The 72,089-nt window shown below is 42.0% G+C and overlaps 1 protein-coding gene across 1 annotated transcript; it reads right to left on the bottom strand.

The window, feature by feature from the left end:
- Positions 1-17,617: 17,617 nt before the first annotated feature.
- LOC111147465 (sterile alpha motif domain containing 5) lies at positions 17,618-67,883 on the bottom strand. Its single transcript, XM_022503496.1, has 2 exons — positions 67,428-67,883; positions 17,618-17,680 (listed from the first exon to the last, which is right to left on the bottom strand). The coding sequence occupies exons 1-2, from the start codon at positions 67,881-67,883 to the stop codon at positions 17,618-17,620; spliced, it is 519 nt and encodes a 172-aa protein (XP_022359204.1).
- Positions 67,884-72,089: the final 4,206 nt, after the last annotated feature.

Here is a 72,089-nt window from a genome sequence, read left to right as displayed (position 1 = left end):
ATTTTCTCAGAGGCCAATGCTACCCAGATCCCAACAAGCCTCAAAGGCCTGAAGAAAGTGTGTTTTTCAGGCCCTGCAAAGACTGGGTTTCATTTGTAAACCAAGGCAGGCAGGCGAGCTCTCTGGACCCTTTTCACTCCAAACAGGAGCTCCTAACACTTCACCTCTGGACGCAATGCTGACCCAGCCCACAGCCTCACTCCCAGGGTAGGGCTTCTGCACCTTAGAAACGCAAGGATGTGTTTTCATAGATTTTTAAAAATTAAAACCACACACTTGCAATGCAAACTGCAGAAAGGAAAAGCCAAAACAATGACTGCGCTTGCTTCCTGTTTTTAATTTCCCCAAGAGGGACACCTCAAGTTCCTCTCTGTTCAAGGGCTTCAAAGCTGCTTTACCGCTGGAAGTCCTGTGGGGAGCCAGGGACAGGGCAACTTTCCCAAAGCGTGGTGTCAATTTCGGAAGCACAGCTGATTTGCACTGTGACTCTTTTTAGGAGCATATTTATATCAGCTCTATCCTCACATAAAGGTCACTTGAGAAAAATATAGAACTTTTGAGATAAAAGTAGGTTTGACAAAGCCGGCAATGAGGACTTGTCCCAGCCACCATCTGCTGAGTCCATTAACTTAAATTTTGGGCACACTAGTCCATTCCATCTTAAACTGAAAGGCATCCCTCTCTCTGCCCAAGGTCAATGTCTCCCCACCACACCTTCTCAGGAGCGCCATCTCTGGATGATCTCCTCACTCTGTTTCTTGCATCTGGTCTTCCAGCACTCTCTGTGGACTCCTTAGCTTGATCCAAATCCAACCTAACTTTCAAAACAAAATCCACAAACCTCTCCATCCATCTCTCCCCTTCTTCAGCTATAGCTACTCCAGCTCCCTCCCCTCTACGGCTACCCTTTTCTAAGAGGTTAATGCTACTCACAGTCTCTTTTCCTCACCTTCCACCCAGCCATCAAAGTCATGTCACCTCTTCTCCCCAGAGTCTGTGCCTTCCATGTCATGGGGCTTAATCTACTGGATAGTCTTCATTTCTTACCTTCCCTTCACCTTTCTGCAGCACAGGACACTATCAAATAATTCTTTTTCTTTTTTTTTTTTTTAAGATTTTATTTATTTATTTGACAGACAGAGATCACAAGTAGGCAGAGAGGCAGGCAGAGAGAGAGAGAGGAGGAAGCAGGCTCCCTGCTGAGCAGAGCCCGATGCGGGGGCTCCATCCCAGGACCCTGGGATCACGACCTGAGCCAAAAGCAGAAGCTTTAACCCACTGAGCCACCCAGGCGCCCCTCAAATATTCTTTTTCATAGAATTGTTTCTTCTTCTGTTTTTGGTGAATGTCTTCTCTTGGATTTTTCTTCCTACCTTGCTCAAAGCTCCTATTCCTCACCCATCACATAAATGTTGATGCGATGGCTATGTTCTATCACTCATCCTTTCCTCTTTTCTCACTTTCTGCTATCCCTGAACCATCTTATCCATTCCTGTGACTTTAAGACGCACATGCCAATTACCCCCAAATATTTATCTCTGGAACAGATCATTCTCCAAGGGTGCAGACACATAGCCCACTTCTAACCACACATTCACCATGAAGACCTCACACTCAAAGTGGCCAAAATGGAGCTTATTTCCTTCCTTTCCCAGCAAACAGATCCCTTCTCTTGTGTACCACTCATGAATGAGTGCACCATTCCTGGGGCTGACTGTCAGGTCATATATGACCCCTCCCTTCCTTCACCCCACATCCATTAACAACCTGGAGTCAGTGATGGGGAGCCATATTACTTTTCAGGGTACACTTCTGTCTAAACAGAGCTACCTCTTCTCTCTTGCAGTTCTTATCCTCAGGCAGCCTGTTTGGAGAGAGAGGGAGAAGAAACTGTTCTTTTCCTTGACTAGGCAATGGCAAGAGGTAGATTAAATAAAAAGCCAGAGGGGAGCTTTACCCCTGAGATGACATCTCTTTCCTGCCCACTCTTGTAACTAGAAAGCCATATGGAGACCAAGCATGATCAGTTTGCCACTTTCTTGCTCCTAGATTTAGGTGAGAATCAGAAAAGAACAAAACAAAACAAAAAAACCCAAAAAATAAAAAACATAGATTTGCTGCCAAAAAAAGATACTTTAAAAAGTAGAAAAATTGAATGTAAGAATTTGCCAGATACATGTTATGAAGAAAAAAGAATACAAAATTGGATATTTTTGTGAACATCTAAATTTGTGCTAATGTATTAATACTAGCTTAAAAAAATCTATTTAAATTGTGGTGCCTGGGTGGTTCAGTTGGTTAAGCATCTCCCTTTGGCTCAGGTCATGATCCCAGGGTCCTGGGATCGAGCCCCGTGTTGGGCTCCCTACTCAGTAGCGAGCGTGCTTCTCCGTCTCCTCTCCACTCATGTTCTGTCACTATCTCTGTCTCTCTCTCCCTCTCTCTCTCAAATAAATAAATAAAATCTTTAAAAGCAAATATATTTAAATTAAAATTAATTTAATTAAATGCAATTTAAAATTGCAATCTTCAGTTGTGCTAGCCACATTCCAAATGCCTAGTAGTTCCATACATAGTGATTTTGAGGGTACAGATCATCTGCTGACAAGTGTACCTAAGGAGGCAGTGTGTGTGTGACTGGCAATTTTATGCATTCGGCTCTTCTATCGTAACCAGACTATCATGGATTCGCATCCTGATGGGTCTTCTTGAACGAAAGAGAAAGTAGCGGCCAGAACTAAGCAGCCCACATCTATATTTCATTAGAAATGCCATCCCCACAATGGCAGGATTGAGGTCTAGTTTTTCCCAACACTCAGAACCGTAACGGGCACAAGTAAGGATTCTATATGCATCTGTCACCTGAAAATACTTTGGGCATGAGAATGCCATTACTCATATACCGCGAGAAAAGGAAAAGTTTAATAATGCCCAGCCTATAAAAGTAAGTATGTCCTCTTAGTATAATTTAAGAATCAGAGGACTGTTTCCAGGCTATAAGAGATGTATCTTCCCTCTTACCCACCTACTCATCCTAGATTCCAGGGTCATTGGCCAATGTCCTTCTGCCACAAAATATCACACAATTCTATCCCTTGAGGCCTTTGTTCATGTGGATCCCCTATCTGGGAATCCCTCCCTCCTTCAGTCCACTCCTAGCACCCCATAATCACAACCCACCCATCTTGGAAGATCGTTCACCAACATTCTATGCGTCTTCTCCATACTTCTGCCATGAGTACTAGGGATTTGGTTGGCAGTAGTGTCACTGCGTTTTGATAGAGCTTGGGTTCTCTGCACATCCTTCTCCTCCTCCACATGGTAAATCTTTTGTTCTTTTGTTCATTCTTCCTTGGGTGCCTTTGGAGCCCAGTACAGTACCTGCAAGGCACACTGCCCAATAATTTCTTCTCAAACTGGATCATTTAGAAGTTCATTGGGCCTTGGCCCATCACACAGTCTTAATAGCATGAAACATGAAAATGAACTGATGACAAATGTAGCCATTTATTGGGCAGTTACAGTATGGAAAGCACTACACAAATAATTCATGTAAGCCTCAGATAGGGGAGGTAAATTGCCCAAGACCACCTGATTGAGGTGCTAGAAAGCAATTCAAACCCATATCCAACTCCTTCCTTTCCAGTGATGCACTGTGCTATCATCTGTTGTAAGTATGGACTGGTTTGTTTTCATTTTACAAACATTATTCTTGATGCTATATATAAGATATGAATGATTATTACCCACAAATAATTTTTAATCTCTGCTATATGTTTTCCTATGATTATTAACTCCCCAACTTTTGATAGCATTTTTACTATAAAATGTAGGCTACAAACCATTAATATTCTATCATCTGCCATGTGTACTATAACCAACTTCACCATCAAGGGAAAGATTAGACTAGATATTTTTTTATAACTAGATAATTCCTCAGAATTATTTTTGAATCATGCAAAGAATAAACTCATTCTCTATTATACATTTGTTCTCACATAATTTTTTATAACTGATATGCTTTAAAAGATCCCACAGCATCTCCAAGGTGAGCAAAGAGGAATATTGCCCAGAGCAAGTTACCCTCCTAATTTAAAAGCATTCTTTGGGAAACTGAGAATGGAAATGTGTACAGTATAGTTATCATTCAGTATTATTTACTATTTATGAAGCTACATGAATTATGTATAAAAACACCCAAAACATTATGCTAACAGCACAACTAAGCAGCATAGTATCAAAATAATTAAACTGTGGGGTACGTGGGTGGCTCTGCTGGTTAAGCGTCTGACTGTAGATTTCCACTCACGTAATGATCTCAAGGTGCTGGGATCAAGACCCGTGTCTGATTCCATATGAGTGTGAAGGCTGCTTGGGATTCTCTGTCTCTCTCTGTTCCTCCCCCACCCCACTCATACTCTCTCTCTCTTAAAAAAAAAATAAAATAAACCTTAAGCAACTATTAACTAGAGTCAAAAGATCCAAAGGTCTCGGGATCCTGGGATTGAACCCCACATCAAACTCCCTGCTCAGTGGGGGAGTCTGCCCTCCCCCTTCTCATTATCTCTCTCTCTCTCTCCCTGTCTGCCAAGTAAATAAATAAAATCTTGAAAGATCCAAAGAAAAGATTTTAAAAACTTGGGCTGTCTGAATGGCTGTCAGTAGAGCATGAAACTCTCAATCTCAGGGTTTGTAAGTTTGAACCTCACACTGGGTATAAAGACTACTTAAAAATAAAATCTTGTAAAGCAATGGGGTAATAAATGTCTGACATCACACAGCTCTTTCTTGTCTTATTCTCTTGTTTGTACATAAATTTACTCCATGGAACAGGCTTTGTACAAGTGTTTCCACTTCTCCCAATTATATGACACAGTTAAAGGCTTTGCCTTATTCCTAACATTGCATTTAACAGAGCTATTATTCTGGTCAATTGGATTCTGTAATAGTGTACTTAATGCTAGAATATAGCCTCCATTGGTTTATTTTTTTCTAATTATTAGTTGAGGTTACACTATGGTTTATGATATAAAAACACTAACTACTAGATTTTTATATATATATTCAGTTATTATATGCTTGTTTTTTTAACTCATTCATCAAAATTACATACAACCTGGCTATTTTCTTTACTGAAAATAGCTACTTTAGTTTATATCAATGATATCTCTGCGGATTTTAAGTGTAAGTATGGATTTTTCATTCAAAAGTCACTTTTGTGCCAACCCTTTCCTCACACTTCCCGAATCCAGGAAATTGCCAAGATTTTCAGAAAACATATTTGCTTATTCATGCAATGTACTTGGAAGGAGATTAAAGCATGGAAAAATAAAAGCAGATGAATAGGACTTGTGGGCTAAAAGAGATATAGTCAATTCATTTTGTTGTCATTTCCAAGAAAGAAAGAGGGAAAAAAGGAAGGAAGGAAGGAAGGAAAGGAGGGAGGGAGAGAAGAAGGACTCCACAATTTGAGACAGCAATTCTAATGTGTCTCAAAGCTATACCCTAATCAATTATACCCATCAAATTATTGAATGAACTTCTTTGCCTTAACATGTATATAAGTATTACCCTTTTTTTAATATTTGGTAAAGGCAATGAAATACTCTTCCAAAGGATATATTTCTAATTTGGACACTGGGATTTTATTCATATCAGACTATTAGAAGTTATGGTTTGGTATGCATCCAACTGGATGGTTATGATTCTTAAAAGTACAGAAGATATTAGGTTGTCTCACCCAGAGGCCCACTAAAAAAAAATATTTGGCCACTAAATTCCTTCAGTTAAGTCATCATGGAGAATATTCCTGGGGTAGGAGATATTAGGCATTGGTATAAAACTGCCTACTGGTTTTTCTAATTAAAAAAAAAAACTTTTAAACATTATCAATTGCCTAAGACAAAATAGGGAGAATCAATTTGTGTAACAGATAGTGATTGTGGGTGGGAGGGCTTCAAAAATTCCAAAATGTTATTTTCTTCTTGGAATTTATAAGGCAATTTCAACCAGCAATTTAATATTCTTTAGAGAATGGAAGGAGAAAGCAATTTAAGATCAGTGTGATAAAAATTAGTTTCCATTTCCAGCACCTGATCTATCCAATATGCTATATCTAGGATATCACTGATACCCAGAGCAAGTCTACCTCTTAGAATTATAAAGACCCCTTGGATAACAGAGGTGAAGTGAACTTATAAGGTCTTTATACTTTAAGCCCTAGTTCCTTACTTGTAAAATGTAGTAGTAACAATAATTACTTCACTGGGTTGTTATGAAGCTTACAAGAAATATGTATAAAACTTGCTCTAACTTGTGAATGTAGGGTTTTGTTTTGTTTTGTTTTTTGGTTTGTTTGTTTGTTTTTTACCAAGGCCATCTAGCAGTGAGGAGTTAAGAGTTTCCCTCTTCCTGGTCTGAAGGCCCCACACTTTTTCTGCTATCCCACACATACTCTAAGCACAAGGAATGGGAGCCTCAATTCCCGAAGACATTTAGAAACTTCAAATATCTTAACAAGGATTCCAATGCTTAGAGGCCAAATAATAAATTTTGAACTGCCACTTGGAATTCTAATTACAATATAGAGTTTCTATCACCCTAAAGCACTGGTGACAATTACCTCTTGCTTCCAACTGTGGGCGGGTATACCAGTGCTCTGCGATCAGGCATCATTATTAAAAACTAAAATACCTAACACGTGCACACCTGTGCAAGCACGTGTGCACACACACATACACACACAGGAATATTACACTGGAATAAAAATGAGATCTTGACATTCACAACAATATGGACAGACTTGGAGGGTATTATGCTAAATGAAATTAGTCATACTGAAAAAGATAAATACCATATGATCTCAGCCATATGTAGAATCTAAACAACAAAACAAATGAATAAACAAATAAAAAGCAGAATCAGGCCTATCACTACAGAGAACAAACTGATGACTGTCAGAAGGAAGGGGGTAGGGGAATGAGAAAAACGGTTGGAGGAGAGTGAGAGATATGAATAAGTCACAGGAATAAAGGCACAGAATAAGGAATATAGTTAATGATATTATAAATACCATTATATGGTGACAGATGGCAGCTACATTTGTGGTGAGCATTGCACACATATAGAGAAAGTGAATCACTATGTTGAATCACCTGAAACTAATATAACACCATGAGTCAACTATACTCAAATATAATTTTTTTTAACTAAAATACCAAAATAAATTATTATTGTTTTCTGGGGCAAGGTGTTAAATTATATAAAATAATATTTAAATCATTGTTTAAAGACTATCCACAAGCCAGGGACCTCCATGAAATACAGAACACAGTGAGCCAAGTACTACTAATATGTAATATGTGTCTAAAGAATAAATCATGTCAAAGACCCACTGGAGAAAAATGCTAGCACAGACTCACTCACAAAAAGAAACAAAAGAAATTCTTATTCTGAATCCAAGGTTGTTAGAGACAAAATCACTACCACAAAATTATCAACAACGTAGAAGAACAGAAGGTAAGATGAGATGGGGTTCCCAACTCCCTTGTAACTGGACAGGTAAGTGTATTTCATGGACTCGAATGCACACATTTTTACATTTAAACACACATGAAACCAGGGTGGAGAACTATAGTTGATTTTGACTGACAGCTAGCAATATGGTTGCCACGTGTGTGCAGGTGCCCATGCAGTTGCCATTCCTGGTGGCAGGATGGCCAAGCAGTGAGCCCACAGCTTCACAAGTAACAAACCACATCACGACCGTTTGGAAAAAGAATGAGTTCCTGCCGAAAACCTGCAGATGACTTCAGGTAAGACCCAGAAAATGCCAGCATCCAAACTCATAGAATGGTCTGGATGTGACCACTGCATTGGCAGGACTCCTCCTGGCCAGAGGGTGACATCTTAGGGACCCATGGAAGCAGGGATGGAAGGGACCTGAGTGGAAAGTGATCCAGAAGACTCTGCCTGAAACAAGTCATAGGATTACCTCATGTTTAGTGTTCTTTTACTTTTACGCTTGTCTGAGTGTTAAATCATAAACACCTGTGTATAAATATGTCTAAGATCATTCTTTCGAGATGTTGAAAACAAGAATCGTAATTGAAAAGCATATTGCATAAGAGCTGAACTGGAAGCATTCTTCTTGCTCACTGGTGGGCTTGCCCTCTAGGGTCTCTTAGACTTGATGGAATGTATTTCATGTATTTTAGACCTTCTTCGCCTGGTCTGCTGACCTCTCAAACACCCTGTTTTAGGACAAACACTACTTTTGTCAATCTGCCCTCTCCTACTTCTTAATTTGTGGTCCTTATGTTTAGTCTCATATTGAATTTGGCCTCACAAAACATAAATACAAGTTAAGAGAACAGGCTTGGGGAACTAGGGTGGCTCAGTAGGTTAAGCATCTGCCTTTAGCTCAGGTCGAGACCTTACAGTTTTGGGAGGGAACCTGAAACAGGCTCCTGCTCAGCGGACAGTCTGCTTCTCTCACTACCCACCCTCCTACCCACCCCCTTCCTGCTCTTTCTCTCTCAAATAAATAAAATCTTAAAAAAAAAAAAAAGAAAGAAAGAGGACAGGCTTAAAGTTACATTGCTGAAATTCAAATTCCAACTTAATGGCTGGAATTAATGACTGTGTGGCCTTGGGTCAATCAACAAAACCTATATTCACCTCAGCTTCTTCATCTGTAGAATTGGAAGAGTGATGGCCTCTTCCTCGCAGAGTTATTTTGAAGATTAAATGAGAAAAATACATGTAAAGTGCCTTGAACTGTCCTGGGCACACATTAAATGTCCTTTTAAGTGCTGGCAACTCTACATTTTAATGTTGTTGTTTTGTAATCCATTCAGGAGTGTTGGCATTTTTCCTAAAATATCTTGAAAACAATTCAAGCTCATGAGTCCTAACCTGTCCCCTCTGGCCCATCTCTCCCCTTCTACCCTGCCCACAGTGCCTAGCTGATAATGTGGGAAGAACTCCCATTGCTCCAACACAAGACCCTCTGTGGGTTATCGTGCTTGTTAGCACGTTCAAGTTCCATAAGACTTCTTCAAGGGGGCATTATCAATATCACTTTTCTGGTGGTGAAACAGACTGGAAAGGATTTCATAAACTGTCTAAGGTCACTCAGCCAGCTGCTGGGGCTTGGGATTTGCAACCTGGATTTTGGGAGTGAGTCCAGACCATTCATGTTCTTCCCTCCCTTCCACATAAAGCATGCATATCAGCAGAACTAAAGAAAGACAAGGCATGTAATCATCGCATGCTTGCCAGTCTCCTCTTAGGTCAAGCCATCACGACAACACTCGGCAGCCCCGTGGGATTCCAACCCAGGTCTGAACGCCTTGGACAGACACTTCTTCATTTCTCCACTCTCTTTTTTTTTTTTTTTTTTGGTGATTGCATTGATTAGAAAGTATAAGTATTTCCAGGGACAAAATCATGGGTAAACATATTTATATTAAAAATACCTAAAAGGGAGCGGGTCTAAAGTGCAATCTAAAAGATAAGTTAATGTTTGCGTAGGGAGGGTATCCAACTATGTTTGTATCTTGTCTGGCAGCATTACCATCCGCTAGCATGTATGCCATAAATACATTAATCATTGTTTGATTAGTTTTAATTGCAGGAATTGATTGCTATTTTATTAGCCTTAATTGCAGGAATAGATGATATCCCTCTCTCACAATTCAGATGAGGAAAATATGGCCAAAAGAAAACTATAATTCAAATAAGTGTGTCATTTTTGTATTTTCATGTGCCTTCACAAATGCCAACATTCAATATATTCCTGGAAAACCTACATGAGTATGTATACTTTTATTTTAAAAAATATTCACATTTATCGTTTTACACGAAAGAATACTGGAAAGTCATAGGATCTGACTCACAACACAACCACGTCCAAGGTGAACTTCTGATCAAAGGAAACCTGGTTGGCAGGGCTTTGAGGTGAAAGGCATGCTTGCCTCCCCACACAAAGCCCACAGTGTTCCTCGGGGTTCTCTAAAACCAGGAAATGCCCTGCTACGGCCAACTCACACAACTTCAGGGTTCGGTTTCCTCAGGCTTGCGAGAAAGTTCATTTAGTCCTTCACTCATTCAACTATATTACAGAGCGCCTGCAACCACGGAACACCAGAAAATGCACCAGCGACTAGGGAAGGACAGTCGCTGCCCCCTGAGTGGTGGCAGACCACATGGGCTCACAGCCTTGTGCGAGTCACAGTAAAAACCAGACCACAGCACTCTGGAACTCTCTCCCAGAGAAGGTGATATTACTCAGATACGGTTGCCCAAGCCCTTCGCAGGTGTGTCTAGGCAATGCTGCTCACTGGCCACTGTCACAGACAGGACAGCAGCAAAGCTGTGGATGACTGTGCATGACTGGACAGCTGCTCACCAGGAAAGCCACGCCTGCTGTGAGGGCTTCTGAGGTATAGTCAGAATTGAGAAAAAATTCAGTGTGTATTCTTCACTCAAAATGGCTATTTTTTGGGACACCTGGGTGGCTCAGTCGGTTAAGCGACTGTCCTCAGCTCAGGTCATAATCCCAGAGTGCCAGGATCAAGTCCCGCATCAGGCTCCCAGCTCCATGGGGAGTCTGCTTCTCCCTCTGACCTTCCCTCTCATGCTCTCTCTCACTCTGTCTCTCTCTTTCAAATTAATAAATAAAATCTTTTTTAAAATGGCTATTTTTGTCAATGTGGTTATGTGCATTGGTTAATTTACAAAATGAAGCTGAAGTTCAATTGATGGGGCTCAACAGACGTAAAAGAATGTGCCCAGTGTATACAGTTCGCAACTGGTGCTCGTTATTCAACCGAGAAACAGATGACATTGCACAGACATCCTGTTAATGGTACATGGACATATTTTTCAAAGTGGAGGAGCTTGGCCAAAAAAGTGTTCATAATTACACGAATGCACTCTGTCCTTGGGGTAACTCGAGGAGGGAAAAAAGGTTAGTTTTTCATTTAAAATTGTTCAAGAGTCCTCTTTTAAATTACAGAATCCTCAGTGGAGCAGCATATGGCCTGGAATGAGACTAGAAGGTATTCATTTTCCAGATTCAGATGAAAGACTTTCAAAGCTGCCTTATGTGAAGTGATTTTATTAATGATATAAACCATCCCATTCCTTATCAAACACTCCTTTCTTGAGATGTCTACTTCATGCATGCAACTTCCCATTTAAAAAAAAAAAAATTGGTGTTTCCTGCCAATATCTTTGATTTTTCTAAATATGCCTGATAGATCAAGGAAGACTTGAAGCATCAGATTTCCGAGCTGAAGGATGAGGTTTTCATACTGCGCTGGGGGCTTGCGCAGAGCCCCCTGGACTGTGCGGAGTTTGAGGGTGTGAATCAGCGTTCTGAGGCTGTGACTTGAAAACCATGGATCTAAGTAGAAATTAAGTTCAGACTAGAAAGACAGGTCTCTTTTGAAGATGCCACAGATCCCGTTAGGTATACTTCCTAGAATCTGAGACAAAAAGCTGGAATTTAGAGGGTCGGTCACAATCCAGCGTGTGACTGTGGGCACGGCACAAACTCTTGTCTGCTCCGTGTCTTCACTACACAATTTCCGAATCAGATTATGCTCTCCCTGGGTAACTTTTCACTTCTAAAATCTTCATTTTTACATATTTTTTCCTAATATTTACTCTACATCTCTGTTGCTTTAAATTTACTTTCTGCTCCCCTTGCATTTGGTGGGAATAAAAACAGCCGCTCGTCATCACCACACGTCATACGTGATGTCATGTATGCAGAACCCATAACACGACTACAAAACTTTTTTGAATTAAGGTTTGGAGGTTGCTTAGTCTGGGCTAATGATTGTGCTAAGGTCTCTATTTATTTCATTTGTCAAGGTCCTGAAGCCGGCAAATGGCGAGGCTGGGATTCGAGTCTAATAGCCTCCAGATCCAGTGACCCCCGCCAAGATATCGCTTATCTGTGGACAAATCACAACCACGTTTGGGTGATAGATATTAAAGGCTGCAGGAGCCACGGCAAAAACTCCACATGTGACCCCGCCTATCAGCTAATATGTCCCGCCACCCCACCTTCCGCTCTAGTGAGCAGAAATTACTGGCACAAAATTACAGCCTATCACCCTCGGGGGTACTTTTTAGTCAGCAGTGGGGAGGTGGGGAGAAAGCCACAGCATAGACACATGTAACAATCACACAAAAGCATCCAAGCACACATCATAATGATTTATTTGCATTTTGCACAGAGTGTGAGGAGCCTTGTTTTTTCCTTTATTTCAAGTTGGAACTCTGATTTCCCATGCTAACCATAATGCTCCTTTACTGCAAACATTTATACATCGTCAATTTCAACAACACACATACTCTATGCCATTCATCGGAATGGAAAACAATCACAAAAGAGGCCAAGGCGGAACTGCTTTGAAAACCATAACATTTATTGAAGGGCGGACATATGTTTGCAAATCACGGCGCTGCATGGGCATACAATCCGTGGTTCAGAATGGTGTTCCAAGTAAGCTTTTAATAGAGCCTTCTCATATAGTCCCTTTTAAAAACAATTAACAAAACGGGGAGAAAAAAAGTGTCAGTTGCAATTACATTTATAAAAACCAAAGTGCAGCTTTTATTTAGAATGAATCTGTGCTCGGCTCCTTGGATGTACACACGATTATTTGGACCTATGCACACATTTCTGTAAGGCAGAAGTTTTCCATGAATAATAGCTCTAGGAACCCAAAAAGTATCTCAGAAAATTGTCAAGCTTAGAGAACAGGCAACAACTGCAATAGAATTTATATCATTTGCCCCAATTACTACACCACTTTGCCCTCAAGATACTCAATTCAGCATCTTATTTTTGGGGTAATAAAGGAAAATTCATCTGACAAAGGGCATGATGCAGAATGCATCTATAAAAGACACTTTTCATCTTAATGTTGAAAAGCTGACTTACTTTTCTTCCAATGGAAGAAATGTTGGCCAAATTGTCAAAACAACAATAACAACAAAAACCCGCCACCCAGCTCTTAATGTGGAATTTAACCTCTCATTTTCTTCTAAAAGTTATCTTTTAACAGCAGTAATAAAAAAACAAAACTTCATTGCCAGGCATTTAAACAATTTAAAGGAAAATATCTATGTTGGTAGGAAAAAAAAAAGTTATTCATTTTTCTGAACTACTGTGTCATTTTTTGGGTTTTTTTTGTGTTTTTGTTTTTTTGTTTGTTTGTTTTGCCCTTCACAGACATATCTAAAACAGTGATCATGGAGTAGAAATTTGATTTTATATCCTTAGAGATAATAATATGAAGCTAAAGAGTATTTTCCAAAGAATCTGGTAGTGTAAAATATCTGATGTAGGAATATCTAACCAATGACCACTGAGATTGCTAAGAGTAAAATGAGAAAATTCTAAACCAGTAAACCTTGCTGATTTGCTCTGCTCTACACAACTTACTATGTTTAATACAGCATCTATTAACAGCTTTACTCAAAGCACAAGTTGTGAGCTGACTAAATTCTAAGCCTGCCCCGTACTTGGCCCTTGGTCTGAATAGAGAACTGACAATTTCAGGTTAGACTCTGGCTCATGTCTTGTATATGTCGCTGGACATATTATTTTACTTTTCATCCTTTATTTACTTTTGAGATTCAGAAATCTCCTATCTGCCTGAACATGATGCTTTGATACCTAATTTAATATTACATGTAAAAAGTTACATAAATCTAATATTTTGTATAAAAATGTCATTTTCTTTAACTTCTCTTTTTGTTATTCATCAGTGCCCATGCAAGGAACCTGTTTATGGTGCTCAGACTCTTCACAGAGAACAATCCAGATACGCTCATCTCAGTTTTCTGGAAGGTGCTTCCTAGCCCCTGTACATCTGGTTTCTCTTCACATAGAAGACTGTGCAGCATCTGCTTGGTATCTTGGCTGGATTTTTCCGAGAAGAACCTACGGGGGAATGCCGACTTGCACTCCGAATTTGTAAATCACAGTCATAAAATCGGATGAAAATACACATATGCTCCTCACTATCAGTATACTGAATTTATAAACCCAAAGCTGTCAAAAAGAAGAAAGCTGAAGAAATACCTTGTCTATGTGATTACTTCCCCAGCCTTGAAAAATGCTGGCCTTACACATTTGATCATTGTTTTTAAAAATCACATTCCTTTCATTCAATCAATAAACATTCCGTGAACTCCTGCTGTGAGTGGCCACTGTACCTTTCTCTCCTTTCTAAAAGAACGCAATGGGGCTTTATTTAGTGGGTTGAAGGCAGCAATAAGCACACATCGATTTATGCTTGAGTTTTGACGTCAGTTTCAAGGTAATCTCTTTCATATAGGAGGAAAGAAGGAAGGTCACGGTAAAGAAGGGAAGGGAGGAAGGTGCTCAGCACCTACTAAGTGTCAAGCACCAAGCCAGGAACTCTGCGGCTGTTTGATGTAGCTTGATGTAGAACTATAGGAGGTATTTATTTTCCCTGTTTTATGGACAAGGATAAAAAGCTTTTGACGGGCTCAACAACTATTCAAGACCACTCCCCATGCTACACTGTAGTTTATCTTCCAAACAGATTCACCACCTGAAGAGGCAATCGACATGATTCCAAAATCTGAACGAAGATCCGAGGATCTCCAAAGTCAAAACTCAAGGCATACTATTTTTGTTGATTTTACACCACCAAGATGCTGTAAGTTTCTCGGGACAAAGAAACCACTTGAGTACAGCTATTCTAATTTGCTTCGATTCCTTTGGTGGGAAGGAGGCCTTGCATTTCCTGAACCAAGAGATATCTTATGTAAATAAAATCTTTCTTTCCTCACCCCCAAAATTTTGTTAAAAGATGAACTGAACAAAAATTTTACTATACTCCTCCAAATTCCTCAGTGTTATAAAGTAAAAGTCTCTATTTAATGTTTCTTGATGTTCTAGGAAATACAAATCAAGATGCTCCTCTAATTCTGATAACATATTTGTCCCTCAGAAACTTTGTTTACCTTTCCCTATTAAGGATATCATGAATGTTAGATAAAATTTAAAATGCTATAAAAAAAAATTACTCATCCTAACAGTAATTGTCTTCAGATACAATTCGTGGTAAGACTACTTCCTTTCTCTAATCTTCTAACTCTTGCCTGACCTTGATTTGATGCAAAAGGAACTGAGGGGTTCCTTTAATACTTCTCTGCTTAAAGCTTTCTCTGTCTGGCTTTAGGTAAGAGGTCTTTCAAGTCCATTGGCTGACTCAGCATTCTAGATTGTGACTTTTTTTTTTTTTTTTTGACAGATCACAAGTAGGCAGAGAGGCAGGCAGAGAGAGAGAGAGAGGAGGAGGAGGCAGGCTCCCTGCTGAGCAGAGAGCCCGATGCGGGACTCGATCCCAGGACCCTGAGATCACGACCTGAGCCGAAGGCAGAGGATTTAACCACTGAGCCACCCAGGCGCCCCATAGATTGTGACTCTTAATTTAGTTAAAAGGTCATTATTTTCAAATTCCAATATCAGACACCAAGAGATCCAAAATTCAGCAAGTTAACTGCACTTAGATATTACACAAATAGAAAATAAAACTTGACCAGAGTCCCTTTTCTTGGTTACAGTAGATTGCATTATAATGCCAATGGTGAAAATAATAGATTTTTCAGATATTGGGTTCTTTCTAGCAACAGTTCAACAAATGCATGTAAATGCACATCTGTGAAATAAATCTGCCAAATTGCTGCACCTGGAAATGGGGTCTTGAACAGGAAGCCATTGATTATCGCAATAAATTTTATCTGTAATCTATCCAGACCCCCCACTCCTTAAGAAAAATCCAGCCCAGGGGCTCCTGGGTGGCTCAGTGGGTTAAAGCCTCTGCCTTTGGCTCAGGTCATGATCCCAGGGTCCTGGGATCGAGCCCCACGTTGGGCTCTCTGCTCAGCGGGGAGGCTGCTTCCCTTCCTCTCTCTCTGCCTGCCTCTCTGCCTACTTGTGATCACTGTCAAATAAAAAAAAAAAAACTTAAAAAAAAAAAAAAAAAAAAGAAGAAGAAAGAAAGAAAGAAAGAAAAAGAAAAATCCAGCCTGGAAATCTGAAAGACTCTGGTTCACTTGAAAAAAATTTAAAAATTAAAAAAAATATATGAAAGGTTGATTGGAGTCTAATCCTCACTTATCTGCAAGCTACATACAGTTTAAAGGACCATTTATACATGTTTGCAAGCTTCATTTCCTTGCGTTTGCATTTAAGAATGAGACTGATTCTACGGTATCAAAATTAATCTCTACAAGTAGATAAACTATGTAAACCTTACATTTTTAAAGACCTTGGAGACCTAAACTGCTCACCTAGAGACTGGCACACACCAGGAAGAAAATGAACATAAGATGCTTCTCCTTTGGGAGTTTCCTAGTCTTGAGCTTCACAATACTGAGGTAAACTTTAGCAGATTGTGTGTACTTCCAAGTAGCGCAGGAAAGATTCTGTAACAGGACTAATGGCTCATGGGCTCTCTGAAGCTGCCTAGCCGTGCTCCGCCCCCCACCCCAGCCTGTGGTATACCTGGACCTTCTTTGGTAATTTCCTTTCAATTACTTTTTTGGTCCCATCAATATGGCTGCATTTTCTAAGCAGGAAATAAAACTACCCACAGCCAAAGGCAGGCACAGTAAGAATTAGAAAGACTCCAGATGTGTCTTGATGTCCTTCTCCCACTCTATTCTACTCTCCTTTTGGGCTGTGGTTATGCAGGGCTCCTAATGGCTGCCACTGCTGACCTCCCTGCCCCCATGGGCCTGACATCAGAAACCTGATTGGGGTGGGGGGAGGGGGGATGGAGAACAGCAATGGCCATGACAGTCCCCAAGGAGTGAGGAAAACTAGAGATCAAGTTACACAGCTGATCTTGCTCAGCTGTCTGTGAGAGCAAGATACCATTCCTGGTCCTAACACTACACTTCAGGTTAAATTAAACTCTAGAAGTCAGAACAAACCCTTTCCCCTTGCCGATATTCCTCAATTCATCAGCTCTATGATCCTACTTATACACAAAATAACTATGAAAAGCACCTTAAAATAAGAGTTCTGTCACCAAACTATTCTATAGAGAATCATATAAAATATCTCAACCCATGAAAACACAGTCATATATGGAGTGAAAAAAAAAAAAAAAGATGTATGCTAAAATATAAAAGTAAAGGCCCTAATTCTCAAGTTAAAGGCTAATATGGAAATGACGTAATGATGAGCCAATGCCAGAAACCTGCTTTTTGTCTTGAATTACACTTAAAATTAGTTATCACCCAAACGTCTTAGCCATCAAGAATTCAGAGAATGGAGGGGAGGATCCCCAAAACAGGCACAAGACCTGATCTCAAAAACCAAACTCAGTACCTCTTCATGTATGATGTTTTTACTGCCTTGTTTCTAGCTATTATAAGTTAGTTACCCAGTGTACTAAGTTGATTATTCCAGAATTTTTCCAAGCAAAAAGTTAAGCTGTTGAGTATTTCCAGGGTCATCATCCATTTCCCTTTTTGAAAGAAGTTTCTAAATATGCCCATTTCCAGTCTTCAGGCACCTCATGAGTCCTCCACGAGTTCTCAAAAATGATATCTAGCGGTTCTGTGATGACTTCGGCCAATTCATTAAGTACTCTAGGATGCCAGCCATTGGGACCTGTGGATTTGAACATATCGGGGTTATTGAGGTTTCTCCTTTACCCATTCTTCCCCTAGTCCATCATGGGTTCCTGCTCCTATTTTTTTTTTAAGTAAACTTGACCCCCCAGTGTGGGGCTTGAACTCATGACCCCAAGATCAAGAGTCACATGCTCTACCAACTGCTGCTCCTATTTTTAAGTCACAATTGTCCCTTTCTGGTTACCACATGGACTTCTGAAAAAACAGCATTTTTAAAGACTCTATTTGTCAGAGAGAGAGAGAGACAGAGACAGAGAGCACTAGCATAAGTAGGAGGAGTGGCAGACAGAAGGAGAAGCAAGCTCCCGCTGAGGAAGGAGGCCGATGCAGGACTCGATCCCAGGATCCTGGGATCATGCTCTTAGCTGAAGGCAGATGCTTAACCAACTGAGCCACCCAGGCATCCCTGAAAAAAATAGCTTTAAGTCTCTGTTTTTTATCTATCCATTTTCTCCTTGAAGTTACTAAATGAAAAATGTATTTTATTCTTTTCCAACCTGTCTTATTTAAAAAGGTTCTGTTTTTCCTTTTACAGTTCTTGTAAGAACAAGAAAGTAAAAAAATAATATTAATGAAAAGTATATCTTGCAACAGTTTTTCTCCCTAAATCACACCCCTCCCTATGGCATCCGAGCATCCTTGGTTAACAGAGCAAGCATCGACACACTTGGAGACATTTTACGGGCCACCTATCTTGTGCTCAGAGGGTACAGATCTATCTGTAAGCACTAATTCAAAGAGCACTTTCTGAAATAAAAAAGATTCACAATCATCTTTAACTAGAATCATCTGTATGCATAAACAGCAACTTTCTTCACATAGGCATTTAAAAAGCATAGTTGCACACGAGCTGGAAGAAAGGAAGAATGACTCCCCACAAAGCAGGACCCTGGTAGAATTCATCTGTGTGGTGTGGTCATCTGTGCCAATGTTCTGGGCCTGCTATTACACTAATTATCGCCGAGCTCTGATAGGTGTTGACAGTTTTAACCCCTTCGCTGTCACGGTGATGCCTCAGAAACTGAAAGCCAACCACAGATTACAGTTTCTTGCCCATATGTTGCCATTTGCCCCAAATCCCCTGACAGATTGAGAATAGACAGAGGGGAGGAAGAAAGCAAGAGAGAGCTATGGTAGAAGGAGGGGCCCTGAGTCTTCTATGTGATTTCTGATCTGACAGGCGGACTGTGTCACTTGGACTCCACTGTTGACTTGTTTCACTTTGTTTTCCAATTCGAAAAGCTTTTGGTAAAGGTTGAATCAATTTTGTTGTCTTTTGTTTTGTGTTTCTAGTCGCTATCTCTCCAGTCTTACCCCCAGTTTCATCTCTTAAAGCTGTGTTAAGTGAAAAAAAAACAAAAAAAAAACAACAACATAAAAAAAACCACATTGTAGACACCATTAAAAGACAATCTTTTTAAAAAATAATTCTGCACATCTCTCTAGGGTACAACAATTTGTTTTAGCACATGCCATTTTCACCCCTGTTCAAATAGCCACCTGCTGATGGCAATATGTTAACTAATATGTCATTATTAATTAGTTTGGGTAGTATCATCCAACAATTACATCTAAATGGAGAAAAAGTGTTAATATCCATGCTCAGGATAAAGTGTTACTATCTATTCTCCAGGGAATCAAGATCTTTATGAGTCTTTTTTTTCTATATTATTAAGTAATAAATTCATACCACTAATTACTAAATTCAAATAATCACTCAAATAAACTCATATCTAAGGCAGTGCCTCTATTAAAATCACCTTCAGTTACAAACTGTGGAAAAGTAATGTTCAATCTGTTTCGACAAACCAACTTTTCGGCGGGGAACAAGGGGAAGTTTGTAGAGGAGGGAAGTCACCCTAGTATAAAGAAGGCAAGACTCCTTTTTTTTTTTTTTAAGATTTATTTATTTGAGAGAAACAGAAAGGGTATAGGAGCACGGGGAGGGGCAGAGTGGGAGAGAGAGAGAGAGAGAATCCCAAGCAGACTCTATGCTGAGCGCAGAGCCTGATGCAGGGCTCCATCCCATGACCCTAAGGTCATGACCTGAGCCAAAATCAAGAGTCAGACACTTCACCTACTGAGCCACCCAGGCACCTCAAGTCAGTCCAGTTTCTAATCCTGAAACAGGTGAATGAATGAAAAGGTATTCCACCAAAAACTGTATTAGTCAATACAGTGCAAGAGAAGGCACTGAAAAAAAAAAAAGAGAGAGAGAGAGAGAGAAAGCAGAAAGCGCCTCAGGTCACAGTATTAGGGGTTTCTGAGATGGCAGGAGGACCACAGCCAGGATCAAGGAAGAGTCACAGAGGGAAGGAAGAGGCCAAATCGGAAGGACAATCTTATTAAAATGGAAGATTCTCAGGTGCCTGCCCATGCTAGATAGAGCTCTGGACGTCAGAAAGATGGTCTCATCTACCTTTAAAAGGTCATTTTTATTCTAGGAATCTCTGAAAGTGAAGAAAATGCCTTTGGACAGGTTATCACCAGCAAGCACAGACACCTCCATATTAAACCCCTCTAAAGATGTGGACCACAGAATCATTCACAAATCTAGCATCAAGCTGACGGCCTGCGAAACCTCCTGTGCCTTTGGTTCAACAAAAACAAATCACGTTCATTAAACAAGCCCAGCCTTGCATTTGGCTATTTTCCGTACTTTGGGGAAGAAGGTGGGAGGCAGACAAACAGGCTCTCCACAGTTGGGTCAAGGAGAGTTTTCACAATGCGAGAACAGTCTCGGAGAGCAGTAATGAGCCCAGTGCACGTGGCCACATGATCACAAGGAAACGTCGCCTGATAGATCCCACTCTTCGTGTGGAATAGAAATGAACAGGTTTTTAAAGTTCTGGCTGGCTTTCGGGAGAGAACAGCTGTAAGTTTAAGTTTTAGGGGCAGACAGGCACCGCCAGGCTGGCCTCATTCCACAGAGCTGCTCTCACCTCACCATGCTTTTTTTTCATACTTCCTTTCCTCCTCTAAATTATCTGGGATACGCCCACCAAGAGAGAAGCTCTCTAAAAATCTGCTTATATGTATCTATCAAAAGGCTTCTTTGGATACAGTACTAGGTTGACAAAAAAAAATCATGAATGGCATTATTTCAACTCTGGTCCTTTCTCGAAATCATGGAAGCCAACCTCGGGAACAATAAATAGCAGGTTATATTTTTGGTTCTATCAGTGCTCCTGGAGTCTTGCTCTTGTGAATAATGAAGGCCAGTAGTTTGCTTTTTTTTGTTTGTTGTTTTTTTTTTGTTTTTTTTTGTAATGTTCCAAATTATATCTCCCTATTTCTAGGGAAATACTGTTTAAAAAAAAAAAAAAAAAAAGTTTCTTAGCTCAGTGGCCTCATTCTCCCCCTACCTGTCTTTGAACAAGACACTGGGTACTGTGCATAAACAATGAATTTTGGAAGACTGAAAAGAAACAAAATAAAAGCAGTGTCAAGCAGAGTTCTTATATTAGGGCTACACAAACCTAATTCTTGAACTGAACTGTGACTTTCTCAGTTATATTCATTCCATTATGGGAAAGGGGAGGAGAAGTGGGGGAATTCTTTCATTTCACAGATATTTGCCAATTCTAATCTATGTTAGAGTTCCAATCTGAGAAACAGAGAGGGGCAGCAAAATTTATTGAATGAATAAAGAGACTATTGTCCTGTGGTTAAAAATGAAGATTTATGAGATTACATTTTTTTTCCTCAGGTGATTATTCTGAATTTTAACTGATTTCAAGTCTGTTACTCTTTTTAGCTTGGTATTTTCCACCACTAACTAAAGACAATCAGAGTTATATGAAGGCTATCCCATATAAAAATTATTTCTCTGTTGTGTTATTATTCTAAAGGATAGAGCTCCATTGTAGACGTAGAATCAAGAGACAGAAAATCTCTGCATTTGGTTGCTGGGATAAACACCCACAACTAGTGAGTGTACATTAATATCCCATATAATTCCTTACAAGGGCGGGGGACAACCATCTCATAAGGAAAAATTAAGATTCATGGTACAAATACTACCTTCTCTCCTTCTGGATGACACAAGGGGGACAAAGTTGAATCTGTGGGTGGTCCGGTGACAAGACAGAAAGGTTTTTTTATGCCATGACTTTCTCAAGCTAAGTTTACCAACATGCAGCCACAACACATTGCCTCTCGTTATGGAACCCAGGATGGTTAGAATTGGCTTAGAAGAGGGGGGGCTTAAATCCAGCTTCATTTTAACTCTAAACTTCTCCAAGCGCAGAAACGCATTGCATACTTCTTTGTATCTCCAGTGGGAATATATATACTACTGCTGATTGATTGAATCATCCACAGTATAATTTTTATGTATAATTCCTCAGTAAACTAAGTTTCTATGGAAAATACTAGCAAGTCAGCTGGGAGCATATTTTCCTTTGCCTATACAACAGAGAAAAACTTTTTGATATATATCCACTCTACCAGTAATGGTCACCTTTCAGTTCCTCAAAAGGCTTCTGAGGGTCCCCTAGGGAAGGCCTAAGCCACCTCCCAGACCCCACTAAGCTGGAGGATGCCCTCTTATGTTAAAAAATTAGCTGGCTTCCATGTCCTTTTTCTGCTAGAGGAATCATACAAGGCAGATTTCCCAGGGACTTTCTGTCCAAGACTAAAAAATGTTTGACCTAATACAGAATGATCTACGTATATTGGTTTTTTTTCCTCTGTTTTTTTGACTTTTTTTTGTTTTGTTTGTTTTTTTACTTTTAACACAAACCCCCGATGCTATATAAACTCTTCTGTGCAGTTCTCCTATCTGTCTTCATCTGCGGTGTGTCCTTGCGAAGTACCGATTTACTATCCAGTTCCTGAAAAAAAAAATTCAGTAGGCTAAAATAAACGGCACAAGCACGCTTCTCACTCCCTCCTCTCAACCCACATGGGTTCTAAACTTCACTCAGGACTTATCTGCAGGTTTTCAGCAAATGGAAAGTATACCGGGGAGGCTGGAAATTTTCCTACCCGCTTATTATTCAGCAAACTCTCAGGAACAAATTCAGAGGTTAAAACACCAAAGTGTCTTTGTTTATACTAGCCTCAGGGCATTAACTGATTTTATAATTTTCCCAACAGAATAGCTATGTAAATTCCCGATTTCTAAAAATCATTCTGTGAGACTCATCATTGAATATTCTGAATATGCGAAATTCCCCCACACTGAGAACACCACACAGGGTTGTGGTCTGAGGGGTAGCAAGCTCCAGGAGACCAGGCTCAGAGGCCCTAGACCTCCTCACTGCCTAGAGGTAGAGCAACATTTTATCTCTACCAGGAAGAAGTTACCAAGATTTAACTATTGGGAGTTCCGTATTGTTCTTTCAATAATTTTATAATAATTAACAGCTGTCACAACACGCAGCTGAGGCTAGGTCACCGCACTTTGAAGAAGCTGAACAGTACAGTTAAAGAAGGAGAAATGGTAGCTGGAGGGGACAGTGTTTTTAAGAACAAAGAGGGAGCTAAGGTATATTTCCAGACTGAGTGCAAGGATTCCACGGAGAGAGACCAAATGCCAGAAAACAAAAGGGTAATTATGGGATCAAAATTATTACTTGGGATAAGAGTAGCTACCCAGGGGAGGGATTATTCTTAGAAGGGAGAGGGTTCATTCCTCATCAGAAATAGAGGGAAAGATCAGATGGGCAAAGATGCCAGGACATTCTGATGGGAAGGACAGAAAGGGAAGGAGCTCATGTGCAAGGAACTGCTAGTTCTCAGGAAGCACCAAGCCGAGGCTATCTGCACAGTGAAGGGTGAGAGGGGCAGGGTAGGGCTTTAAGGAGAGGGAAGAAGTCTGAGACAGCCACCAGGGGGATTGTGACACGAGGTCACTATGACAGCTGCACTGCATTTGACTATACATGGAATTAGAGTAAAATGGGCTTTTAGAGTTCTGTTTATGCTTCAAAGTCTCCAAATACTACCCCAAATAGTGATCAGGACACAGGCCTAGAAATGACTGATACAAATCCAGAACAGAAATAAGGATAAATGCTAGAATGCACTGCGTGTCAACGTTCTGTCCTCTAACGCAGGTCTTCCTAACACATTTGGTGGGTTTTTTTCTTTTGTTTTGTTTTGTTTTAGATTTATTTATTCATCTGATGGGGGCAGGGGGAGAGCACAAACAGGGGGAGCTGCAAGCAGCGAGAGAGGGGGAAGCAGGCTCCCCGCTGAGCAGAGAGCCCGATGTGGGGCTGGAACCCAGGACCCTGCGATCATGACCTGAGCTGAAGGCAGAGGCTTAACCGACTGAGCCACCCAGGTGCCCCTTGGTGTATCTCTTGATGAAAGTCCTGTTGATGACTGTCTCAGTCCATGTGGACCGACAGAACAGAACACCAGAGACTGGGTGGTTCATAAACAGAAGAAATGTCTCACATTTCTGGAGGCTAGGAAGTCCAAGGTCAAGGCACCCACAGATTCAGTGTCTAGAGTAGGTCTAGGCACCCACAGATTCAGTGTCTAGATGGATACCATCTTCTCGCCATGGCCTCACAGGGCAGAAGGGGTGAGGGAGCTTTCTGGGGGACCTTTTATAAAGGCACCCATCCCATCTTGGTGCTTTGCCCTCATCACCCAACCACCTCCCACAGGCCCCACATCCAAATACCATCATACTGGGTATTAGATTTCAACATAGCAATTTTGGAGAACATGTTTGTTCTACAGTAATGTCTGTTTCTAACCAAACTCACGGGCTGCTCACTTAAGGGTTTTCATCTCTCCGTCTCTCTTTCTCATCTACAGTGTCACAGTAAAATCATCCGTGATTAGGTACTGATGGTCTTTGAAGACACCATTAGCACTAAGTCGCTAACCTTATTATAATTATCACCAACACAGTTGCCCTTAACAGTAAGTTCATAGTAAATACTCTGATTACTATTATTACCTTCCTGGCCTAACAATAGTGAGCAAATACTTCTCTTTATTTAGTGACCTTCCTCTGTGCCAGGCACCGTGCTGAGAATACCGTGTAACTATGCGTGATCTCCATTACTTCTCACCATAAGCCCGTGTGATGCCTGACACGGACCCAGCTTTACAGATGAGGGATCTGAGGCTCCACAGTATAGATAACCTGATCGGGTCAAAGGGCTCATCGGTGACAGACAGGGTCTGTCCAGCAGCAAAGCCTACCCTTATCAAAGTATGTCTGACCTCCCCAGCACTTTTGATTGGGAATGTGTAATAAATGAATAGTGTTCCCCAAAGTTCACATCACTCAGAATGTGAACTGAGAAATAGGGCTTCTATAGGATGTTCAGGCTCTCAAGATAAAATCATCCTGGATTTAGGGTGGGCCCTACATCCGGTCACTGTGTCCTTATAAGATGAGCACAGTAAGCAGAGAGACATCACAGAGGAGACGCTCGTGTGAAGACAGAGGCAGAGAACACAGATACACGTAGCCATAAACCAAGTCACGAAAAGCCTTGAGCCACCCAAAGCTGGAAGGGGCCAGGAAGGAGTCTCTCCTCGAGGCTCTGTGGGGAGCATGGCTCCAGCAAGACCTTGATGGCAGACTTGTGGACTCCAGAACAAGGTGAGAATAAACTTCTGTTGATTTTAGCCACTCCATCTGTGGTACTTTGTCACAGAGCCCTCAGAAACTAATAGAGAACCCTTTCACAGAAATATATAATTTCTCAAATGCTCTCAGGAATATTTTTAATCACTTCATTGTTTTTGGCATTACATGCAAGTGTGACTTTAGGCAAAAGGTATTTTTATTCAGAACATTAAAATCTGTGCAGAATGCTTACTTAGATATTATATTTAATGTCATTCATAATATATAAGGAAAACTTGGCCTCTTCATATTAAATAAATGATGCAAAGTATTTAAATTAATTAGGTAAGAAAAACAGGACTTATATCAAAACAGAAAAATATGGGCAATTATTCAATTTGAACTTATTAGAAATACAAATATCCACATACATAGTGTGTTATTAGTAGAGAAATGGTGGCAAATAGCCACTGAAACCTTCTCTTGTCCTGTAATTTAAAACAAATCCTAAATATTCAATTAAATAATAAATAAGCCTTGGACATTAAGCAAAAGAAAAGCAAGCATTTCAGATTCTGATTATTTTCTATTTTTGATGCTGCAGCAAGTCATGGTTAAATCTGTCTGATTTTTTATATGCACAGAGTTCATGTATAAACATAGTGTATAGTTTTTAATGTATTTTTTATAAGTTATTGACGAATGAGAGTTTAATGTACAAGGTAAGCATATTTGATCACTACAAGGTTTTCATTTTAAAGAGGAAAATATGTAAATAATTTTCATTAATACATTTAAAGATATATAATGAAACAATCACTATTCCTAACCTAGAAGACTTTTTTTTGACTCGTCTGACAGGATCTCTCTAGCTGGAAAACCCTACAATACTCTATATTAGCAGTTCTCCAAACATTTGGTTCTGGGATCCATTTGCATTTTTAAAAACCACTGAGGATTCCAAAGATCTTTTGTTTCTGTGAGTTATAACTATTGATGTTTATTGTATTTGAGATAACAACTGAGACATGTTTAAAATATTTAATTCATTTAAAAATAAAAATAGAAAATGCATTACATGTTAACCTAAGTAAGATTTTTACAAAAAATACATTCCCCTCCCTCCAAATTTATAAGAAGCGTGGCATTATTTTGCATTCTGGCATATTTCTTTAATAGCTGGTGGAACAAACTACTGGATTCTCGTATCTTCCACATTTGATCTGCGGCAATGTTTTTATAGGTGAAGTATCTGAACAAAGTCTAGCCTCACACAGATGTGTCATCAGAAAAAGGAAGATTATTTTCATAGTTTTAGATAGATAATTGTAGGTATTATTTTTGATAACACGCCAAAACTCAACAGGAGATAGTTGTCAAGCAACTTCTTAAAAGTCGGTTGCATTGTGAAACCTGAAACCACATCAACGAATTTTTCATACTCTGTCTACTATGTTAACATCCCTGGTCTATTTATTGTTAATGGACCTCTTCCCATATATGATTTTCCCACATCATGTACTGGTCGTTTGGAAAATGGCGGGTTCCTGGATTATGCTGATCTTCTAAACCTTAACACAGAGCATTATTTGATATCAAAAAAGTAAATTTATTAATGTGATTGCCCATTTCATCAAAAAAGCTTTCAAGTGGTGGCGCCTGGGTGGCTCAAGTGGGTCAAAGCCTCTGCCTTCAGCTCAGGTCATGATCCCAGGGTCCTGGGATAGAGTCCCGCATCGTGCTCTCTGCTAGGCAGGGAGCCTGCTTCCCTTCCTCTCTCTCTGCCTGCCTCTCTGCCTACTTGTGATCTCTGTTGTCAAATAAATAAATAAAATCTTTTTAAAAAAAAAAAGCTTTCAAGTATTGGAAAACTGTCAATCTCACAGCGACATAAACGGGTTTTCCAAAATGGAACTCTTACTTGAATATTCAAATTTTACCATTAACAACAAATACTCTTCACTCACTGTGTGAATATATCTGCTATTTACCAAAGTCTAAATAACCATGGTTTGTTTCTTAGTTACTCTTTCAACTGAAAATGATGTCCAATGAATAAAGCAGCAGGTTAGGCAACTCCAACAACAGCAGACGTGGTTTGCAAAGAGACAAGGTTCACACAGACTTCCATTTGCAGAAGAAGCCTTTACGGGTATGGATGAGAAAGAAAATAAATTTCCTCCTACCCTCTAGGTTCTTGGCTAAGAAAACCCCTGTAATAAAATATGAGACTAACAAGAGAAAAACTAATTTAACTTAATTTTGTATGAAGGCCCCAAAGATATGAGACCCAAAGAAGTGACAAAAGCAGGCAGCTTTTATACCTTTTAGACAAAGAAACAATAAATGTGTAAAGAACTGACAAGGCAAAGAAGTTCAGGCTTAGGGCAGAAACTTAGGGAAATAAGTAACAAGGTTTGTTTATAGACCCTGTTGGCCTTGAACTCCCAATCTCTGGTGATAAGGATGGCTCCTTTCCTCCTGGCACACAGAGGGGACCATTCACATGGAGATTTATTTTCTGCTTTCAGAGAGACAAAGGACACTCAGAGAGCATCCTTCTTGCATCAGCTGTTTCTCATGGAACTTTAATTCAAAGTAATCAATATGCCAACACGCTGCTATTTTGGGGCACCCTGCCATCAAACAATTCTCCTTTTGTTACACAGAATATTTTTTCAAAAAATGTACTCAGAGATTGTGATTTAATAAACTTGCTAATTTCTATGGCTTCATCAAAGATATTTTAAGGAAAAGGGCTTTTCTGGGCATGTATAGGCAAGGAACACAATAAACCCTAATAACACGGTTTGGTGTCCCTGCCTTGATTGGCACTAATGAGCCAGCATTTTTATTCACTCTTGCTTTTGTGCTCCTGGTACAAGGTGAAAAAGGACAAAGATGGTCACAGTGTTGCTATGAGATAATTATGACCTCTCAGACCCCTAAAAGGATCTCGGAGAACCCCTGGGGCCTGTGGGGCACACTTTGGGAACCAATGCTCCATACCACCTACAGATGCAAGAGGCAAGGTAGATGTCACAAAATTAGCACCGGCAAATCTCTGACCAGCTCAGCAGTCCAGAACAGAATTCCACCCTTTGAAATAAAAGCTCCTTCCTAACAATTGAGCTGTATTTACCCTCCTGGCTCTGCATCAGCCTTGGCCCCATGAAACTGGAAAGACTGGAGCCTTCCTGCCATGAAAGCAAGTTGACTTTCCTCTCCTGTCTGGTGAGAGATTGCCAAGATAGCTGGTCTAAGGCGGTGTGGGGTGGGGGGTTGGAGGGGTGGGGGAGGCATCTCTAAGGGACTGTGCCCGCCAGCTCTCACCACAAGAGCTCTTGAAGTGACTCGGGCAATCGTGAACACAGCCAGCCTGCTGCATCGAAATTACTGTGGTCTCCTGGCACCCCATCCCGGCTTCCCGAACACTGAAGCGTGCTCCACTAGGCCTTGGCCTCACCTGCCAAATTGGAATGGGAAGGGAAGCAAGGCAACAGCCATCATCCTCTTTAGCAATTCCTCGCAAAGCATATTTGCATGTTCAGTGCCTCCAGCACGAAGGACTGTCCGGGGCATCTTTGCTGTCTGCTACCGTTCCACCTCCCCTCTGGTTTGGGCAAGGGAAAGGAGGGGCGCTTTCAAATGTCTCACAAAGGCCACACGCGCTGATGCCATCAGGCAGAGTCTCTGTGACCCTCCACTGATCACTTTAAAGGACCAGGACTTAGAACGTCATCGGAATAATCCTCAAGACGCTGGCCTTGTCCAGATGAACTCTGAAGACACATACCCGTGGGTTCCCTGATGCAGCAAAACACGGCAACACAACTGAGTTCCGTCATACGCTGAAGGTCTTTTACCACAACATACTTGCTGTTTGAAGTGATGGTTCCAGAAGGTTTGGGAGCAAAGCCCAGATCAAAGGACCTCACAGTTACAGTACAAGGTAGCCCTAAGATCACTGTGTCCAGAAAGCCCAGGTGGCTGTGTGTGTGTGTGTGCACGTGTGTGATGCTGAGGGTTAGGGATGGGGAATGGACAACACATAAGGTATCCTACCTCAAACCAAACCAGCCTGCCCTTCAGCTATTCCTCAGGAGCCACCTATCCCTTTCTTCCAGAAAAGAAGGGACATCCTCTGTGGTAGTGGGTCGGGGAGGGCTGGGAAATAGTGCAGGACCAGAGTCTGAACCTGAAATGAAACCCCAGGTTAACTACTTCCTGTATGGGTGGCCTTGGGTACAGAACCTAACCATTCCGTCCTTCAGTTTCCCATCTATAAAATGGGAACAACAGTAGTCCCACCATCTCAGAGTAAGCTTATACACAAACTAATATTTTAAGATGGTTTCAGAACAGTATCTGGCAAGCTGTAAGCCCATATAAGTGTCTGGGTGTTTTTTCTAACACCCACTCCATAAATGGCATAGAACTCGATTTCTCCTTTCAATCACTGAGTTCTATAAACCCAGCCCCAAGGAGGCACAGATACTGAGGCACATCTTCAGGGAAAAAACCAAAATGTATGTGTGGCGGCATTAAGTTAGTCATCCACAAACGTTATTAGAATAAATCATGAATAATGTGTATGCTTTAAGCACTGTCTAGCCATTAACTTTTAAATATTTCATTTAGCTTTGTGAAGCATGCCCTATAGAACATAACTACCAGAGTAGTAGTTCTTGGCTTGTTCAAGCATAAAGACATCTTTAATTATTTTAAAAACATAATCCCCCACACACATACGGCATGTGAATAAAAAAGAGCATGCGAATAAAAAATAATCTTACTGTTATACTTTCCTTACTTTCCTACTGCCCTTTGATTGAAAAAAAAATATTGCTTTAAAAGTGACCAAGAATTTGGGGCACCTGGGTGGCTCAGTGGGTTAAAGCCTCTGCCTTCAGCTCAGGTCATGATCCCAGGGTCCTGGGATCCAGCCCCACATCGGACTCTCTGCTCAACAGGGAGCCTGCTTCCCCCTCTCTCTGCCTGCCTGTCTGCCTACTTGTGATCTCTGTCTGTCAAATAAATAAACAAAATCTTAAAAAAAAAAAAAAAGTGACCAAGAATTTAACAACACCTTCAAACACATTTAAACAGAACATACTATTTAAAAGGTAGAGATCCCCTGAGAATGTCTGGTACGCAAAGAGGTCCCAAGACTCTTGTATTAATTCCTCAAGGGTCTGCGTTCTTTGGATCACGCCCCATTTAGAATCATCAGAAGCTAAAATTGCATTCTTGAAAACATTCAGGTATGTTAGAATGAAAATTGGTTAACCAAAAAAAGTCAAACCCCAGAAAACCAACTTTAGTATAACACTGGTGGTCGCAACTTTCTTGTCTTGGTTACCATATGCCAGGCAAAACTATAGAGCAGTATTTCAAGAAGGGAAAAGGGCAACATTTTTTATGTCTGAAATCAGAATAGCTTGGTTTACTCTCCATACAACCTTCCACAGTTGGACCTTAGAATGTTTCACTGTTTACTCCTTCAGGAATCCAACCCACTGCAGCAAAGACGTTCAACAGAGAAACAGATAATCCCATGTAGTTTCTGCAGGAACCGTGCCTGTTTCCAGAGATAATAGAAAGGACCCAAATTTCCTGGAACTAATACAGTTCCATGGAAACATCCCCAAGCAAAAACACAGAGGCTCAATGCATTGGATATTTCTCAGAAAATTCAAAACCAGGATAACAAGGGATTTTAGTACTCCCCCACCCCCACCCCGCTTCTGTTGATAGGAGTTTCCCCTGCATGACCCAGAATGCAAGTCCAAGTGCTGAATTTTGTCCCCTAGATAAAACAGTGTTTAAAATAGACATACACATCTGCTGCAATCACCTTCTTTTCTTGGGTACCTCTCATTCTCTTTGAGGCCAAATGGAAAATAACCTTTCACATTGCTGCATTTTACTATCACTTTAAAGGAGGAATTGTTTTTATTTTAGGACATAATGCGCAAAATCATGCTATTTAACACTACATTATATTCACAGATCATGAAAGTTAAATAAAGACACCTTGCTGATTCCTTAATATAGATTCAGCTAAGATTAGTCATGCATCTGCCACCTTAACATTCGGATCGGAGGGGAAAAAAAGTCTTAGTTAAAAATCACACTTGCATTGTAAGTGCTTAGATTTTCATGGTTCATTTAAGAGCAACACAATCAAGAATTTAATTATGTCAAAAAAAGAATGGTATCTTCTTAACAGGCAAGATTATATCCTCCCTCCACCCCCCCGCCCCACCAAAATGGATCATTTTCCTTAACCTCTATGGACTTGCTTTCTTACCTATGAAATAGGTATTTGGTTAGATGATCTTAAGATAGCCTCTGGTTCTATCATGCTGCGATTTTAAGATTTCTAAGGAACAGACTGATGAGGAGGCAAAGGAGGAACAGAGCCGACGTGCTATGGGAACCTGGCTGGTTTGATTCCTAAACAAGGTGTTATTTCCCATGATGCCAGACAAACGCCCCACAGGGCACTGCCAGGGGACTGAATCCAGGCTGAATGGCAACAAGGCACCAGAGAACAACAGAGAAACCCAAACCTTAGTTCTGCTTTAACACTTAAACATTTGCCTCACAACACGCTATTCCACAAAATCAAGGAACCTCAAAAACCACGGACTCTTCCCAGCCAAGACCTGTGTGTAATGGCACTGGGACAGACCCAGAACTAATAAAAAGAGGTTAATCTTGGAGGGGAAGGTCTTATTTTTGGGTCAGCAAATCTAACAATTACTTCCAGGCTGGGTAACAAAGCGTTTATACCTTGTAAGTTTCTAGAAATACACTGTATAATCCTTTATACCGCTGAATTACTTAAATAATTCACCTCAATGGTGGAGAGCGTTCTGACTGGTTTGATTAAATGAAGGTTGATGGGTGAGAAGCCCTCTTCCCCCACCAAACAGAGCCTGAGACAAAGGTTTGTGAGCAGGCAGTTTATTTGGGAATGTGATTCCGGAGAGTACAAGTAAGGGCCAGGGAAAGGGAAATAAAGGAAGGAAAGCCAACAGGAGGATTCACCACAGGGCTGGCCACTTAGGTTCAATCCTGCAAAGGAAATGCATCCCAGAGCCATGCATATTGAGAAGAAAGAGAGAAATCTTCATCCCTCAGAGTTTATTGGCCATCTGTCAAGGTTTGCCTCGTGGGTGTTCATTTCCCTGCAATTCCTGTTTCCACACATGAGTCCTAAATCCACTCCCACAGCAGAGCACGACAAAACCAGAGGAGGCCCTGGACGCAAGGAAAGATACTCAGGCTTCACCTACGTGCTGCTAGTGGAAGCCTGGGCAGAACTGCTTGCTTAGCAGTGGCTAGAACATGAACTCAGGCGGAGATCACGAGAACCAGCTATACACAAGTATCAGGCATGTGTACCAGTCCAGTGGGGCCGTTGTGCCTACTGTAACAAACGATCCCACAATGTCAATGGCTTACAACAACAAACATTTGTTTTTCAGTCATGCCACAAATCCAGTGTGGGGTTGCTATGGTTCTGTGCCATGTTCTTCACGCCAGGACCAGAGCCGACCCAACCGTCTCCGTCAGGAACACGGCCAGTCACTGTGACTTGGGAGGAAAGATTAAATGTGTGAACCATGCACATTTTTGTAAAGTTCTGCCTGGAAGAGATCTTCTACTCACTCATCATTGACCCAAACAGGCCATGTGCCTGTGCTCATTCAGAGGGCGGAATACGGGATACTCCTGTGTGGCAGCGGGTGGAGGGGAGCAATGCTGGAGGGATGACTTAGCGTAGAGGGATACAACCTCTCATACTCTGCCTTCATTTTCAGGGAGAAAAACCAGGGGCAGGAGGAGGAAATCACTTCAGGGAACCCTGTGCAAATTCTCTTACAGGACCGTCTTTCCTTTGAGCGTATAGCCAGCCAGTATTTAGAAATACTAAGTCCCAATTAAATAAAGCAGATCTTTTACAATGAGAGAGAGAGAGAGAGAGAGGGAAAAAAGAGGATGGGTGATTCCTCACAGGGAAACATTAGAAATCCTCGACTTCTTATGCCATATTTTATTTTTCATTTTATAGATGCCGAGATAGGTCAGTTCTCAGAAATGACCAATGAAGTGACTTCGGAGCAGATTAATGACGGAGCTGAGACTAGGCTTTGATCCCCCATATTCCCTTTACAGGGCAAAGTTGGTAGAAAACATTATGATTATAACTTTATATTCAAGTTACCTGAAGAGTATATGTATTTCACAGAATATCTCTTTTTTTTTTTTCCCAAATTAAACAACCTAGCCTGAACAATGAGACAATTTTAAATAGCTAGGTTAGCACTACAATGACAAGACAAAGTCCAGCTTACTTTATGGATAAGTATTACTGGCCTACCCATCCTACAGAGTGCTTTTCTACCAGCCTGCTGACCAGAGACGTCAAGTTCTTGGCAGACACTTAGGAAGCATCAGAACTGTATCCGATGAAATGACCAAGAGGGAGAAGTTTAGACAGGCCTCAGTGAAGTAAAGGAAGCCCGTATTTGGGAATGAAAAATGTAACCCTCCAGGCCTTCACCTAACTCCATCCGCCTCACAGACCAATGAGGAAAGGGTGGCAAACCACTGCATTCCTGTATTTATTCAGTCCACGCTCACTGAGTGCCCACGATGGGCATGGCACAGTTCTAGCCACTGGGCTGGGAAATCTGAAGCAGCCAATGTCCCCGCCCCCGCCCCTCACGGAGTGTGCCGTTTAGGGAGGGGGTAGGGAGTGCAGGGGATAGACAATCAGACATGCAAAGAACCAAAATAATTACAAATTGCCACATGTCTGTAAACACAGTAAAGCAGTGACATGGTAGTGAGGGGTGGGGTGCCAAGCTCTTAAATGATGTTCTCTTGGAGCAGGCAATATGTAAGAAAATTATGAAATCATTTACGGCAAATCACAACGTAGTTTTCAGAAGTAGTTAGCAGCATTATCCCATAAGGGCTATTGTTACTCTATTAAGATCCTTGAATGAATTTTACCTTCTGTGCTTTCTCTCCACTTCCCATTCCCCACCAAAGCTCTCACTTAATTGGCCGTTACTCCATTTTTTTCTTGTTGTATTTATTAAATGCAATTTTACGATTATAGTTCTTAATTTAAAAAATCAACCAAGTGCCCTTTTTATATGCCCATTATCTAAATTAAGTTTCTTTTGAAGTATTTTCTGTATATCACAAAGCCTTTGAAAGAAAATTCACCCACTCTTTTCACAAATCCCAGTCACCCCTTCCCCTACCCACAGCTAGCTTTTGTTGTAGAAAGATTTCTTACTTTTCAAAACAGCAGTTGGGCAAAAATACAGGTTCTGCTAAACAAAAATGTCCTTTCTAACCTCTCCTGGTCTAAAGGCATAGAGGACACAGAATTCTGAGCATGACTTCGAAGGCCCTTGCCTTTGTCCAAGGCTCTCCCCTCCAAGTATGGGTGGCCCCTGTGCAAACATGAGAGGTCGCTCCCATGACTAGGTTGCATTGCAAGACAAGAGGCAGATGCTTCTGGTTGGCCTAATCTAATCATAGTGTTTTCACCAAAGCATAGTGTTTTTCTGGCTGGAAGACAGGAATTCAGAGAGATTGAGAGCACAAGAAGGCCCCAAGCCACCACCGCTGGCTTGGAAGGTGAAGAGGCAACCTGAGAGTAAATACACATAGCCTCTTGATGCCAAGTGGTCCACACTTAATGGACAGTAAAACAACTGGGGACCTTGGATCTACCACTGCAAGGAACTGGATTCTCTCAACAACTTAATAAACTTAGATTCTTCCCCAAATGTTCCAGAGAAGAACCCAGACTTGCTGCTACCTTGACCGGCCTTACAAGATCCTGAGCAGAGAACCCAGTGTGGCTTGCCCAGAAGGCCGCCATACACAACTCTGGGATAATAAAGGAGAGTTATTTTTAGCCTTTAAGTTTGTGGTAATTTGTCATGTAGCAATAGGACAGTAATTTCCAGATTTATCAGCTGAAGTGTTCTACTGATGAACACTGCATGACCCGTCCAGCCTTCGGGATGGGTGCAGTTCATTCTACTGAAAGGAAGGGGATTCTCTGGGGAAGAGAGAAGGGTCAGTGATGGAAAACCAGAACCCAAAGCGGAGCAGACCAATGGGAAACACTGTATCATTTACCTGCCCAGTTGCCATGTTAGACTAGTGCTGGGCCACCAACTACCCTCAAGGATGGAAAGCGGTAGAGCACCTAGGATAAACTAGAAAGCACCAAGCCACAGGTGACAGGGATCTGGATACAACCAACTGACCTTCTTTCTAATTCTTAGCACGTGGCGGGGAGGGGGAAAGAGAGGGGAGATCCTGACATTGTTTACCATGACATCCTTGCCATGACTTTATGGCATTCTTCCAATTATAAATTCACATGATCACATGCAAACAGTTCAAAAGCATTTACACGCTGCAGCCAGGGAAATGCTGAGTGCTCATCTAATACCCTCTTATTTTCCATGGTGCTCAGCCTCCCCTACGAATAGGCGGGGGGGGCATTTGATGGCATTGCTGACAGTAGGATGGAAGTAGAGATGACAGAAGTCATCTCCAGGCCACACTTTAAAAAAAAAATATCGTGAGTCAACATCCAGTTCTCTTGTCCCTGAAGAGGCCCTATGTTGAGGTGACAAGTCAGTAGATGGAGGGAGCCTGGGTCTCGGAATCACTGGATGGAGAAAAGCCTCCACCAACATACACTGGACTTTGCAGGAGCCAGGAGTAAGTATTGGTTCTATTCAGGTTTTGAGATTTGGAGGGGAGCGTATTTTCTTATCACACCATAGCTTCATAATACCCCAGTCCCTCTATCCATTATGTGAATGTGGTCTCCCCGCACCCCTCTTAGTACCTTATTCTGCTGTGCTCACCCTTCTTGTGATGAAGTGAGAGGCTAAAGTGCGATGAGGCCAAGTGAGGCGTTAAGTTGCTACTAACCTCCTAAAGCTACCACAGAAAGCAGATCATCCACCCCCAGACCGCGGTTAACTGTGGCTAACCAAAGCCACAGAGAGCAATGCCACAGATAAGGAGAGACCTACTGTCTTAACTTAGCCTGAAGAGTACACGTGTATTTTCTCATTTGATTCGATTTAACAGGTCTAGACGGAGTCTCTTTATCTTACACTTTTTCCTGATTTGGTATAACACTCAAGCATTACACAAGAATGTTAACACAGGAATTTGAATATCATATTTAATCACTGTAACAAGAAATTCTGACACATCTGATATTTACACTGGATGATTTCTTACAGAAAACTATAATGTGAAGCATATAAATCCTGATCTTTTGTATATATGTATATGTGTGTGTGTGTTCATAAACATGTGTGTATATCCATATGTAAATGTACACATATAGAAGAATTATTAAGGATAGAAATAACGGAGTAGCAATAGAAACAATGAGGAACTCCTTGCAATGCCAAGTGAAAGTGAGCTCCTCCTTAACTCCCTCCTGGTCTCCCATGGCTTCCACCCCCCAATCAGGAGAGGGGGTCTACCTCTTTGATCTTTTCAGCCTGATTTTTGCAATGTGAACCAGGAGCAAGGATGAGTTTAAAATGAACAAAAGCGGGCGCCTGGGTGGCTCAGTGGGTTAAGCCGCTGCCTTCGGCTCAGGTCATGATCTCGGGGTCCTGGGATCTAGTCCTGCATCGGGCTCTCTGCTCAGCAGGGAGCCTGCTTCCCTTCCTCTCTGCCTGCCTCTCTGCCTACTTGTGATCTCTCTCTGTCAAATAAATAAATAAAATCTTTAAAAAACAAACAAATAAATAAATAAATAAAATGAACAAAAGCAACACAATGAGAAGTAAAAATTATCTTCCCGAACACTCAGGAAAGTGTTAACTATTTATAAACCAGGAAGCAGAAGTGAATACGCCAGGCTGTCCAACCCAATCACCCATTTCTCCACTTACTTGAAATGAATTTTCCAAAGACCTAGGAAGTGACAAAGGACTAATACATATTTTTTAATGTACAAGATTATAATTAACCTAATGTCTGTTTCAAATTTACTATTATCTATTAGAGAATAAATAATTTTACAACCCTCTAATATAGTTCTGAAGCTTTAAATCACTGACCATAACTAATAAGTGGCTTAATAGAAGAATATCCTAAACAGAACCACAGACCACAATTTCACTGAGCATAAATCATCATCATTTCTAAAGCAAAGGCAACGGCAAATCTCTGTAATTACTGGGTGCATTTTGAATCACTTTTATTATTACTGCACTGGCCCCATTAAAAATCCAAAACACTGAACTGCACGGAATATAAAACTGGAATTATGATACCCTACAAACTCTAATTGAAATCCATAAATTTTCTACTACTATTCAGAATTATTTTGTTGCCAAAGAATTTCAGCTATTCAGAATTAACTTTGAAAGCGTTTGCTTTATCTAGAGCAGTAAGTAAGAACATTTTATCCTGCCAAATCTGGGAAGTCGGTTCTGAAGCAAAACTTTTGTGGATGGTTTCTTATTCATTTAGGATTTTACCTTTCTGAAGCAAACCACAATACACAAAACAAAAAAAAAAAAGGAAGATAAAATATACCATCCACAAAAAATATTAATTCGTGCCACACCCACCTCCAGCCAATGAGTCTCCCCCAATGGGACAACAGGGACTATTACAGACCCCAGCATTAATCTCCTTACTAAAAATGACAAAGGTATGTCACTAAATTCATGAAAGGGTAATCATGGCAACATTATCTGTGTGCCTATGAGAAATGAACACAGGATGTACCGGAAGCCATCGTGAGGGGTGAAAATATTATGCACATAACTTACCTTGTAAGGTTAATGGCTAATGATGTAATAACTGCTTCTTCTATATTCCCTATGTACTCGCATTCTTATTTACTGTCTATATCACCTGGCTAAGCACGCAATGTAATCATCCTATTAAAAGCAAATTTTCTATATTTTGCCTCTTACTAATTTGCCTGATGTCCACCATAGATCTTACAGCCCTGCAAAACCAACAATTTTCTTTCAATAAGGTTGTGCCACCATAGGGAGTCTTTTTGTAAATGATATGTCTTATAATTTTCTATTCACAGTATGCTGGCACCTTAAGGGCCTTAATCTCCTTTAAGCATCTGAATTTTAAATACTTTTTCTATCCCTTTTAAAAAGAGAGGATTTTGCTCCTTTGAACAGTCCTATCCCACTCTGCATATGTGCTTATATTTTATACTCTGCAGGCTGTCTCTGCTGCTCCTCCCCATTCATATCTATACCTGATTCCATCCTTTCTGTTAGAAATATCCAAATCACCCCCTCCTAAAGAATTCATTCTCCTTATTCTACAGATTTTTTTTTTAAGTCATCTCCACACCCAACACGGGTCTTGAACTCATGACCCGAGATCAAGAGTCACATGCTCTAGCAATTAACAGTCAGATGCTCCCCATTCTCCTTATTCTAAACTTAGTTCATTTAACAACCATCCAATCCCTCATCTTTGCTGCCTTAAGCTCTCTTTTAATTTATGCATTTAATATTTAACAAATTTCTGTCTTTCCTTGTCAATTATAAGTTTATCAACAGAGACCATACCTCTGTGTCAAAGTATTAAAAAAAAAAAACCTGTCCATAATTCTAACTACTTAACACTTGCATAATTTCAGAACTAAGTGTGCTTTCTCAAGTTATGTAGACCTAACTATTGTGTATTCTGGTAGTTAGACCCAATTTGGCTCCAAATAAATCAAACACACAAACACTAATACAAAGATTCAAAGAGCAACTTTTAAAAATTAAAATTTTCTCATTTCCATATCAGTTCAATTAATGTCTTTAATTCAAATTTTACTGCATGAGTACTTTCTCCAGAGCAGGCTTGTCCGCCATGAGCTCTCATTTGAAACTAGATGTTAAAATGTTTCTAGATGTTAAAATGCATGTGTTGAAGCAAAGCAATGCAAACAAGAGCAAACTATACCTTTCAATAAATAAAAAGAATTTTCAGCCAGAAGGAATGTGACTTCAAATCTTGCTTTTGTCATTCTATGATCTTGGGACACTGGTTCATGGGCTTAAAGAAAACCCAGATGGGAGAACAGGGTTAGAATCAAAATCAGAGATTCTTATACCTGCTGGGGGTGGCGCAGGGGGAGAGGGTCATTCCTGTCGCTTATCCTCACCAGTCCCTCAGACAAGCTCTTTCAAACTCTGTTTTCAAGTTTGAGATTCTTGGTGAGATTCTGCCTCAAAAAACATATCTACAGAAAACAACAACTGAAGACTCCAGTCTTTTCACCTCTGACATGCATGTCTCTGCAAAGGCTCTCATTTTGCACAAGAAAAAACACAGGCTGGAAAACTAAAGGGGCTCCTCTACCTCAGGACCCAAAATTAAAGTACCAATAGCAGAGCAGGGACCTGACTGCAGTCCTTTTCTTCCATTCTGGGAGCACCCTTTGTCCTGGGCTAGGCCAAGAACTTGTCCTTGGACTTCTGATGGTTCATTCTATATATCAACTTGGCTTGACTATAGTGCCCAGGTTATTGGTCAAAAACAGTGGAAATGTTGCTGTGAAGGTACTTTTTTACATGTGATTAAAATTTAAATCAGATTTTCAATAAAGCAGATTATCCTGCATCCTGTGGGTGGGCCTTATCCCATCAGTTGAAGGCCTGAAGAGCATAGATTGAAGAGGGAAGAAGGGAGGGATTCCACCTCTGGAGAGCCTTCAGAGTCAAAACTTCAATATCACCTCTTCCTGGGCCTCCAGTCTATTGGAGGCCCAGGGAAGTCTGATTTCAGACTTGCCAGCCCCCAAAGTTGTGTAAACCTATTTCTGAAAATCAACCAATCTCTCTCCTTCTTCCTTTCTCTTTCCAGGCACGCCCCACCCACTGCCACCCCCACCCTACTGGTTCTGTTTCTGTAATACAGGGCCATTCTTCCTGCTGGGTTCACTGTGACTCCCTCAAGCTCCATCCTTCTTGAGAATCCTGCTGGTCTGTCTTCCCATCTCAGTCTGCAAGCTTGTTTGATCTCTTAAATGCTCTGTTTCCTTGATCAAAGGCAGGTCTGCCATGAATTTGAAGCCTCAGGGCTTACCTGGGCTTTTCCCAGGCCTTTCACCTCACTGCATACTCTGTTCCTTAAACAGGGCTCCCTCAATTTTATAACCCTCATCTCCAGAAGACCTGGCTCCACTTCTGGACTCCGTGGCTTGATGTGGGCTCCCACACTGGCATCTGAGCCATGAATGTGACCAACTTGCCTCTGGCAGTGCTGCCAGACTCCTTCTCTGTCCGAGGCCTGACCAGTCCTAGGCCAGGCTCTTCTGCAGATGCATATAGCAAGGAGAGTAAAATAAGACCACTCCCTTGAATTTCAGCTCAGAAGAATGTAAGTTAACCTTTACGACCCAAAATCCTAAAAGTAACTATAATAATAAGTAGGGCACTGCTAAATATTTGAAAGCTGACTCACTGCAGGGACAGGGGTGGTGGTATATGCACATATACATGTTCATATATTTATAAATTTTACTGATATAAAGGGTGTGTAACACACAATTGACAAAAAATATATAATAAAATATAGAATACCCCTTATTGTGAATTCTGTATCTCCACCTGATTCCCACAGAGTGCTTTTATTGATTTGGGCTGAACTCGTGTATTAGAAGCCAACCTCTAAGACAATGAGAACAGTTGTGACATGAATGTTGGTTAATACGTTCATTCACACTAACGATCAAGAAGAAAATGGACATGAGTGTCCTCTTCATATACATTCTACTCAGTGCAACACTCATGGGGTGTCTGTCAAGTATCAGGCATGGTGTCTGGCCTTGGGACTGAAGAGATAAAGAAGACATGGGCCTGCCCTCACATCTTAAGGAACAAAGAAGACTTAAAACAGCAATTATCCTGCTAATAGTTCAAGATTATAATTACCTGCAATTTCAGGCAGAATATTATAAATCCTCAGCCAAATTCACTTCTATAATTTATATGATCCTTATATATTTTATAATTTGTAGGAGCTATATAAATTATATTATACTATCACGACTTTAGTGTGGATCTCACATGTGGACTGAACTTTATTCATATAAACAAGTATTAAAGTGTTTTTCTAAGACACTAGAACAAAATGAATTGAGCATTTTAGAGCCTCAAGATCCTCTTTGAGCTCTACAATTGAAGGAAGGAAGGAAGGGAAGGAAGGAAAGAAAAAAGAGAGAAAGAGAGAGAGAGGAAGGAAGAAAGAAAGGGAGGGAGGGGGTAGGAAGGAAGAGAAGCAAAGGAAAGAAGGAAAGAAAGAAAGAAAATTATTTTTAAATCCTCCAAAGTTTAAATGTCTGGGATAATTGAAATATATATTCTGGTTTTCTTATATAGACTTCTCAAGCCAGAAATGATCTACAGCAGGAAAAGAAAAAAGGCCTATGTTTTATAAACAGAGCACTATTTAATGTGCTATAGTCAAGACAGTTTACAATTTTAAGTAAGACTAATTCTGGATGAAAGTAGGCCAAGTTCAGAGGTTAACTTGGATTAACTTGGATCTGTGCACCATGACTTTGTAGTTCTCAGAATAACAGATTAAGACATCACATAGCAGAAACTGCAAAGAAGGCTGATTATGCAAAACTCCCAGGCTCCAAACCCAGAACCTGCCGCTTCTCTCAGTTTTGGGGAGCCATGGGGCTGGCCTGCACCTCACTAAGACCTCACCTCCACCCAGACACTTGGTTCGCCTACTGTCTGCATCTCCTTGGTCACTCTCAGCATTCACAGCAAGGCCTTTGTCTGCAAGGTCTGCATCTCACTGGTTGTTCTGCTAATTATTAAATTAAATTGGTATTCACCAAATTGTTGGATTAAGGCTGAAGAAAGTATTCTTGAATATCACTGGGGTATAAGCAAGAATAAAAAGTACACTTGATTTGACAAGGCTATAGAATAGCTTATCAAATAAATTATAAGAATCGTTATGACATTTTTAAAACACCTGGAATACAGGATTGACAACTTGAAGAAAAATATTTCTTCAATTTGCATCAGCGTAATTACCAAAGACTAATACTTTGCTATAGTTCTATAGCTAACATGACTATGAGCCGATCTACCATTTTGTCTTTAATAGACAACACTGAACACATATTAGATTCATTAACTTACTGAGTGTTTACTATATATTGTGTACTGTGGATTTTCTTCCTTAATCCTCAGAACAGTCCATGAGGTAGAACACATTATTATCTTTGATTTATAGGTAAGCAGAGAGTGGCAGAGAAGGTTAAGACACCTGCCTGAGGTCATACACACTGAAAGTGACAGGGCCAGGGGCATCTGACTGGAGAGCAGGAGATCCCATCAACCATACTTGTTTAGTTATTCTCTAGCAGATGTCATGCAACTATGCTATGGCTTTGTGTTCATCATTTCCAAACTTACTTCATACTAGTATAACATAGACTGCTTCTGGATTTGGTAGGGCTTGGGGTCTTCAGAAGGGACCACCTTCACTAGGCAACAATCTAGTTTCATCAACTTCAGAGCAATTAGCTTCCTTAAGTCTTTGATTCAAGCTCAGATTCCAACCATATGTAACTCCCATTGGCTTAAAACCCAACATCATGACTTCCTGCCAGGTGATATATCATGAAATTAACTCCTTAAGTCACTGTAATGCGCTGAATTGTGTCCCCTCCAAAATTAATAGGTTGAGATCCTAAGACCCAGTGCCTCAGGACGTGACTATATTGGAGATAAGGCCTTTAAATAGTACTTCCTGTAAAATAAAGCCATATGGGTAGGTCCAAAAACAATAGGTCTAGCATCCTTATAAGAAGAAATTAGGAGATTAGGACACAGACTGAACAGACTGAGGGGCAACCATGTGAACACACAGCAAGAAAATGGTCATCCGTAACTGAGAAGAGGGACCTCAAGAAACCAAATCTGCTGATAGCTTGATCTCAGACTTCCAGCCTCCAGAACTGTGAGAAAATAAATTTGTTGCTTACTCCACCTAGACTATGGAATTTTGTTACAGCCACCCTAGCAAACTAATATGGTCAGCAAGTAAATCCACATCCACCCTTTTGCAGGATACCCTGTTCCTGAGTACATGCTCTTGATCAGGAAAATTGATTACCACTGGAGCCACACACCAGAGTTTTATAAACCAAAGCCAGAAGATGGTGAGTTGGGTAGGACACAATCAGTGGGGTTATCTATGGAAAAAGAGATTACGAACTCATGAGGAGAGAACCAGAAAGAATTCAAAGAAGAGTAAAAGTATGAAGGAGCTTGGTAAAATGAGTAGGTTTAAGTAACTCTCCAGGTCAAGCATGTCTGACAGGTCCCACGGAGTGGAATAAAATTCTAAACCCCTAGCACTACAGGGACTTTTCTCAACAGTTCAGACCCACCCAGTGCTTCACCCTATACCATATAACCACTGGCCCCCAACCTACCACCACCCACGATGGGCCACTCACCAAGCTATAGCATGTACTCTCTTGACTCTGAGACTTGCTTATGCTGCATCCTGCATTCATTCAATCAACAAATTCTTGCAGCAAGGTACCAAATACATGAAAGTTTATAAAAATAGACAAGATTTTAAAAAAAATAGACAAGATCCTTATAGAACTCAATCCAGTTCCCTCAGCTTCCAGTTCCTAGTCCGCACTGTGGCTCTGCCTAGTGAAACCCTACTGATCCCTCTAATTCCAGCTGTTCTCCAAAGTTCCTTGAAAGCCCCAATCAAAATGAGCAGTTTTCTCATTGGTGTTCCCATAGAATTCTGTCTATATCTCACTCTGGCATTTACATCATATTGAAATGTTCTGTATACTTAGTTAATTACATATTTATTATGTATGGATCTCTGAACGTATGTGTGTGCGCACCCATGTGGCTAGATACAGATACTGAAACTGATAAAGATCTCCCTTCAGATTATAAATTCCATCAGGACACAATTAAACTTCAGTTATCTTTGAATTCCCTATGTAACACTTAACATTTGTGGTTAAAAAGTATTTGCTGAATGTGATTAGTAATATTAATTAAGAATAAGCAGTAATATGCTAAGGTGTAGAACTAAACAAAAATATGAAACTCTCCAAATCTAAGCCTAAATATATTTTTTAAAGATTTTTATTTATTTGAGAGAAAGAGAAAGAGAACAGTAGTGGAAGGTAGGGGCAGAGAGACAGGGAGAAGCAGGCTCCCCACTGAGGAGGGAGTCAGACTCGGGGCTCGATCCCAGAACCCCAGGATCATGACCGGAGCTGAAGGTAGATGCTTAACTGACTGAGCTACCCAGGTGCCCCTGAGCCTAAGCATTTCTAAGTTTACAATGTTTTCTCTGCAAACCCTGTCCCCCATTTGCAACAAGCCTATATCATCACGCTTGAACTCTACCCCAGGAATTCATTTCTAACAGGCCATCTGAAGAGCGTGGTGTGTAGATGACACAAATGAAATGTCAAAAAGCAGCCAGGTGCAGTCTCTGTGGCATATCCCAGGATAACAGCCAGAAGGCTGGACCTGTATCTGCTTGTTAGGAACTTAGAAGATTGGTTTAGAGACTGATGCCTTATCGCCATCATAAAACCACCCAGCTCTTCAGAAGGCATGCTGGCTTTCTTCATCCTGTCTTCTTCCACCTGTAGATAAGCATATCAACAGACAGATCCTGCCAAGAAGCACAATTCGTGGAGCACACATTCTGAGAATCACCAGTCCTCTCTCACACAGGCTGGCGGATGTTTCTGTCTTCATCAGACTGACACAGACATAGGCTGATTTTGCCTCCATAGGAACCAACCACCACGGCTCACACCTCAATTAAAATCTTAACAGCTCTCTGTAGGAGGTTGATGGCCTTGGTTTAAGTTTGACCTTTCCACTGTGACTAACAACAATGCCAAGTCACAAATGAGAAAAAGTTAGAGTCATATCCCTTGGAACCTCTAGCGGCCTGTACTTTGTATATCAATTATTAAGAGATCAAATACTGTTTACATAGATTCAGCGGGCTTCTTGAGGGTTGTTTTTTTATTTCCTTCTGTTTTAGTGTTCCATGGACTTTAAAAAATGTATTCCCACTCCCACAAAGGCCAAAATGATAGCCAACTTGCCTCCAACACACACTCCCTAGGGTTCAGCCACATCATCACCTCCCCCATAAAATCTTTCCCCCCTCCAGATTGGATGCCCATGCCACAGACCCAGAACAGGCTCCTACACTTCCTCATGGAGCTTATCACAGTCAATGCCTTGTAATCCCCTACTGATCACTCTGTTTTCACAAAAAGTTCCTGAGGGCCCAGACTGAGTCTTATTTAAGGTAATTTCACCACCTAACACACTGTCTGACATACAGAGAGTGCTCAATAAAAAATTAAAAACAAAACAAAACACTTGTTTTAATTTGAACTTTGAATGGATTGCAAAAGTGATTCTATGCAATGGTACAAGCAAATATCAATTTTAAACTAAAATACTAACAATCATCGAAGTTTTTAGTTCAGTTCTTCTGCAACTCACGGATCTCAGGCATCTCAGCCTGCTCATACACACAGAAGCTAAAGCAACATTAACATCATCAGGGAGAGCATCATTTGAGTACTTTGCAAATTCTGGAAATTTTTCGAAGCCCTTTATGTGTCGTGTTTAATTCATCTTCTCAAAAAAAATTAAACCAAGATGTGGGACTGGTATCTCATTTTATAGATAAGGAAAATAAAGCACTAATATGTGAAGTAACTTATTTGAGATCACTCAAAGATGATAGCATTATCCGAGATGGTCAAAGTTTTTAAAATTCCGTTTCAATCATTTTCTGAAAACCTATTATATGTTATTCTAGAGTTTCACACCATATTTTGAATGGGTTTGTTGGTATAATTTGTACATGATAATTTGCTGGTTTTATCTATACAGCTCAATGAGTTTTGACAAAGTATAAATTCATGTAACCATAACCACAATTAAGATATATTAACATTTTCATCTCAAAAATTTTCTACCTGCCCCTCCGCAGTCCCATTCTGCCATCTAGAATATCATACAACTGGACTCATACCCCATGTACTCTTTTGTTTGGCTTCATTCATTTTGCAAAATGCTTTTGAGGTTTATCCACATTAGGTAAGTAGCAGTGATTTGTTCCTTTTTTCTTTGCTCAATAGTGTTTCATAGAAGGGATATATGACAATGTTTTTCCATTCACAAGTAAATGGAGGTTTGAGTTGTTTCTAGTTTGGGGCTGTTTTAAGCAAAACTACTATGTATATACACATCAAGTCTTTGTAGCGACATCTATTTTAGTATCTCTTGGGTAGACGGCTATGAGCAATTGCCTGGTAAATTTATGTTCACCTTTATGAGAAGGTCCCAAACTGTTTTCCAAAGTGGTTGGATCATCTGCAACCATACCAGAAATGTGTGAGAGTTCCACTTGCTTTATATTCTTAACAGTACTTGGTTTTAACGGGCTTTTTAATTCTAGTGATTCTAATGATATCTCATTGTGGTTTTAATTTACTTTCTCTAATGACTAATGATAGTGGGTGTCATGTGCACAACTGAAATCCATGACTCTTCTTTGAAGGTCCAAATGTTTGTCCATTTTCCTGTGGACCTGTTTTTTTTTTTTTCTTACTATTAAATAGTAAAAGTTCTTTATGTATTTTATTTATCAGTCTTTTATCAGATATGTGCTTTAGCAAAGTCTTTCTCCATGTCTCTGGCTTGACCTTTTATTTCCTTAACAATATATTTTCAATGTATCCTTTAACAATATAATTTTTAAATTGACTTTATTTTTCAAAACAGTTTTAGATTTAATTGAAAAAACAGTACAGAGGATTCCCTTATAATCCCCCACCCAGTTCCCCTATTATTAACATCTCACATTAGCAGACTATACTTTATAATTCATAGCCATTGTTTAAGTTTCTATCTGGTAGTTTCAATATCCTAGCCATTTCTGGGTCTTGTTCTACAGGCTGCTTTTTCTCTTGGTAGGTCATTTTTTTTTTCCTTTTTCTTTTGCATGTCTTGTAATTTTTTTATTAAATGCAAAAGACCATAATAGTCAATGAACAGCCAAGACCGAGGTAAAATGAATTTACTTCTGGAATGGACATATCTCTTGCACTGTCAGGCTTTGTGAGTGGTTGTGTCAAAATTAAAGTAGTTGAGGTAGCTTTGGATTTTGCAGTTGCTATAGTAACCTTCAGTTCAGGAAAGGCCATGAATTCCTCAAGCAGGGGATACCAGCCACCTTGAGTTTTGTTTGAAGCCTGGAGGGACAGACGGTTTTTCCTTAGTGTTCCCCCTCCATGCTTATAGCACAGAGGGGCCTCTCCCAGGGGCCCTGTCCTTCCCCCAGCTTTGGATTGTTACTCCATGGAAGTCTCATAGTCCTGTCAGAGAGGTTTTCTTTATTCTGCTGCAGCCTCTGTCTTTGATAGACCCCATGGACCTGAGCTTCAGCAGTAAGATTACCTCGGCATTCTTACCTCATTCAAGCATGAATGACAGCCAGTCTCTACCCAGCATTGTTGGTGGGTGTTGAGTTCAAACACACCCCCCAACCCGCCCAGTTACAGCAGATCACTGTGTATATCAGTTTGGAACTCAGGCACGAATGATTTCCCACCCCTCCCCTGGTACAGATGGGATCTATCTAGTGTCAATGCAGAGAGCAAGAGCATGTTTTTCTACAGCTATCCCAATAACTGTTGATCTTTGCCTCAGTCCAGGTGTTTGGGCAGGTTTCTTGCCTGCCCCTGTGTGTGACAGCCTCTATGTCCTATGATAAATGTTCCAGGACACTAGCAGACTCTACCCACCTCCCAAAGGTAGTTGTCATCATGAGTCAGTCTGTGCCACTGAGGGGCTCTCTCTGGTTTCCAACTGCACTTCTAATCTCTCTCATAAGCATCTAATGGAGGCCTATGGTCAAGAGCCAACAAGTGGATACAGACCTTCTATGTCTGGGGTTCCTGAAAATTTGAAATGATCATGCCAGCCCATACTTGGCCTTTAAAAATTCACAAAAATTTTAGTTGTTTTCCTTATTTTTGCTTTAATGGCTGCTAACCCTCCCTCTCCTGGGCTCTGCCAAAGACAAAACAATGATGTGTCCCTTCTCTCCTTGGAATTTAGATCACCTGCCTCCTTTTAGACCTCAGGTCTTTGATGGGATGAAAAAACGCAAGATATTATAGGTCATCCATCCTTTTCTCAAGATTAAAGTGGGAGAAATGTCTTCTTACGGCTTTCTACATCCTGTGTGAAAGGAGAATTATAGAGTTCAAGATCATTTAAAACAATGATCCTGTAGTAAGTACTGATTCTATAGAACACGATAACCAAGTACTTTCTCATTATTTTGAAACCCCGCTTTCCTTTCTTCCCAACACAATAAAGCCGCTATTCAGCATGTGACTTTTCTCAGATGATCTGAAGATATCGTAGACATAGTTCCACTAAAACCCACAGTATGCTCATAGATGTAACATGGGCCTCCACCTTACTGAAACTGTACAACATGGCAATTAATTCTTCAGAACAGGTTTACTCCCCCTCTCACAATTAAGGCCTAGAAGGGAATGTGTTTCCTGGGTTTATAACTGCTAGCCACTGAATTTCAAATATTTATTCTTAATTTTAATAGTGAAATAAGACCATTATTCAAAGGGGATATTTATTACAGAGGGTTAAGTAGTTTGTTTGTTTGCTTGTTTGTTTTTAAGCAAACAAATCGAGACTTATTTGCCAAAAAAAGTATCTCTAAAAGTACTTTTTTTGGGAGACTATGCTTATTACAACAGTGAAACCACCTACATGATCAAAATATTAATGAACCATTTCCCCCTGGAAATACCCAATTCTAAGAAAAGCAGCCTTATCGCTTTGTAACCACATTTTTGTTTTATTTTTATTTGATTGTTTGCAATGTGGTACTAAAAACAGGACTACACACGAGCTATTTCATCTACCAAAATGACTTTCAACTGTTTCTAAATCTTACCTCAAACACCAAGTATGCCATTATGAGTACTGAAAAACTGCTGGAGGCTAAGGAAGCAACTCCAATTAGCTTCTAGAAGTATTCTGTGTAAGAAAAGAACCGCTCAGTTAAGTGCCTGATTCCTATATTATTCTCCCCTCTATTTAAAAGAAAGCAAGCCTTAGATATTAAGAAGTTCTTTAAACTAAAATTCCAAGGTGCGGATTTAGTAGAGACATTAAAATGGCAAAAACTCCTGAAGAGCTGAACCAATATTTGTTCACACACAGCAGCAATCACACACAGCTGATGGTTGCCGATCACTCTGTCATCGTGTAACAGAAGACGGGATAAGACACTCCATGCTCAAGCTTAACAGGAACTTTCTTCCCCCAAATTGGTGTGATTTAATCTACATATGACCTTTCCAGTTTCCTTCTGTTGATGATTATTTGTAATACATGTTGAAGGAATGAAGGAATTCTCTTTAAGTGGTATATAAAACATGGATTCATTCTAGCATAATGTCTTTGAAATCTACACTAAATACAATGTTATTAAGTTTTAAAAAAAATTAAAAATCTTGGACACCTGGGTGGCTCAGTTGGTTAAGCGACTGCCTTCGCCTCGGGTCATGATCCTGGAGTCCCGGGATCGAGTCCCACATCGGGTTCCCTGCTCAGTGGGGAGTCTGTTTCTCTCTCTGACCTTCTCCCCTCTCATGCTCTCCCTCTCACTCTCTCTCAAGTACATAAATAAAATCTTTACAAAAAATAAAAAGTAATTTAAAAATCTCAAGACATACCCACTCCCTCCCCCACAGCTGTTTTTTAGCAACTGAAAAACAGCTGCCAAATCTCCAAAGCAAGGTCGGAGTCAGAACGGCACAGTGATACTGAGCATGGGCTCTGGGTCAGTACACCTGGTTCCCAGATAAGATGCGCTAACCGTGTGAGTTTGGACAAGTTACATAAGCTCTTTAGGCCTCATTTTCCCACCTATAAATCAGGGATGACGAAAACATGACCACAGGGGGCTGTAATGAGGACTGAATGAAATGCTATGGTAAAGCACTCAACAAATCATAAATACTGACCATGATCAGTTATTATTATTATCTGCGTATTTCAAAGCTATTTCCTTATGTTCTATCTGAAAAAGTTACCAACAGCAAGAAGCTTATCCTAACTTGGGGAAGTCTGACTAAACAAGTAAGTTAGCATGGAAGATTATATTTTAGCTTTCTAAACTCCACAGGGAGAATGAGGGAGGAGGATCAAGTAAGAAGAGAAGTCCCCTCCAGATGTGAAGAGTAGAATCAAAATATCCGTAACTAATGACCATATGGCTGGATTAAGAATAAATCTAATTTTTGTAATTAATGAACTCAAAGCACAATGATAAGGTTTTTGGAGTATGAACTGAGTTCACTGCCCCAGGAGCTCTTGCATTTTCAGTCTGCCTGCTTCCAAAAGAACATCACTCTCCCTCTTTCCTCACAAAACATTTTTAATATAATTTAGCGTGTTCATCCCAAAAGAGCAATACTGGGGGTGACAAAGAATGCTGTACTTCCTGTCAGAGAGAAGGACTAATATGGCTCAATAGCCCAAGCATGTTACTATCCCAATGTTTTAATAAATGATCAGAAAAAGATCAGAAGATTTGGTTCGCCACCATTTTCAAGATAAGTATATCAATACAAGGGGTCATATTATACACTGGTCCAAACTGCTGTGCCAAGAAGTGGCAGTAAAACTCTGATTTAAAATGACACCGCAATAAAACTCCAAGATAATGCCCCCGACCTACCTCCAACTCTCCACACCTCTCTGTAATGAAGTAGATCTCAAAAGAGTAAAATTGCTTTGCAGACCCTCTGGCACAACTTTAATCTCTAATGGAAGCATTATGCATACCTTGAATTTCCTCCCACTATATAAGCCTAATCAAGCCAGAGAGACAGTGGGTTTGTGCGATCCCAGATAGCACCTAATATCATCTTTTCTTGAGCTGCCTCATAAATGACACTGACCAGAACACCAACTTTGGATGCAATTAACAACTTCTCAAATTATCAGTTTTTTTCTTTCACATTTAGGTAGAGCTACTTTTCACCTGAGCAAGGTACCCGTAGGAAGCAAGTCTTGAGATTGTGTGGCAGTTCTTTATGGAAAATATTTTCTCTTCATAAAGATTATCTATAGCTTTATTACTTTCTGGCCATGAAAATATTGCTACTACTTAATGCAGCACTACTTTTGTCAATCAAGAATTTCCCAGAGGAGCGGTTCATAACGTAGCAGTGTTCCATTCTGTGTTGATACATGGTTACTTTAAAGTGGCTCTATCTTTATTTTGAGATTGATGGCTAGCCTGGGAAGCGCTGGGTGCAGCCATTTCTGCAAACCCAGCTGAATTCAGCACCTGATAGAGGTACTGTCTCCAGAAATGTAACATTCCTGTACCCCACTGTTAATTCTTGCTTCAATGACCTTTTAAAAAAATCTTTCTATTTGACCTGTCAAGGAATGTTTAAATGAAATCAAGGACAGTATTTCCTATTGCATCTTTCCATTGTATCTTTTATTCCACACGGAGCTGTTGTTCCTACGCAAAGTCAAAGACTCAAATTAAAATGAATGCCTTATCAATTTCTTTTACAAGGTTTTCAATTTCACATGGCATCTGGCAAGCAGCCTTTTTTTTTTTTCCCCGAAAAGGGGGGGGGGGGGGGGGGGGGGGGGGGGGGGGGGGGAAGGGAGCAGGTGCCTTGGGGCAGGGTGGGGGCGCCAGTGAGTAGACAAGGGGGAGAACTCTTCAAAAACAGTAAAACCAATAGGGTTTTGAGTTAGACCCCACCCCCCACCCTCCTCAAGGTCTCTACCCTGTGATTCAATACAAAATGTCTGCCCAAACCAGAAGACGAAGTAGCTACCCACAACTACAGGGCTGTGACCTTCTGAGCCACAAGGCTGCAGTGCTCATCCCACGTCTCCCTGCTGCGGCCGCCTCCTGTGCTTATGTAGCTGAGGACCACAGCTCCCACAAAGCTCCGGGCAAAGAGTCAACTGTAATAATGTCATGACAATTACCGTCAGAGGGGTTACCAAACTGAAGGTAAATGTCAACCATTGTGCATGAGAGAAAAGATACAGAATGTAAAACAATGTCAGAATAAACTGGGATAAGAGGATATATCCCTCCTCTCAAACTCTGGATGCTACAGGAGACATCGCTTCCTGATTTGCTTCATCTTCCTAGCAATGGAAGGATGGTATACTCTTAGGGAATCACTCTCTCTCTTCTATTTTTTGGTGTTTGTTTTTGTTTTTTTTTTTTTTAGATTTATTTATTTATTTATTTAATTGACAAAGAGAGATCACAAGCAGGCAGAGAGGCAGGCAGAGAGAGGGGGAAGCAGGCTCCCTGCTGAGCAGAGAGCCCCATGCGATGCAGGGCTCAATCCCAGGACCCTGAGATCATGACCTGAGCCTAAGGCAGAGGCTCAACCCACTGAGCCACCCAGGCGCCCCAACAGGAAATCTCTTAAGGCAATACTGCATGGCGACATTAAGCCCAGTAAGAAAAGCGCTCTCTATTACTTTAAGTTGTTGAAAAGATATTTACTAGAATCAGATATCCATTCCCAGTAAAAATTTCCACCCAATTTGAAAAAACGAAGATGAATTTTTAACACCATAAGGAGTATCTTAGACTGATAACCTGGGGCAGAGTAACAGCAAAATACTTACAGCATTTCCATTAAATTTTGGAGTATGGCAAGAAGGAATTCCTGAAAAGTACATGATATAACAGTCATCTATGTAGGATTATGTAGAGCATTAGAGCTCTCTGCCCTATGCCATGTGCCAAAATAAATTTCAGGTGGGTGAGAGAGCACAGTGCAGAAATGAAACAAACAACAAAAGAATAATGGGAGAAATAGGCAATTATGAACTGATTTTGTACTCAAGAAAGGGATTTATAAGGATAAAAATGATCATAAAAATAGAACTAACTATATTTCTCCATTTTAAAAAAAGGAAAACCTAAAAAGCTAATGATAAATTGACCAAATATTCTTGATGGTGATAGCAGGCAAACAAATTACATCTGTTGTGGGGATTTAAAGAACTTTTTGAAATTAAAAAAGAATATTTAGCCTCAACAGATTGGTAAGGATGTGAACTAACAATTTAAGATAAGGTCTTCATCCTGAGAACGTAATAATCATAAGATTAAGAAGTAGGTAATATTATACTCATTTTATAGATGAGACAACTCAGGTTTAGAAAGATTAAATAAGTTGTCCAAGTAAATGGTAAAAAATAATTCAAACTCAATTCTGAGTTCACACTTTTTTATTCCTCCAGTCTGAAAGAAATTGCTAAAATTATTGATAAGGTAGACTATATATGAGTTTTTAAATTTGGTGCATACAAAAAAACCCCCATAAAATTATAAGGTAAACCACATTCTGGGAAAAATCTCTGCAACCTCTAGGTAATCATGATTATTTTCTTTAATATATAAAGACCTCTTGCAAAGCAACTGGGAGTAGTCTGAGACAACAGAAGAAAACAGGTAAGCACCATGAACCGGCAACACATAATTATAAATATTAAAAGCTACAAATATGAAATTATGTAACCTGGTAATCTAAGAAATCTAATTCAAAGAATGATGAAATATTATTTCTCAAACATGACATTTTCAAATGATAAAAAATTATAATAATCAATAATAATATGGGTAAGGTTTCAACCCAATAAGAAATGATTAGAAATTAAATTATGGTGCTAAACTAAGACAGACTATGTCTTGTATTAAAACCATTTTTCAAATGATACCTGAAACATAGGAACAGCCTTCCCCTCATTCACTAACAGGGTACTATGAGATTTGTGCCCGTGTATAAAACAAATATTCTTATATCTAAATTATTTAAAAAAAATACATTTTAGCATTAGACATTGTAATGTAGACCATTTTCAGTTTCTTCTAGATCTACTTCAGTGTTCTCCAAGTAGTCTCAACTCAGTATGATTGATTTTCAGTCAGAAATGTTTTCAAGGGGCACCTGGGTGGCTCAGTGGGTTAAAGCCTCTGCATTCGGCTCAGGTCATGATCCCAGGGTCCTGGGATCGAGCCCACATCGGGCTCTCTGCTCAGCAGGGAGCCTGCTACCTCCTCTCTCTCTGCCTGCCTCTCTGCCTACTTGTGATCTCTGTCTGTCAAATAAATAAATAAAATCTCTAAAAAAAAAAATAAATGTTTTCCAAGTTTTGATAAACATAAAGACGTACCTCCATCAATAAGAACCCCCTAAATCTATAAAGTTGTTTTAAAACTTACAAAATGACTTGATAGAAATTATCCCATTTCATTCATTCTACAACCCTTTGAGAGAGACACCAGCACCACTTTACAGAAGAAATAGCTTCTCTTAAACTAAAATGATCACATTTCCTTACGTCTTCCAGGGCAGGGCAGAGGAAAGAGCTCACCCCAGTTGCAGACAGTAAGGAGGTCCCCCAAAACAAAATAAACCTTTTAATTATAAACATGCCCTCCAGACAATTCTAAACAATAGGAGTGGTAAAACACTGCTCCCTAAAAAATCTTCGGTCGAAACTGTAAATGCTGCAGTTCCTTACTGCTGAGTTTTAATGGTATGTGAATTCACTTCTAATTAGCATCTTGTTATTACCTGTCCTTTTATTTTTATTTTTACTTTTTTAAAGATTTTATTTATTTACTTGACAGAGATCACAAGTAGGCAGAGAGGCAGGCTCGGGGCGGGGTGGGGGGGGACGCCGAGCAGAGAGCTCGATGCGGGGCTCCATCCCAGCACCCTGGGATCATGACCTGAGCCGAAGGCAGAGGATTAACCGACTGAGCCACCCAGGCGCCCCTTACCTGTCCTTTTAATAAGCGCTATGTTCTGCATGAGAGTTAGTTCAGAGAACTCTTACACAGTTGGCACCAACCCACAGACTTAGTTTATAAGAGTCCTTTCCTAGAATAAGTTTGTGAAAATTGTCAAATCTTTCTTACAGTACAATTATATATCCTGAAAGTAAACAGTAAGTTTGAAATCAACAATGAAAAGAACCATGATTTGCAAAAAACAAAGAAACAAAATTTGAAGGACTTCGATTTTATTATTCTTTTGCAGCCACTCTGAGTTTTTATTTGTGTTGAAAATTCAACAGACAGCACAAACTATAAAATATAATACTTTAGTTTCGTTAAGTGCAAATTTTATGTCATAGATAATACATTTACTGTAAGGTTCGAATACTTTAAAATCAAAATGTACTCCTTATTTTAATTGTCAATTGTTTTAAAACTAAAGAAGAAATAAAGTATTTGTTTTATTTTATCTCATGGCCACTACTTAAAATAATTTTGTATCTAGGGGTGGGTATTAAAATTATACACTCTGTGTCAAATACAGTGGGTATCCCTCTAGTCTTATTATAGAGTTCTGAGTTCTAGGGAAAACAAACATCTTAAAACTTGGAACTGCTGTTTGTTATGATTTGGGTAAACAAAAAATGCATATCAATTGTTTTCCTTATCTTTCAGACATGTTTCAAATGAAGCAGGTATTATTCTGTTTGTATTTATAACTTTATGGAAACCTAACAGTAAGGTTTTTGGAACTCATCAGACCATTTATTTCAATTAGCAGCAGTAATGAAATCTCTTTAAACTATTAGATGTCACTTAGTCTCTATGTAAGACAGATTGTATCCTTAATGCCTTTTGGCATGATCCACAATTATTTACCCTTAATAGTTTTTGCATTGACTGAAAAGGAGAATTTCCTCCTTACCCTTCTCAGGCCTCCCAAGTCTGAATCAGCAGTTGATCTGAAATAACATTTTTTTCATAAAACTTAGAAAATAACTGTTAAAAAACCATCAACTCAAACTCAGAGAGTAGCAATAATAAGCCAAGGACTCAATGCTGCTTCTAACTCTAAACAGGCCATAAACTTGAGGGGCTACGACTATCATGGTTCCTGGGGAATTTTCCCTCACTATAGGCAATGTTCTTCCAAATACCTTAGGATATCCTTCTCTATTTCAACAACTGGCCCTGGTCAAGTCTACATCATCTGACTTACCTTACTTTAAGAAAATTCATTTCAGAACATACTTCCAGTGAACTGAAATCTGAGCATTCTAAAAAATCTAAAAAGAATGGTATTTTTAAAACTTAACTCTTCTTTCTTTGTCATAGTATACCTTAGGCAATAACCTAAGATCACATATAAGGTTCATGAGGGCCTTCTTTTTTTTTTTTTTTTTTAATGATTTTATTTATTTATTTGTCAGAGAGAGAGAGAGAGAGCATAAGCAGGGGGAATGGAAGGCAGAGGGAAAAGCAAACTCCTCTGAGCTTGGGACCCAATGTGAGACTCCATTCCAGGACCCCAGGATCATGATCTGAGCCGAAGACAGATGCTTAACTGACTGAGCCACCCTGGCATGCCCATGAGAACATTCTTAACCCTGGTATCCCTGCCTTAAGCATCTTTTTTTTGTACTCAAGGGTGAGACAGAAAATGAGAACTCTGACCTCTGTTAAGACTTGAGAGGACAGGGTATAGCAAAGCTTTCTAAAAACAGCAGGACGAGCAAAGGAAAAGCTGTAAGAACACCGAGAGACTACCCAAATCAAGATTAACTGAGAGAGTGCTGCAGTTTACCCATGTCTATGCACAGTTTACCTAACTTCTCCCCTATAGGACCGTAAGCACTAATTATCTGCTGGGAGAGTCCCTAACTAATGCCTTGCTCTTTGCAGATATGTAGGGAATTGACTTGTGTTTTGTTGAGGTATTCCATACTTATGACATGGATACACAGTAAGAGCATATTTTTAAGAATCCAAAAGTAGGAAAAGAATTATAAATATCACAAAATTTAAAACCACTTTAGAAGTCATACCAAACAAAATTCATTTTTTCAGATTCTGTCTTCCATTCCATATTTTATTGACTATCATGACTCACAATTCTCAGATTTGATTCCAAATCACTTTAGGTGTGTACCCAAACCAGATCCTCCTAAGAATGACGGCTTGCCCCCACCGACCATGTTCTAAAAAGTGCTCTACAGGCACTAGACCTTCAGAAAGGTTTTGAGTAATGGAAATCCTGTGCTCTACCAGGTGACTGTTTTGAAGATTACAATCTAATTTTGAATGTCTAAATTCTGAAATGTGTATACATTTATTTATTTTTTATTTTTAAAAAATTATTTTCATTATTGTATCCTCAGGCAATAAATGACTAGGCATCATTTGTAATAAAAATCTGCCACTGGGGGGAAAAAAATCTGCCACTGACTAGGGCACCTGGGTTCAGACTCAGTCGGTTAAGCATCTGCTTTCGGCTCAGTCATGATCCTGGGACCCTGAGATTGAGCCCCGCATCGGGTTCCCTGCTCAGTAAGGGGCCTGCTTCTCCCCCTCCCTCTGCCACTCCCCCTGCTTGTCTGCTCTCTCTCTGTCAAATAAATAAATAAAATCTTTTTAAAAATCTGTCATGATTAATTAAACACGCCTATCATCAGGAATGAAACCTGAGCCAATGGATTTTCTATACACAGCTGACGTAAGACCACTAGGATGGAAGCTGAACCATCTGAGCAAGGTTAGATCTGGCATAACAGGAGCTAACTCGGGTGAGCACTTACCATGAGCCAGGTTACGCATTCGGTCAGTGCTACTTTCTCAGTATCTCAGTATGTACCAAGCAAGGCCAGCAGTCTACCTTCTCTGTCCTACCTCCAGCGGGTGTATGAAGTCTCCATCCTATGCCACAATTTAGTTCGCAGGGTTCTTGGTCACCTTTCCCTTCCACTGGTCCATTACATTGACGACAGTATGCTGCTTTGACCTGGCAACAAGAAGTAGTGACTACTCTAGACTTAACCGTAAGATTTGCATGTCAGAAGGTGAGACGTCTGACACAAACTGAGGGGCCTCCTACCTGGATGAAATTTTCAGGGGCCCTTGGGGCAGGCATACTGAGATATCTTTTCTTAAGTGAGGATAAGTTGTTGCATCTGGCCCACCCCCCAAAACCAAAAAAGAGGCACAAGGCCTAAACGGGCCTCTTTGGACTTTGGAGGCACCCTATCCCTCATTGGGGTGCACTACCCCGGCCCACTGACCGAGACACTAGGAAAGCTGCTGGTTTAGAGTGCAGCTGGAACCAGAGAAGGCTCTAGTAACAGCCGTGTTGCCACGTCCTGGGCCATCTGCCCCAGCAGACCCCGGGGTGCTTGAAGTGGCAGCTGCAGATATAGAGATGAGCTTTGCAGGTTTTGGTGGCCCCTATAGGTAAATCGCAGTGCAGACCCTTGGGATTTTGGAGCAAGACCCTACCAACACCTTGACCTTGAATTTGTAGCCTCCAGAACTGTGAGAGAATACGTTTCTGTCGTTCTATAGACCTACTTTGTGGTACTTGATGACAGCAGCCCCTGGGATCTGATACAAATTATAGCCTAGTAAGTCCTCAGTTCATCTCACTTCCATAAGGCCCTCCTAAAGCAGTCACTAGCGTTGTCCACTTTCCTGCAGAGGGGCTGAAGTGTCCGAGCACGGAGCAGAGCTGGGACCCAACCCCACAGTCTGGTTCGGAGCCTGGGCTTTTCACCACCGCGGCACAGTGTCGGCAGAGAGGACCTGTCCAATGTACAGAGCTCTCCCACCTGGAGGAGCTCCCCGAGCTGCCATAACGCACAGAAAGCATGCGGGCCCGTGGGGGAGCTTGGCACGTTTGGGCCCGCAGCCCACTGCGGCTACAGACGGGTCTGAAGCATGGGAGGTGACTGCTCGCATGTGATTGGAGGGCTGCCGGCAACGCCCACAAATACCTGGTATTTCATAATGACAGATTTATTTCCTTAAGGGCAGCGGGCCCACAAGCAGGGCCCAGACTTGCGTGCCCCTGATGATGAGCACCTTCTTAAATTCTGCAGTCATGGCCCTGCTTCAGAGGTCTGCTTCCCCCCGCCCCCTTTAAGATTTTACTTATTTATTTATTTGACAGAGAGAAAGGGGGAGGGAGAGAGAGCAAACTTGAATAGGAGGGAGGAATAGATTCCCTGCTGAGCAGAGAACCCTACTCAGGCCTCCATCCCAGGACCGTGGGACCATGACCTGGACTGAAAGCAGCCGCTTCACTGATTGAGCCATCCATGTGCCCTCAGAGGTTTGCTTTTTAAACAACCTGCCCAACTACCATTTGCATTCCCAGTTCTTCGAAAATACTTAATGAATAAACATACTTTGATTTTAAATTTCATCACTGATAATCTTCAAGTTTTGATGGAAGTTGGTCTTTTTTTTTAACACTTAAACACAAATGCAAAATTCACCAACCCTCGGCATTTATAGAAACAACATTCAACCATTTTGTTTGTTTCCAAGGGCAGTCTGCCTTGCACGGGGCCTCATGTGGATGCGTTTGGCATCTTAGAAGCTTGACCTACCCTATGTTCTCCTACAAATGGACCTTGAGAGCTTGTTTGGAGGTTGTGGCAGGGGAACGCAACATTTTGTATACCCTTGACCAAAGAACGGTCCCCCTCTATCAGGGAAGATAGTTCTCTTGGCCAAGTGCTGGTGGCTTTGGGAGGGAGGCCTGCAGAGCAGTAAGGGGGGAGCAGACACCCACCCAGCCATCCAGAACAGTCGAACCAACCCCGGAGATCAATGGGGTGACATGTTTCAGCCAGATCGCCTTCATGCCCCACATTCAATTTTTATATGGCACTCCTCCCACGCATCAGATACTGGGTTAGGCCCCCCACATGCACATCCATAGCTTTAAGAATGAACCATGTCTGTCCAGTTCATCCATCTCATTTGTCGGCCTGGTTCACTGCGATAACCTAGGGCCTAGCTGCTGAAGAAGGTCAGTGAGGGAACATGACCACGAGTGGACCCCAGAGCTGGACCCCAGCCATCGGAGCCTCCTCACCTCCTCCCCACCTTTAACATGAGTATTATTCCCACTGTTCCCATGCTGGGAGGCACTTCAAGAACACAGCCTTGAGAGCGTAATGTGGTACTGAGATCATCTGAATGATGTACGGAACTATACCCAGTTAAAACCTCTCTAGAGACCTTTAAGATTCTGGCGGCCACAGCAACTTCTTTCAAGACATGGCTCCGAGGGCAAGGGAAACATAAGCGAAAATGAACTTCTGGGACTTCATTAAGACCAAAAACTTCTGCACAGCAAAGGAAACAGTCAACCAAACAAAGAGGCAACCCACAGAAAGGAGAAGAAATTCGCAAATGACACTACAGACAAAGGGCTGATATCCAAGTTCTATAAAAAACTCCTCAAACCCAACACACACAAAACAGATAATCGTGTCAAAAAATGGGCAGAAGACATGAACAGACACTTCTCCAAAGGAGACATATAAATGGCTAACAGACATATGAAAAAATGTTCAACTTCACTAGTCATCAGGGAAATACAAAGCAAAACCACACTGAGATACCACTTTCACCAGTTAGAATGGCAAAAATTGACAAGGCAAGAAACAACAAATGTTGGAGAAGTTGTGAAGAAAGGGGAACCCTCTAACACTGTTGGTGGGAATGCAAGTTGGTGCAGTCATTTTGGAAAACAATGTGGAGGTTCCTCAAATAATTAAAAATAGAGCTGCCCTATGAGCTGGTAATTGCACTACTGGGTATTTACCCCAAAGAAAATAAGGGCCATATGTGCCCCAATGTTCATAGGAGCAATGTCCACAATGGCCAAACTGTGGAAAAAGCCGAGATGCCCTTCAATAGACGAGTGGATAAAGAAGATGTGGTCCCTATACGTAATGGAATATTACTCAGCCATCAAAAAGGATGAATACCCAACTTTTGCATCAACATGGATGGGACCGGAGGAGATTATGCTGAGTGAAATAAGTCAAGCAGAGAAAGTCAATTACCACATGGTTTCATTTATTTGTGGAACATAAGGAATAGCATGGAGGACATCAGTAGAAGGAAGGGAAAAATGAAGGGGGTGGAAATCAGAGTGGGAGACGAACCATGAGAGACTGTGGACTCCAGGAAACAAACTGAGGGTTTTAGAGGGGAGGAGTGTGCTGGGATGGGTGAACCCAGTGATGGGTATTAAGGAGGGCATGGATTGCACGGAGCACTGGGTGTTACAGGCAAAAACTGACTCAAAAACTACATCAAAAACTAATGATGTACTGTACAGTGACTAACATAACACAATTAAAAAAAAAAAGATCAGCAAAATAAAAAAAAATAAAAATAAAAGATTCTGGCTGGCGGGTCCAGGAGCTCCAGAGAACTCCTCACTGTGCATCTGCCCCAGACAAGCCTCTCACGTCAGTTCCTTGTTTATCACACCTGCCAACTGCCGACCCGAACTGGTCTGCCTTTCTCTCTGGTCTCTCTCTGCACTCTGTGGACAGGGGCTGGTTTCCAATTTCACCTGGGGACTCTGGAGGCCTTGAACCAACATGGGAACAGGGTGCTCAGCATTCTTGAAGGTGGCGGATGGGCAGACGGATGGCTGGCTGGCTAAGAGTCTGAATGTTAGAAACTCTCCAAAAAGTCAGCTACAAACAGCGTGCGGAAAGCTGCCTCCTTCCGGGCCCTTCCTTTTCACCATGTTCCAATGAGGGACTAAGAACCACAAAAGCCTAGAAGGATCTTCATTTGCCCAGGCTGAGGATACTTGAGGATATTGATTTGAGTTGGGAGAACTGAACTTTGCCAGCTTCCCATCTGTCTCCGACAACATCATGAAGGCAGAGGAATTCTGGGGGAGGAATATTTATTGTCATTTCAGCTCTGCCAGGACCCAAGGCGAAACTCCAAAGTTTTCTTCCCCAGCTTCTGTCTTTCTACACACTTCTGTATCCTCACCTTGGCACAGACACAGAAGCCCTCGTGCCCCCTCTGTCTCCATATTCCTTCATCCTGGGCCCTGTTCCCCAAACACCCATTAATAGACCTATTACCACGGGAGTCCTGTTATGTAATTAGATTCACACAGAGGTGGGAATGAAGCCTAACGCTCTTACAGCATTATTAAATAAGGTTATACTAACTCAAACAGTGTTAAAGTGTAATGCATGCCAAGGAGATATGTTTCACGTGAAGAAGTGGAGAAGCCTGCCCCATCCGCTATCCACCGGAAGACCTGCTTTCTGCTTTTCCAAGTCTGCTAGTAAACACAACGCCTTTAGAACCCCGCAGTATTCCCACCTACCCCACCGCCTTTCCCGGTGCTGCCACACAGCCCAGGGCTTGATACAGCCTCACGCATAGCCTGCCGCCTGTACCCCGTACATGAGAACGACAAGGACACCGTCTATATACGTGGGCTTACGTATATCCTAGAAGCACTACTGCTTCATGTTTATGCTTAGGTATAGCCATACGCACCAGATCATAGCACCCAATATTTGTATATGAACACAATCTTCTCCATACACCTCTAATCCCTCCACCTCCCCCCTCACTGGTTTCAGATGGTCAGAGAGACACACAAGGGCTCTTCAATGTCACCCCACCTCAGCCATCCTTCCTCTGCTCCTTCCTACTATGGAGGACGCACCTCTCTCCCCTAGCAGAAAATCTACCCCCTTCTAGTGCTTTGGGCACGATTCCCTCCCACCTCCTCCAAGACCTTGGCCTGTGGGACATCTCCCTGTCTCTGGCTCTCCGCCACCAACACTCAGACAGGAGTGTTGAGCTCCTCTCATCCTTCAAAAAAGTAACTCAACAAAACCCTTCCCTTGACTTAGCCTCCCTTCTTCTCCAGCCGTAGCCTTAGGTCCGTGTTCTCAGCCAGACTTCATTAGAAGGTTGTCCTGGTACATCCAGAGAATGGGATGCTATTCAGACTCAGAGAAATGAGCTGTTGAGCCAGAAGGAGACACGCAGGACCAGTGAGTGCACATTACCAAGGGAAAGAACTACATACTGTATGCTTCCAACCATGGATGTTCCAGGAAAGACAAAACCGTCAAAACAGGAGAAAGATCAGTGGTTGCCAGGGGTTCTGGGGAGGATGAACAGGTGGAACGCAAGTGGATTTCTAAGGGAGTAAACATACTCCGGAGGCAACATCTTTCTCCCCAAATGTGCTCTTCTTTCAGGTCCTCTACCTCGTCAGGGAATAGCATTGCAATCCTAAGCCAGAAATCTGCATGTCACCCCGAGCTTTCCCCTCACAGCCCTGGCATCCAAACCATCATCAAATTCTGTCCATTCCACCTCTCAATTACCTCCACTGCTCCTCCCCAACTCATTCCCCCAGTCCAGGCCACCTGCAAATCTCCCTGGACTCTCCAACAACCTAACTGTTCACCCTGCCTCTGCTCAGGATCCACCAACAGCTCCCTCTCAAGATACACTCCAAATTCCTAAACAGGAGGTCAAGGCCATCCAGGAACAGCCACTGAGTGTCTTTCCAACTCTTGCCTTTTCCTCCAAGCATTCTGTGCTCCAGGCAGACTGAGTTCCCTTCAATTCCTGTTGCCCACTCAACTTCCTGCCTTCCTGGCCTTTGCACATACTGTTCTATCTTAGAACCCTGCTCTTTCTAGGGCCAAACTTTCCTAACCTTCAGTTCTCTGACTAAATGCTAGTTCTGGAAAGCCTGCTCCGACCCACCTCCCTGTAAATGAAGTTAGATGCACCTGCCCACAGCATCATGCACTCCCCACCGAAGCAATCATCACACTTTAACATGACTGTTCATTCCACCGTAGGTCTTCCCTGCTACACCCCAAGTTCCGTGAGGGCGGGGCTTCTGCATCCTGCCAAGCACAGTAACCTAGAGCCTTGGGGCTTGTAGGGAAGCCTGGTGAAGAACTGAGATCATATGCACAGAGCTCTATCTAATTCCTACCCTATGAAAACATATCCCCATCCTGCTAAGGCAGCAATCACAGCAGTCACAGAAGCTATACACAGGATAGAAAAGGGACTTGTCTACTGCTTTTTGATTTCAAGCAGAGTTCTTTCCAGGCTCCTGCTTTTCCAAAGCTGCAGACTTGCTTTGGAAAACAAAGGGGAACTTACTTTGAACTTACATTTTAATTACTTTCTTCGGAAAAACAAAGGAGAACTTACTTTGAACTTAGATTTTAATTATTGTCTTTGGAAAACAAAAAGAAACTTACCTTTTACTTACACTGCAACTCACCTAAGAGGGGAGAGTGGCAGCACCTGGTAAGATGAGGCCAGGCCAGCAGCACAACAGCCCAAACCTTAACTCTTCCTGAAGCAAATTCTACAGTCCTAGAGCCCTTTCTGGTCATTCTTAGGAAAACTCCTCAATTTACTTTCCTCTATAAAGATTTGCTATTCCTGCCTTGGCCATCCAGGGTATAAATCCACTTTCAAGCCATCCAATAGTCTCACACACACACACAAAAAAAAATCACAGGGATTGATGATGCAAATGACTATAAAGGCGAAGTGAGGCTCGCTCAAGAAAGCAGAATCCCGATGCATGTAATGAACAGCTACACATTCTGATCATGACAGAGCCAAGGAACCCAGAGATATATAATGTGGATCACATTTTAAAGAAAAGTCCTGGCACTATCTACACAGAAACAAGCTGCATCAGAAGACAATTCTCAAATAATTTAAGACACAAAACTTTAGAGGCAATGCACACATAAGCAACAAATTCAGAATGACCCATGTGATCTGGCACTGTACACCTGAATGCTCAGTTTGGGATACAGTAATTATATTTCAGTTCCTATTCTGTGTTTTTCTTGAAACAAACTGGGTTTTTCTTATAGCAGATATAGAAAACTACAGGAATAGAACTTTGTTTTTCTTTTTTTTATAATTTAATTTGCCATCTTTTTTTTTTTTTTGATTCACGGGCAGAATACCAATGGAGGTACGAAACTACTTCTGCCCCCACTCTAGTCTTTCATCTGTTCAAGACCCAGAATTAAGTGTGTAGAGGAAGTGAATTAGGTGTATCTTTATTATCAAACATTGTTATAGGATTCATATAGAAATTGACTGAAGTAATCATTTACACAGAAAGAAAACAGTATTACGACACAAGGTGAAATCTTCTTGTGTAAATCACACTTGCTCAAACGCACTACCATATCACACGCTGATCTAGGCAGGCGGGTACCGTCCGAAGCCTACACCCACACATTTCATGTCCATACAAGAATCTTTCTCAGCTTCTAAAGTTTGCTATCTATGCCTGTGTTTTTAAGTATCAGAACCAAAACGTGATACTTCCTGAACACCACTCTCCGCTCCAGCCCACCCTCTCTTCTGCCCCCCTTGCCTGATCACAGCTCTGGTCCTGAAAAATAAGCAAGCCCCAGGGACACACCTTATTCTCTATAGCCCTTTCTGGCCAGACCTCGACCTGCGCCCTTACCCCCTTACCGTGTGCCCACACGCTCACATTTTCTCAGCTCACACCCAATTCACTTCCTGGGAAGCAAATCACAAGAGTGTGACCCGGCTGAACTCCTCTGACCCGCTATCTCCAGGAATGAGCCTTATACTAATGATCCAGCCCGCCCATCCACACCAGCCGTAACTAACGCTGCCTGCTTGGGAAAAGTGTGCTTTCCTCTGTCTTCCCGTTTGGGCCACACATCAGTAACACAGAGTGGGTAACTGAAATATGTGTTTAACTTGAGGCAAACTGTCCTTCAGACCTGCCCTATTTATTTTTATAAAACAAATTTATACTCCCAAGCACAGTATCTGAATTGCTTACCTTTCTTGCAAGATAACGTATGGACAATATTAAACCCTTCATTCTTATCTACCTTAACCACTTTTTAGAAAGTTTTCACTTGCCCTTCCTTAAATCCAGACGTTCTGACCATTAATTAAGAATATAAAGCAACTCAAGTGACTAAGATGAGCACAAAACATTTCGATAATCCGCATTTCCCTGTTCAGGTGCGGTGTTCACAGTTGTTCTTCCCCCTCCCCCACCCCCAGCTATAGCTTCTTCACCACCTTTTCCCTCTGGGCTTCTCTATATGATTTCCAGCTGAGGGGCTCCTTTTCCTGGGAAACTCCAAGCAGGCTTGGGGATTACCTGTGGTGCCTAGTTCTCTCTTTCAAGGCAGGACCCTCTACTTGGATGACTCCAGAAGCCTACACACTTATCTGGAGGGACAGCTCTTGTATGAAAACAAGACTTTCTGTTATTTAATTATTCTACGCCCAAGTCCATATTTCAGTAGCTTCCATAAACTCCTAGCTCATTCCCTGTGATTCCTCCCCAGGGATTCCTCACTGGCCACAGAAAATCTCACTTCCTTGAGCTGTGCTCTCTCCTCCCAAAGGGGAGTCCACTCAGACTTTCTAGAACTAAGAGTTGTGCCTTCTTCATCTCATCTGGATTAATAGTAAACTAAACTGGTGACCCAGCAAAGAGCTCAGCAGTACCCCCTCACTGGCCCCATTATGTCCAATGTCTTTAGCACGGATTCCCTCCCTGTACTTAAGTTGAAGAAACTACCCCAAGTGGACTGACACTTAACTCTTCCCCCAGAATGTCCATGTCAGTGGTTCACTTTTCAAATTTGCAGCAGTGAAGGCATTCGACTGTATGGAACTGATAGCAACAGGGTCCGATTTCCCACTCTTTGAAGACTTGGCCAATTTCCCTTTGGAAGTTTCTCCAAAAGATAGGGAACGCCTGTAGTACTAACCGTTCCAGTACCCTTCAGACCTAAGCACTGCTACGGGGAGTGGTGGGGATCCAGGGTTGCCCTTTGCTCCTGGAGTAGGGCCGCTCGTCCAGTTCTCCACAGTAGAGCACCAGACATTAAGCGGAGTCTTGGTCCTAGTTTAGAACTGACTCCTGGGTGTGGGATCTTGCCTTACCAGCCGCTGGTGACACCAGGAAAGAAAGCATAAAGAGCGAACACAGAAAGAGACAAGATCCCAAGTACCCCAAGCATCCTTGCCTCCCCGTCGTCACCTGGAATGGGCTGCAGCGGCTGGACGTGTCCCCTCCCGCCGCGCGCCCCGCGCGGTCCGGGCGGCGCCTCCTTACCTTGCGGGAGTACGGGGGCTTGCTCAGGTGGATACCGTCGCGGACGAGCTTATCCCTGATCATGATCTTCAGCTTCAGTTTGGGGTAGCTCACCAGCTCCCTGCTGCGGGGGGCGGCCGTCTGGCCGCGGGGGTCCCCGTGGGGGCCCGGAGCCGGGCCGCCGCACGGCTCCCCCCGGCGGCCGGTGGGGACGGCGACGGCGGGCGGCGCGGGCGGCGGCTGCGGCTCGAGCGTGAAGTAGAGGCCGGCGGCGGCGGCGTCCTGCTCCCGCAGCCGGCGCACGGCCTCCAGGATGCGGCGGCGGTGCGCGGGCGCCAGCACCCCGATGGCGTCCAGGTCCGGGTCCCCGATCTGCTTGCACACCTCCAGATCATCGTAGCCGTTATCCACGAAGGACTCGGCGTACTGTGGGAGCTGCAGCGCTTTCAGCCACTCGTAAACTATGTTGGTGCACATGGTGGCACCGGAACCCCACGGGCAAGAGCTGTTCCAGCGCCCGAGCGGCACGGGCAGCACCAGTTCTGGGAACTTTTAATCCTGTCCTCCGAGGGGAAAAAGAAACAGCAGCGAAGTTTTCCGTCTAAAGGAAAAGGGGAGGGTCGAAGCCGGAGAGCCACCAGGAGAAGCCCTAGGAGGGAGAAGCGTCCAAGCGGCAAAGTGAATTCCCCAAGCAGCCTGGAGCTCGCAGGCACTGGCGGCTGGGCGAGCGGCTCCGCGCCGCTCCTGGATGCGCCGCCGCCGCCGCTGCCGCCGCCGCCGCCGCGGGGAGGGGCGCGCGGCGGGCGCGGGAGGGGGCGGAGGCGGGCGGGGCCGGCACAGCCCTCGGACTCGCGCGGGGTCAGCGGCGCGCGGGTCCGCCCGCGAGTTTGCTGGCCCGGGACCGGCCGGGAGCCCCGCGCCGCATCTCGGCTTCTGGCCGCCGCCGGCGTCTGAATGCGCGCCCCACGCTGGGGAGGCGGCTCCTCCGCGCAGACCCGCGGCAGCCCAGGAGCGCCTCGTCTTCGCGAGGGCGAGTCGCTGCCGTCCTCCTGGTGCGCGGGGGTGGCTTCTAAGCTGCCGGACTCCCGCGGCGGCCTTGGATCGCTTTGTACATTTCTTTTTAAGCCGATTTCTCTAGTCGTGGACGGCTCTGCGCTCACTTCTTCCCGAGCCTCTCCGACTTCAGCCGGCGGGCTCGCCCGCCGCCCAAGGGCACGTCCCCGCCGCCCGACCTGGTCGGGCGAGGCTGCGAGGCCAAGTTTCCCTCCTCCTCGCCCAAGCCGAGCTACACGCCCCTTCCTCGGAGCCGGCGCGCAGGCGGGAGCGGTCTGGTTTCTTCCGTGGACGCCGGCCCAGAGCCCCGCGCGGTGGCACGTTAGCCCGGCGGGTGGGCGCGACCAGGCGGCCGCCCGCGTCCAGCCCGCGCTGCGTGCCGCCCCTTCTCACTGCATCTGGGCGCGCGGGGCGGCGGAAGAAGCTGGTGCTTCTACCTGGCTCGCCCTTCCTTGGCCCCCCGAGTCTGCGAAAGTTTGGGATGGGTCGTACTTTCCCCTAGGCAGGCGCATTCCGCTCCCCTCCCCCCGTACTATCTGCCAGGTTCTTTGACCCTAGTCTCCACTGTGCTTCCAGTCCGGTCCGCCCACAGTGAATTCTGCCCGGGCTCCCCGGGCAGCTGTCCCCAGGGTCGCTTCCAGGTGCTCCGTCCTGGAGCCTAGGGAGAAGAGCTCATTCCTCCCGTCCGGGATCGCGGGGACATTGACACGCTACCATCCCCTCGCTTTAGAGACGCTCGGACATCTCTGCCCGCGGCACTTTCTCTCTAGGGAACAGAATCAACCCAATTCGCCTGTCTTGCTGCTGCTTGGGCAAACGCCTGGGCGTGGGGACCCGAGCGGCAGGTGGAACAGATAGAGTGCATCGCCTAAATTTCCTTAATCATCTGACCTCTTGGGCTAAGATCATTTTGGTCCAGGTACTCGGTGGGGCAAGTTCACTGTCTTCTTTTCGCAGAAGGGCGATTCAGCTTCGCACCTGAGGTGTTTCAGGACCTAAACTGGGCTCTGTCTCTGAAGGAATCCCGGTGGGGAGTGCCATCCGGGGGCCCGGACCTTGGAGACGGACAACTGGTGATTTCAGAGTCCTTTCCAAAACCGCGCTTTGGGCTTTTTGTTTTTGTTTGTTTGTTTGATTTGTTTTGTTTTAGGGAGAGGAGGTCCTCTTTTCCTGAATCAGAAGAGCTTAACCCCTTTAGGGACACAGATCTCTTAAAGAACCAAAAGACAGCTTTGACTCTTTTGCCTACACCCGACGCAGAGGCACACCCCAAATGTTCCCCACAGTTTGGGGGTGGTAGAGGAAGGGTGTCTGGGTTCCCAAGCTCAGACACTAGCGGATCCCACATTAGGAAAGATAACCGCCAGGAAGAACCTGCCGGGAAGAAACCTGTTGCCGGGTCGGAGGGGAACCCGAGCTTAGAGCTGTCAGCCCCCACCCCCCGCTGGGTCATCAAGGCCACGCCTTCCCGAGCCCGAACTAGGGGGTGTGTTTCTCCAGGGTGCTGGGATGCTAGAAGCGTCCAGCCCTTTCGGCCCCGCGCGGCTGTTGCCTCTCCAGCGCCAAAGCAGACTCACAGTGTCCCCTGGCGGTCGCACACGCGAATTTTAAGGCGTTGTCCAAACGCATATTATTCAGCATAAGTGAGCTGAATCAAAGCTTTATTTTAGTTCCCTGAGCCCCTTTCAAATCACAAATGTTACATCACGTCTACCTTTATTCCCCAACTCTCTTTCATCAGAGCCTTTGATTTTTAGGAGGAAAATATTCCAGCAGTTTGAATTATGCTGCTGAAGACCTAGGAGATAATTATTTAGAACTCACTGTATGTCAGGCATCCATGCTTGCGTCTCCTTGTCTGTGACTAAGTATTATAACCGGTATTTTACAGAAGAAGAAATTGAGGAAGCAGAACACTAATTTGCCTCCCAGGATGTCACTGTTCACGGAGGAGAAAGGGTTAGAACTCTGGAGGAATAAACTCAGCGCCTGTCTCCTGGCAACTGACCTTCCCGGGCTCCAGGGTATGCTGGAGGAAAAATTGGACCGTTTCTAAGGGGAGAGCCCCCTTTCTTGTAGACTAGGAAACTTAAAGCCCTAGGGTTTTATCGTTGTGGATTTTTTCTTTCCCAAGTTTTGTGGAAAGCCCTGCACTTCTGCTTAGCCGTTATCTGCTTACTTATATACAGCCTTTCCCCCGGGGAGCTTAGACATTCACCCTTGTCTCATTAATCCTCTGTGAAGGCAGCAAGTATTTTTATTTCCATTTTATAATTAGTGAAACTGGTTTGGAGGAAGATAAATGACTGGCCCAAGGTCATACAGTAAATCAGGACGGAGACAAGAACAAACCTACCATGTCAAACTGATACTCCAATAAACAGCAGTGATTCTCTTTTATTTATGGGTAAAGTCACCATCCAATTAGGAAATAAAGCATTCTAGTGCTCTCTTCGGAAGGGAAACCTTTTATAAATTAATCAGTTGTTAATCAGACATAAATAAAACTTACTGTTACCTCTAGAGAAAACCTGCTATCTGGAGACTTGTGAACTATGATGCTTTCTGTAGATATCCTTCTACTGCTATTGTCTCCTACACTTGCTCACATCTTTTATGTGTGAACCCTCAGGCTTCTGTCTTTTTTCTTTCCCCAAGACTTTATTTATTTATTGAGAAAGAGAGGGAGAGCACAGAGGGAAAGGAAGCAGACTCCCTGCTGGGCAGAAAGCCCAGTGTGGGACTGGATCCCAAGACCCTGAGATCATGACCTGAGCTGAAGGCAGACCCTTAACCTACAGAGCCACCCAGGCTCCTGTCTTTCTACTGCTTGCCTTAGCCCAGTGAACCTAAACAGAGTTAGTTCTAGAGGCTACTAATGTGATTTCAAATGCTGAGGTTTTATAGCCTAAATGTGTCTCTACCTATGGCTAAAGTCCAAAGTCAAACTGGCAAGAATGATTGGCTAATTTTAAGATTTCGAACTAGGGTTTGAAAAGTAGGAGGCCCTTCAAGATTATCTCAGACATCCACATTTACACGGAAGAGATCAAGGCTCAAGAGGGTCAAGTTGCTTACCTAAGATCACACAGCTAGCCCATGACAGAACCAGGACAAGAACAGGATCTGTTTCCTCGTATGTTCCTTGCAAGTTTGCCCTATTACCTCGTTTTTTCTGTAAGTGCCTGGCTTCTGTCAAAACCATTCATTTACTCATCAAATGTTTATTAGGTTGGCATTCCAATGCCAGTCACTGAAGGAAAAAGAGAAGGGGTTTCTTCATTAATTGGAACTGGAGAGGTTTCAGCATTTTAAATATGTAGAGGATAAATAGATAGTTTTTTATATATTCATTCATGAATTAGGAAGATTACAAAGGTGATATTTTCTAATATCTTTAATTATCTAAATTCTATGAATCATAACATTAACCAAAATCTAAAATTAAACTATATTTCACATCCAGACAAAAATGTACTTATAAAAACAAGTGGCTATTATGCTCCTAGGCATAGCCTTAGAACAAATTAATTTACTCAACACGCACTGTCAAGTACCTATAATTTTACAAGTACTTCTGAGTGGTATTGCTTTATTAGAGTTTTTTTTTCTTACATAAAAATTTATGCA

Source organism: Enhydra lutris, unplaced genomic scaffold (assembly GCF_002288905.1).
Source record: "Enhydra lutris kenyoni isolate GAN:26980312 unplaced genomic scaffold, ASM228890v2 scaffoldscaffold17, whole genome shotgun sequence".
NCBI lineage: Eukaryota > Metazoa > Chordata > Mammalia > Carnivora > Mustelidae > Enhydra > Enhydra lutris.
Note: the sequence above shows the minus strand (reverse complement) of the source record. Positions and strands in the feature narration are given on the sequence as shown.

Bases quoted from the DNA above. Each gene is read 5' to 3' on its own strand.
- LOC111147465 (XM_022503496.1), bottom strand. From the start codon at position 67,883: ATGTGCACCAACATAGTTTACGAGTGGCTGAAAGCGCTGCAGCTCCCA. The intron at 17,681-67,427 runs GTAAGGAGGCGC...TCAAATCCACAG, and splicing joins AGCCCCCGTACTCCCGCAAG to GTCCCAATGGCTGGCATCCT.